This window comes from Arvicanthis niloticus, chromosome 8, assembly GCF_011762505.2.
Source record: "Arvicanthis niloticus isolate mArvNil1 chromosome 8, mArvNil1.pat.X, whole genome shotgun sequence".
NCBI classification, from domain to species: domain Eukaryota; kingdom Metazoa; phylum Chordata; class Mammalia; order Rodentia; family Muridae; genus Arvicanthis; species Arvicanthis niloticus.
The window spans coordinates 82,924,356-82,996,444 of NC_047665.1; the positions used below are offsets into that span (position 1 = coordinate 82,924,356).

Here is a 72,089-nt window from a genome sequence, read left to right on the forward strand (position 1 = left end):
TGGGTCCACTGGGATGTGCTCTCATGTGCTGCCTCCTCTGGTGATTTGACATCAAGACAAATAAAGACTACCCCAACGTCAGTTTGCCTTGCCTAATTTCAGTAGTGCAGGTGAATAGAAAACATAAAGAAGGAAACAGATAAGAACAAATTAGCCGTAAGGATGGTGGCTGGGGATGCAGAACACCTAAATAAGTTCCAACCTCCTAAAATGCCATGCTCCCTCTGTCAATTGCTTGATCTTGAGAGTCCTCAGAGCCTGATTTTACAGGTGTTGCCCTGACAGCAAAGATCTACAAGTGCATAAGAATCCAGGCTCCTGCTGGCAAGATGCTATATGACACCACTAAATTCCGTATCATGCCTAGATTTAGCTTTCTTTTCCAGATGTGTGTTCCTGAGCTTCCCACAGGCTACTACCACAGCTTGATAGTTGCAGAAAGTCCCAGAGCTTGGTTCTGATTTCTCATACCTGTCACTCTGGCTCCAGAGCAGCCCTCTTAGTAACTAATTCCCCCTTTCTGAGTCAAAAGCCCTTGCTTTTCATGGCCAACTACAAGTAACCGCCACCTGTGAAGAAGCCACCAGGTGGAACCTTTGGCACAGCCAATTGCCAGCTGAAGAAGTGGCGGTCTGTGGAAGCTGCAGATTCATTCAATGGCCATGTCTACAGGTGTGAACATACCCAGTAGAATCTGCAAAGCACAAGCCCTCCGGATGCCAGCTAATTCTACCAGGAAACCTCAATCCCATCTGCATGCATGCACCAATCCAACCTCAAGGTGGAAAGGGATGCCTGAACCCAGGGGCAATTCCTGAACCACTCTCCAATCTGAATAGTTTGAGAGTGGCTAGGGCGGGAAAAGGGAAAGAGGAAACAGGGATATCAGAGTATAGAGAGTGAGAGAGGATATCCTGCTGGCTGGGCTCTTCAGAAAAGTCACAAAGCCCTCTCAAGCCTCCAAACTGAAGAAAGCAGATTTAGAGCTGTAAAGCTTGCCGCCAAAGGGTCAGGGTACCAATACCCATTGCCTGAGGCCCACTTGGGACTGTAATATTTGTAGCACTTGGAGTCCCAACCTTGACACCCAAGGTTAACAAAAGACTGTTACATTAGAGTTCACTTGCCATGGCCCCTACCTGCCTACTGCTGCCATTCGCTGCAGTCAGCCTGGTGCTGGGAATGTTTCTTGCTAACCATGGTTTCTATCCAAATAAATCAAAAGATGCTTCCACTGGCTGAGTGGTCGCTAGGAGACCAATACCAATGTGCTTCAAAGCATAAGTGTCTTTGACGCTTAAAGTCTGTGTGTAGCTCTTAGCCCCTTCGGAGCCTGGCCTGGAAAGAAACTTCTAACATAATAAAGGCCCAGCAGATGATGGGGAAAGGCACTGGTTACAGAACCAGGGACTGATCTTACATAATCTTTTCTTGCTATAACAGAATACCTGAGACTAGGTAGCATAGGAAAAGGCTATATTTGAGCTCCTAACTCCAGAAGCTGGGAAGGCCAAGATCAGGCATCCACAGCTGAGAGCCTCATGCTAATTGCCAGTTCAAATTTGGAAGGGAGAAGGGTACACAGAGAAAGAAAAGTGAGACAAACAGCTGTGCTAACTAATCTATTCAAATGAGAAAGACATTATCCAGTTAGGAATGATCTGCCTCTATGATTCAACACCTCCCTGGAGGCCCTGCCTCTCCACATTGCTATGTTGACAAATTAGCTCTCAAGAATGTGAGTGTTTAGGGGACTGAGGGATGTTCTGTTGCTTTCGTGAGTGTACTCTTCTTTTTCAAAGAAAGCATGATACTTCACCTCTCCTTTCCTCTCTCCTCTCTTCTCCTCTCCTCTCCTCTCCTCTCTTCCCCTTTTCTCTCCTTTTCTCTCCTCTTCTCTCCTCTGCTTTCCTTTCCTCCCAGTGCCTTTTGATAGACCACAAACCAATGCATTTACATTTCTGGCACATGGTAAGTGTTCAGTAGATGAGAGACACCAATAAATACATTGAGCAATGGCCACAGAAATAAATTCAATGTATAAACTTACTCTAGAGGGTAATTCTGATGCTTTGATTTAATCAAGAATCTGTTTACTGATGCTGACTGTCCTTGCCCTCAATTGGTTTTTGATCTATCAATAAAGTTGCCATTAGCCAGTGGCTGGTCACAGGGCTAGACACTGAGAGTTGTACAGAGAGAAAGGGGACTCAGTAGTGACAGGAGATAAAGCCAACCAGCCAAGTGAGTTTTCCAGTAAGTAGTCATTGGCCACTTCCCAGACTGAGCCTTAGGTAGCAGGGGAAGGTTTGGGAGTGACCAGTCATTGAGTTAGCCAAGACATTTTAAAAATAACTGTCATGTATTCTATTTGTGGGTCTGAAATAGCTCCATGGCAGGTGTGTGCCTGCAACCAGCCAGGAGCATAAAGTGAGACAGCCAAAAAAAAACAAAAAACAAAAAACAAAAAAACAAAAAACAAAACAACAACAACAAACAAACCCTCCTGCTGCAACTTACAAGCGGCTACTCTAAGGATGGCATGTGTTTGTATGTAGTGTGATGATTGCTTGATCATTCACTCATTCAGCAAATATAGATGGAACACTTATCACTTTCCCAACCTTGTTCTAAGAGATATAATACAAGTCAACTCCCTGTCCTCTTGGACTTGATTTATAGGGAAAGACACAAGAACACTAGCAGAGATGTGGACAGATGCTCCTCACTGGCTGGCTTTTCCCATGGCTTGTTTAGCCTGCTTCTCATACCTCCCAGGATTACCTACCCGTCTTGAAATGGTACCACCCTAGTTGTCTGGACCCTCCCACATCAAACACTGATCAAGGAAATGCCCTACATACGTTCCTCTAGGGAACATGATTGGGGATTTTTCTCAATTAAGGTTCCCTCTTCCTAAAGGGGACTGAAATCTAGCTTGTGTCATGCTGACAGAAAAGTAACCATCACATTACTCGTACACACATGCAAAAATGGGCACATATACACACCTGCATGTGAATGTGATCACATTCATATAAACACAAAGAAGCGTAAATATTCATGGACTCATAAATACACACACACATTTTATTCTATACATACATATTTACAAATAATATTCACATTCTTGCATAAGTACATGCACAGAGATAAGAACATCTGCATGAGCAAACACTTGCTCACATGAAAACATATAAACAGAAGAATACATGTATGGGCATACACACTTATACATGCATTCATGCATAAATATATATGCACAGAAACACACATGCATAATTCCTAGATCAAATGAATCACATTCATTTATGTATGAAGACACAAAACATGTGTTTCTGTGTACTCTCCTGCTTCCACATAAACATGTACACATAAACACAAACCCCTTTACAAACTTTTTATGCATAAATTCACCCAAGCACATGCAGACACAAATATACATAGATAAAGCCCCATATATATATATATATGAAAAATGAACATTCACATTCATAAACATAGAAACACATGATTACATAAGCACATATACAAATCAATAGACAGGAACATATGCACATGTAACACATGAACACATGCATAATGTGTGCATACAAAATTATGTGCATCTATACACCAAATTTTATGAAAATATACATAAATATGACTAAATTTATGTAAAAATACCAAAGATATGCATACAGACATAAATACATGTTATGGCTCGAGCTGCCCCACGTTTGGGGCCCAAAATGTCTTGGACCATTCTACCCCACGCCTGAGAGGCAGAAATGTTGAGAGCCACTCTGCCCCACGTTTGGGGGCCAAAGTGTCTCGGAACACTCTATCGGTGTTGGGACCCACACTGCCAGAAGCCTTGGGGGCTAAATTGTTAGAGCCTGCACTGCCCCAAGCTGCTCCGGTCTGCAGGTCAGCGGTTCAGCAAGAGAAAGAGTAAGGACAGACTTTTCAGTCTCTCTTCTTCTCTCCAAGTCCTAGTCTTGAATTCCTAGTCCCTAGTTCCCAGACCCTAGTACCTCCAAACTTCAAGCTTCTTTCCAAGCTCCCTTCCAAGTGCCTAATACTTAATAATCATTCTTCCTCAATGCCTAATTCCTACTCCAAGTTGTACTCCAAGTTGTACTCTCTAACCTAATTCCTGGTTCAAGTTGTACTCTTTCCAAGTCTCAACTGCCTACTACTGCTTCCAAGTTCTTCCTCCAAGTTGTACTGTCTAACCTAATTCCTAGGTCCAAGTTGTACTCCAAGTTGTACAGAACTCTTCTGTCTGCCTCTCACCTTTTATATGTCTCACTTCTAAGCCACGCCTCTAAGTCACGCCTTTAAGTCATGACCTTAGGCCTTGTCTCTAAATCTGATCTCTAAGTCATGCCCTTAAGTCTCGGCTCTAAATCACAGATTTAAGTCTCACACACCCAAGGGAAGATCCTGGGTATCTAAAGAAAGATGTTATCAGAGTATGCTCAGCTGTTGTAGGTTGATGTAATCAAGTCTCTTGTCAGGGTATATGGCTCAAGATGGCTGCAAGGATGATAGCTGCCTTCTGTCAGCTCCCCACAAATACATAAAAAAATTCCATGGGTAAATAACATATACAAAGACATTTTCTACTAGCATAAACTCACATGCATACATGAACTTAACACAAATTCTCACAATTGAACTCAAACTTATGCAACAAACATAACACATATATGTAAATATATATAATATGTATGTGTGTGTATATATATATATACACACATATAATCACATTCATTCTTAACATTCATTCTTAAACATCTAACAACAAATACATAATTCTTAAATAACCATATATGCATAGGCATATAAATAATCACACATATACACATCCATGCATGTTAAAATATGCATTCACACACATGAAAATATTTAAGACACACAAACAGGCAGAAATAAACACAGAGAGAAACATAAAAACATATAAACATATGTACAAAAGGCTCCCTCATACATATTCATGCATAGCTATGTGCATATATGCTCAGACATACAACACAAAGCAAACACTATGTATGCACATATATACACACAGAAACATACATACCCATGTATTTGTGAATAGATAAATACATGAGTTCATATGTGTACACACATTATGCATACATTCATGGCCTCCCATGTGTACACAGTAAAACAGAAGCCCACAATTAGGTACATGTACACGTATGAACTTTTATGTATATAAGCATACCAATACACACATATATCTGAACACACATAGTAAAACATATCTATTTTATAGATATACACATGTGAACATTCAGCCGCACACAGCCACAAAAATATATGCATATAGAAATTGATGTGCACACAGACAGACTGTACACATACAAAGATCCATTCATACATTAACATATGTACACACATATACAGAGGGACAAATGCACACAATCAATTGTGACAATGTACAAAATATCAAGGTGGTATAAACAAAAGTACAGAACCAGTTGTGAGTTCTCACATCCACATGTACACAAAACCACAAAAGTGTGCATAAAAGTAAATATTCTCTTAAACACACACAAATGCCTACAAGAAGATGTTCACAAGCACATACATAGATGGCACACATGGGTATGCACATACAAAAGCATGTAGGTGTATACGATAATATGCACCATACCCATGAATGAAAGTTCACATACCTACACACACATTTACACATATATACAGAAGCAAACACTCATACACATGCAAACACAGAAGTAGTTTTATATACATATATATACATATATATAGTTAAACATATGTACACAACTATGGATATATGAACATATGAAAAACATAGATGGATACAGGTATGCATTCACACAAATTCAACACACACACAAACATGCACATGCCTGAATGCATACATATAAATATAATCACATGTAAACATATACACAAACACTGGAGGGCATGCAAGTTGGAACATATGAGCAAATACACATGGGCTTACACATATATGCTTACATATATGCATTATAGAAAGACATGTGCAAGTATGAATGTGCATACTTTTGTGAACATACACACTAAAAAACTATACACACCCACCAGACATGTGTACATGTAGATTTCTCCTAAACACAAATACACACTTATGCACATAAATTTGCAAACACTCTATCACTTTTACATGTGTGAAAATGTATAAATATATACACAAACATGTATAATAATACATTTTCATGTATATTCATGCACAAACACATGATAAAATAAATGTACACAAATACAGATACACACATGGACATGAATACAGGCACACACACATGTGCACATATATGCACACATGCAGGAAATGCACTTGTGCTCACACAGACACATACTCAAACACATATACAAATATACATACACAAAACATGCATATGTAAACATGCGTTAACATGAATGCATACATTTAGGTGTTCATGTTCACATTTGAAAACATGCCATACTCATGTACTTGCAAATACATGAACACACACCTGTATTCATACAAAATACCACACACACATGTACAGATATACATACCAAGGAAGGAAAGACTTATCTTGGCCCACAGTTCAAGGATATTGGCCATTATGATAGGGAAAAAGTGTGAGGTAGATGATCATGTTGTATCTGCAATCAGGAAGCAGAGAGAAAGAGATGAATGCTGGTGCTCACTCTCTCAAAACCAACAGCATGGTGACCAACAAGGCATGGTGACCCACACCTGGGGGGTCACAATTTTCCTGACTCTATTAAGTGTTTCTGCAAGCACATTCTTAGATGTATTCAGAGGTGTTTCACAGAGACTCTAAAGCTATCCAAGATCAATGAATATCAACCATCCTCCTTACAATGTGTGTTATTTTTTTCTTTCCATGACATCACATAGAGGTAATTGCACCTTTCATACAAGTTCAACAGCATTTTATAAAGACATAGTTCTTGATGCTAATAAGCACTGTGTATGGTGTGTAAAGAGCTTATGTGGGCTTTTTAAAAAGCAGTGTTATTCAGAACGGTTGAGCCTTTGAATGCACTTTCTTCCATCTCATGAGATGACTTAGTATGTTATGCATCTCCATCTTGGAATTAGAGCAAATGATCTTAAAGTGCACATTCCTTAATGTTCATAAGAATGTTCCATATTCTCTGTGTGAAAAGATGTTCCTCTGTGTGCTTGACAGAGAAGTCCTTAGACTCCTGAAAACATAATTTTCTCTTTCTGCAATGTGAAAATTTACCATGAGATGTGAATTTCATTGATCCATCAACACAAACTGATTTATAATGACAAATTTTTACTGTCCCAAAACATTATATTCATATTGCAAATAACAGCTTCTTTGTGTCTTTGAGTAATAATTTATTCTTCCCTCCCAGGAGACAACATAGCCTGAGACGTGTTTTTCACTGAGCACCAACTATTTTGTGAATACATGTTCCTTAATGGTTGCAAACACTCTGCACTGTGTGTGGGTATGGTGGAGGGGGGCCTCTTTTAAAAAGTCAAGCATTTCCAAAGCTTAGAAACATTTAAAATTCTTTAAGAATTTCTTGTGGATAGCCCCAGCCTCGTGTTTTGATGGTAGTTCCACTCCTGGGAGGGGCTGTGGAGGAGCAGTGAATATTGTGAACCTTCTGTCCAATTGAATTTGTAAAATAAAGGCTAGAGCCAGTGATTGGGTAGTAGAAGGGGAGGTGGAGAAAAAGGCTTAGGGGAGGAGTTGGAAGAGGAGGAGTTGGAAGAGGAAGTCGATGAGAGAGAGAGAGAGAGAGAGAGAGAGAGAGAGAGAGAGAGAGAGAGAGAGGCGCTACAGAGGAGCTGGATGTGGAAGGACAATGGAGAAGGAGGAGGAGAAGAACATAGCCTAGAAAAAAACGCAAGTTATAAGAGATCTGATAGCTGGGGAATAGAGTAGTGCAATGGTAAATCTGCCCAATATAGGCTTGCAGTTTAAAATCATAAATATTGAGTTGTGTTTTCCTTGACTGGACTTACTTGGGTCAGAGATTTACCTCCACAAATTGGTGCCCAACTTTTTACTTAAAACTCAACTAACCTGAGATAAAAGTTCATTGCCTCCCAACCCCTGAATACAGCTCGGCAGCCTTCTAGGCTGCACCAGCATGTATTGAAAGCTGAGTGAGTCTGAGGGCCTACAAAGAACTGCAGAGAGGCTTCCTCCCCCAACCACCAGACAGACAGCTACAGCCAGGGTCAGGAGCAGCACTCAGCCTGCAGCTGGGCTTGCTCAGTGCCCTGTAAAAACTGCAAGGAGGGACAGGTGATCCTAGAACACAACTGCCTGTGAGGTAGTTTTCAGGCACAAACAGTGAACTGAGGGCTCCGGACCAAGTAATTCTTTGATATAAAAAAGACACATAACCTTTTGATACTTAAAGATGACAAAAATAATGAATATCTTTTGGTCTTTATGTGATGATATTTCAAATGGTTTGACAGGAATTGACTTAGGGAACATAGACACCTTATCATTTATCTATATTGCAATATTTATTCTTTTGATTTATTGTTTTCTCAAAGACAGAGCCCTAGATAGAAAAATTCCTTGCCTTGGAAGAGAGATTACCAGCAACACTAGAACTAAAAGTACACGATTTTATTGGTCAAAATAAGCAACAGCAAGGAGATAGAGATAAAATTTGGAAACAAGTTCTAGCAGATAATTTACTATGCTTAGCAAATCAAAATAAGGCAGATGCTGCAATATTACAATTACAACATAAAGAGAAGCTAAGATTATGGAAGCAGGGCTTAGAACAAAAGACACAAGAAATTATAGAGCACCATGAACATCAGAAAGAGAAACTTACAACTTGGCAACAAGGCTTAGAGGAAACAGTAGAAAAAAAAGACACAAGAAATTATAGATCAGAATAAGAGACAGAAAGATGAAAATGAAGGTGGGAGACAGGAGCTTGAAAAGATGATAGAACAGAGGATGCAGCAGCTCACAGATCAGACTGAGCAGCAGAAAGAAAATAATAATGAATGGAAGCAAGACTTGGGAATAACCTTGTAAAAATTAATCAATTAAAATAAAATGGACAGCAAACTATCAGAGTACCAATATAAGGAAAGATTCAAAATGTTGAGGCAGAACCTTGAACAGAGACTACAGGAACTCAAGAAACAGGAAGAGCAACAAGAAGAGAGCTATGAAGCATGGACACAGACTTTAAGGGAAGAATTTAAAATTTCAGTTAAGGAAAATACTCAGGTAGAGACAGAAGAAACTACAGAAAATCAATCAAGGGTTATTAGAAAACACACTTTAGTCTATCCGGTTAATATACAACAAAGACCTCCAGACATTGTTCATCCACAGGGTTATGAGGAATTTGAATGGCAACCCATGGATGTGTTAGAGCTAAGAAAATTTAAGAAAAGGGTCACTAATTTTGGGATGCACTTGTCATTTGTAAAGCAAATCCTGACTTCTTGGGCTATTAAAAATAGAATAATCCCCCAAGACTGGAAAGATATGGCAAGAGCAATACTAAAACCTGCCACAAATTTACAGTGGGTTGCATGGTGAAGAGATGAGGTGAGGGAGATTGCACGACAAAATAGAGCCAGGGGAAGAGAGATTTCCACTTTGCTGAAATAGAGGTGCAGGCTGTATATGACGAAGAAACTCTGGCATTATGTAGATTGTCAGCATTAAAGGCCTGGGACAAAGTTGCAGAATCTGGGAAGAGACTTGAACCATTTACTCAAGTCATACAAGGCCCAAAAGAAACCTTCCCTGACTTTTTACAAAAGCTAACCTCAGCTGTCAAAAGGAGTGTATCAGATTCAGTAGCAAGAAAGGCAATAGTTGAGTCTTTAGCCTTTGAAAATGCAACTGCTGAACACAAGGAAGTAATAAGACCACTGAGGGTAAGGTCAGCATCAATAGATGAGTGGATCAGATACACAGCTGATGTTGGATCTTGCTCAGCTGATATGACAGTAATAGGAGAAGCTGCCACTAGACACCTAGAGATGACCCAATATTTCAAATGTTTTAATTGTGGTGAATGGGGTCATCTCAGAAATGACTGCAGTAAAAACCAAGTAATGCAAAAAAAGGGGGGCTATGCCTTCTGGAATATGTCAAAGATGTGGCAAAGGCTGACATCTGACTAGGAAATGTAGAGCAACAAAAGACAAATGGGGCAATACCCTGCCAAAAAAACAAACAAACAAACAAACTCCCAGAGGGGCCTCTCACAGGCCCCAATGCCAGGTAGGGAGAGTTCTCTTCCTCAGGACAGTTAAACCTTACTGCTTCAAAAACAGATGTTCTGAGACCAGATAAGGCTGAGGCAAGTTTTATAGACAATTCAGAAGGCCTCACAGGGAGCCAAAAACAAATATTTTGGTAAACTTCTATAGAAGATCAAAGACCAAAACTAAGAATAGTAGTAAATAATACTGAGATTGAAGGGATGGTTGACACTGGAGCAGATGTCACCATTATCTCTCCAAATTCTTGACCTGAAAGTTGGCCACTTCAAGAAGTAGACATCCAGTTTCAAGGACTTGGGACTTTATCCAAAATAAAACAAAGCACCAGATGGCTGAAATGTATAGGCCCAGAAGGTCAGGTAGGAAACTGAGGCCATACTTGGCTGATATAGCTATTAACTTATGGGAAAGAGATCTATTACAGCACTGGAACACCCAAATTAATATCCCCTCAGTGTCAGTGTCTAGTCATGAAACCCATTAGGCTCCTAATAAAAATTTTAAAGTAGTTAGGAAACATTATCAAAGGCAGTCACAGACTGTCCGAGCTGTCCATAAACAAGATACAACAGAGGCTGACAATTTAGCTCTACCCCAAGAGTCATTGCTGCCAAGACACCAACAGCCTTACCACTAAGGTGGTTGAGTGATCAACCCATTTGGATTGAGCAATGGTCTATGACAAAAGAAAAACATTCCACAGGTTCTTGTTCCCTGCACTTGGTCTGGAAGATATTTATAGTTTTGTGCTTCTTTAACCCAGACCAATACAAAAAGCTTAATAAACACATTATTCCATGCTTATACACATTGTATCTTTTGTGTCTTGGGGGGGAGCGACATTTTTCTTCCCTTCCATGAGAGGACTCTAGTTTCATCCAGCTTCAGAACAAATTGATTAATGAGCACACGTTCATTAGCGCTCATAGCTGCTGTGTTCACTATGGAAGGGCTTCATGTTTGCATCTCTGAGGTGAGAAGTCTGTCAGATCCTTAATGATGTGCTTTCCTTTCCTTAATGAGATCATTCAGTTTGCAATCCATCATTCATGCACAATCAGACCAAACTGTTTAGCAAAATACATTTTTTGGTGCTCATAATTGCTGTGTTTACTCCATGAAATACACTTGCTTGAGCCTGTGAGAATACAAGGCTGCCTGTAGTATAAGTATGTGTTTTCTTCTTCCATTCCCTGAGACTATTCACTATGTGACATCATTAGTTAAGCATTTCCCACAAACTGGTAAGAGCAAATTCCTTGCTTCTAGCTAAACTTTGACTCAGGGTATGAGAGGCCCCTGGCTTTTGATTTAAGGGGGGGTGGTGTTCTGGTGTCTGCCAATGTGCTTTCTCTTCCTTTGCCTGAAATAGATTGGTGTACTATGCATATTTCATTGTGTGAACCATTTCAGAACACACTTCCTAATGCTCCTGAATGTTGTGTGTGCTCTGTGAAGATCACCTTCTTTGAGAAAGAAAACAGGAAGACACCTAATAATGCATCTTCTACTTCTTTCCCATGGTAGAGCCTGGTATTTCTCTCCCAAGGCAGGGCACAGCATATAGTGCTGCTTTTATCCAGCACCAACACTGTTCAAAAAGTGCATGTTCCTCAGTATTCATAAATTTTGCATTCACTATCTCAAAAAAAAAAAACTCATTGGAGTTTTACAAAGTGAGCCAATTTGAAACCTGAAAAAAAAAAAATCTGCGTTATTCAATGAGAAAGATGTGATGTCTTTTTTCTTCACAACCAACAAAAAATGTTTTGTGAAGACATGAATAGCATATTAGGTACATGAAAAGCATCTTGTTTGTGCCTTTGAGAAAGAAGAGTGTCAGGTACCTGATAATGAGATGTCTTCTTTGTTTCCATGGGAGCAGTCAGTGTATAAAATATCAAAAATCGACATGAAGTGTCATAAAGACATACCCCTTACTGCTCATAAGCACTGTGTGTGAAAAGGCAACTTGTCTCTGCCTCTGAAAGAGATGGTTGCCCACAGATACTGCACTCACTCGATGCAGGAAGCTTGCAGGAACTTTTGAAGCAGTGAGGTCTCTCATAGCTAGAGAATGTGGCTGCTCTTTCTTTCATTCCATGATCTAACTCAGCATGTGCCGAAACTTTGACAGAGAATCACCATGAAATATTTTCTAGGCCCATACTACTTCTTGCTCATAGTTTATGCAGCATGTGGGAAAAAAAAAAAAAAAAAAAAAAAAAAAAAAAAAAAAAAAAAAAAAAAAAAAAAAAAAAAAACTTGTTTCTATCTGAAAAATAAAGAAGATTCCAGGCTGGGAAGATGGCTCAGCAGTTACAAGTGCTTGCTACTCTACCAAGAGGACCAGAGTTCAGGTCCCAACATGTATATTGGGCTGTTTTTAAAGTTCTATATAAGTCTAACTCCAAGGGACTCTGACACTTTCTCCTGAATTCTATAGGCATTTGTATACACACACACACACACACACACACACACACACACACACAATATTTTAAAAAACGATAGGTAAGTGAAAATGTGACTCCTTTTACTGGTTATAAATTTTGTGTGTGGTGCATCACTCACCCTACATCAGAACAAAACCCTTTGTTAAGGACATATTGTATATACATCAGAATAAAACTGTTCACAAGAACATTTCATTGTTTGCTGCGCTGAAGCTTCTGTTTATTGGGTGAAAGCACCTTGTCTGTGACCCCTTGAGAAGAAGTGCCCATCACCCCACAGTGTGCTCTTCTTCCTTTTGTTTAGTGCATTAGCATGTATGCTTCCTTCATCCAGCATCGACAAACCTCGTTCATGAGCACTATACTTGGGTTTTTTAGAAATCTTTATCAATCCTTTGAAAACATAATTTTCTTTTTCCCTAGTGAGCATAGCAAGCTCTTGAAGCGCCAGGCCCACACATTTCCCTGTGGAGCACAGTCTGCCTGGGAGACTCCAAAGAAGACTGCAGGCCTTCAGTGCTCTAGCCTTGGATCATGCAAATCAGAACTGCATGGGAGGCCCTGTCTTAGGGTTTTGCTGCTGTGAATAGACACCATGACCAATGCAAGTCTTATTGGTGACATTTAACTGGGGCTGGTTTACAAGTTCAGAGGTTCAGTCCATTGTCATCAAGGTGGAAACATGGCAGCATCCAGGCAGGCAAGGTTCAGGAGGAGCTGAGGGTTCTACATCTTCATCTGAAGGAAGCCAGGAACAAGATTAGGCATCCTCAAGCCATTATGAGGAAGATCTCCAAGCCCACACCCACAGTGACATCCTTCTTTCAACAAGGCTACACCTTCTAATAGTGCCACTCCCTGGGACAAGCATATGCAAACCATCACAGCCCCCAACTCTACAAATTTCCCCAAAGAGCACATGATTCCTTGGAAGTTCCAGCCTTCTGGTTCCCCTGGTGAGCACAGCCTGCATACAAAGCTCCAGCCTTGCTTGTTATTCTCATAAAAATTGTGAGCTTAGGAGACTCCAGACATGCCCAAAGCACAAGTAGAGACTGTACACATGGAAGGCTTCAACTAGGCCTGTCACCCTAGTGAACACTGTTTTCCCAGGATGCTTCAGCCATGCCCATTGCCCAGGTGAGGATTCTGAATCTGGGAGGCTTCATACACACCCATTGCCCTGATGAGGCTGAATGTCCAAGAGACTTTACCTTCACTGACCTTCCCAGTGTGCAGATGTGCCCAGCGGTCTCCAGTCTTTTTCAGTGCCCAGGTAAAGAACGAATGCCTGAAGGTCTCCAACCCTACTCATCATGCTAGATAGCACAGAATGTCCAAAGGCCTCAAGTACTTCACATTGCAGCAGTGGATCAATGAATCCACGAGACTTAAGTCTTCATTCCATCTCTTTAGCAAATACAGAGCACCAGTAAACTTCAGCACTCCCAATTAGCCCAGTGAGGTCAGCACATCTATGAGAATTCAGTCTCTCCTTGTCACCCAGGTAAAGTGTTCCAAGGAGGCCTCAGCCTTGCCAGTCACCCTGGTGATGTGAGAATATTCACAAGGCTTAAGATCCAGCCACTATGCTTATGCGAACAACACGCTCAAGAGGCTATAGCTCCACCTTTCACTGAGGTAAGGTGAGCATGTCCGCTGAATTTCCAGCCACATCCCTCAAGTGATTAGCAACCTAATACCTCATGAATATGGTACTTGCATTCTGAAGTAACAAGATTGAGTTAAGATAAATTAAAAACAAGTAAATTCAATGGAATCTAGCTTCAGAAGCATGCACCATAACGCAAAAACGCAAGCGATATGGAAACTAAGGCACCATAACGCAAAAACGCAAGCGATATGGAAACTAAGGCACCATAACGCAAAAACGCAAGCGATATGGAAACTAAGGCACCATAAATCCTACAAATATTTTTCAACCATATAGTAAAATATATGATATATAGTAAAATATATATAATATATAGTAAATATATGATATATAGTAAAATATATATAATATATAGTAAAATATTGATATATAGTTAAAATATATGATATATAGTAAAATATATGATATATAGTAAAATATATGATATATAGTAAAATATATGATATATAGTAAAATATATGATATATAGTAAAATATATGATATATAGTAAAATATATGATATATAGTAAAATATATAATACATAGTAAATATATAATACATAGTAAAATATATAATACATAGTAAAATATATAATACATAGTAAATATATAATACATAGTAAAATATATAATACATAGTAAAATATATAATACATAGTAAAATACATAATACATAGTAAAATACATAATACATAGTAAAATACATAATACATAGTAAAATATATAATACATAGTAAAATATATAATACATAGTAAAATATATAATACATAGTAAATATATAATACATAGTAAAATATATAATACATAGTAAAATATATAATACATAGTAAATATATAATACATAGTAGAAAATATATAATACCTATTAAAATACATAATACATAGTAAAATATATAATACATAGTAAAATATATAATACATAGTAAAATATATAACTACATAGTAAAATATATAATACATAGTAAAATACATAATACATAGTAAAATACATAATACATAGTAAAATACATAATACATAGTAAATATATTAATACATAGTAACATATATAATACATAGTAAAATACATAATACATAGTAAAATATATAATACATAGTAAAATATATAATACATAGTAGAATATATAATACATAGTAAAATATATAATACATAGTAAATACATAATACATAGTAAAATACATAATACATAGTAAAATATATAATACATAGTAAAATACATAATACATAGTAAAATACATAATACATAGTAAAATATATAATACATAGTAAAATATATAATACATAGTAAAAATATATAATACATAGTAAATACATAATACATAGTAAAATACATAATACATAGTAAAATATATAATACATAGTAAAATATATAATACATAGTAAAATATATAATACATAGTAAAATATATAATACATAGTAAAAATATATAATACATAGTAAAATATATAATACATAGTAAAATATATAATACATAGTAAAATATATAATACATAGTAAAATATATAATACATAGTAAAATATATAATACATAGTAAAATACATAATACATAGTAAAATATATAATACATAGTAAAATACATAATACATAGTAAAATATATAATACATAGTAAAATATATAATACATAGTAAATACATAATACATAGTAAAATACATAATACATAGTAAAATACATAATACATAGTAAATATATAATACATAGTAAAATATATAATACATAGTAAAATATATAATACATAGTAAAATATATAATACATAGTAAAATATATAATACATAGTAAAATATATAATACATAGTAAAATATATAATACATAGTAAAAATATATATACATAGTAAAATATATAATACATAGTAAAATATATAATACATAGTAAAATATATAATACATAGTAAAATACAAATACATAGTAAAATATATAATACATAGTAAAATACATAATACATAGTAAAATATATATACATAGTAATAAAATACTAGTAATACATAGTTAATTAATACTAACATAGTAAAATACATATACATAGTAAAATACATAATACATAGTAAAATACATAATACATAGTAAAATACATAATACATAGTAAAAATACATAATACATAGTAAAATACATAATACATAGTAAAATATATAATACATAGTAAAAATACATAATACATAGTAAAATACATAATACATAGTAAAATATATAATACATAGTAAAATATATAATACATAGTAAAATATATAATACATAGTAAAATATATAATACATAGTAAAATATATAATACATAGTAAAATATATAATACATAGTAAAATATATAATACATAGTAAAATATATAATACATAGTAAAATATATAATACATAGTAAAATATATAATACATAGTAAAATATATAATACATAGTAAAATACATAATACATAGTAAAATACATAATACATAGTAAAATACATAATACATAGTAAAATACATAATACATAGTAAAATACATAATACATAGTAAAATATATAATACATAGTAAAATATATAATACATAGTAAAATATATAATACATAGTAAAATATATAATACATAGTAAAATATATAATACATAGTAAAATATATAATACATAGTAAAATATATAATACATAGTAAAATATATAATACATAGTAAAATATATAATACATAGTAAAATATATAATACATAGTAAAATATATAATACATAGTAAAATATATAATACATAGTAAAATATATAATACATAGTAAAATATATAATACATAGTAAAATATATAATACATAGTAAAAATACATAATACATAGTAAAATACATAATACATAGTAAAATACATAATACATAGTAAAATACATAATACATAGTAAAATACATAATACATAGTAAAATACATAATACATAGTAAAATACATAATACATAGTAAAAATACATAATACATAGTAAAATACATAATACATAGTAAAATATATAATACATAGTAAAATATATAATACATAGTAAAATATATAATACATAGTAAAATATATAATACATAGTAAAATATATAATACATAGTAAAATATATAATACATAGTAAAATATATAATACATAGTAAAATATATAATACATAGTAAAATATATAATACATAGTAAAATATATAATACATAGTAAAATATATAATACATAGTAAAAATATATAATAGCATAGTAAAATATATAATATATAGTGCAAATTATAAAAAATATAAACGACCTCCAGTAAAAGTGAACTAAATAGTGAAATCCTGGTGGTTGTGGGGCACTTAAAGCAGTGGTTCTCAATCTGAGAGTTCAAACCTCTTTGCCAAACCTCTATGTCCAAAAGCTATTTCCATTCTATTATGATTCATAGCAGTAGCAAAATTACAATTATAAACTAGCAACAAAAATAATTTTATGGCTGAAGGCTACCACAATATGAGAAACTGTATTGAAGGGCTATAGCATTAGGAACTGACTTACAATGATTATAAACACTTATAATTATTTCAAAGGAGAAATACAAACTCCTGAAAGAATCTAGGAGAACACAAACAACTGGATGAAGTAGTGTGTAGGTACATAATACAAAAAAAGGAAAACAGTAAGAGAGAAATAGTGAAGAAAACTAAAGTGAAGCACTGGACATAGGCAGCATAATAATCCAAAATTTAAAGTTCTTTACAAAGCCTCGCCAGTAGAATCAAAGGGAGAACAAAATATCTGCACTTAAGCACAAGGCAGAGAAGTTGGAACATTTCATTGAGACAAAGACAAATCAATAAAAAGAGATGATCCAGACTTTCAGAATATAGGTAACACTACATGTAGAGCAAATATAAAAATCATGGCCAATAAATAAATAAACAAATAAATAAATAAATAAGATTTCCTTTCTAAATAAATAAAAAACCTTTAATGAAACCATAACAGAAGATTTCTCTAAGCAAAGAATGGCCAGTCCAGATACAGGACATATGAAGAACACCATGCTGACAGGACCAGAAAATAATATCTCCTCACCATATTAAACCACTAATTTTTCAGAACAACAACAGAAATGTACATTGACAGTGGTGAGAGAGAAGTACCAAGACAAATAAAAAAAGGAGGCTTGCCCAGATGACAACAGATTTCTCAACAGAAACTCTAAAAGCCAGGGGCAGTTGGCATGATGTTTCAAAACTGCTTGGCGGCAGAAAATCAATTCTACAAAATTGTTTTCTGAGCTCCTCATGTGATCCATGATACACACACGTATCATGGAACAACAAAATTGAACAATGAATGGAATTGTTGAGGAAGTCAGGAGAAAAACCAAATTATTTCTTCTAAAAATAAATAAAAATAAAACCACAACATACTCAAATGTGTGAAATACAGTGCAAGTAGTCGTAAGAGGGATGCTTGTGAGCTGTAAGTGCTAACACTAAAAAGTCCAAGCAAAAAGGTTGTAAGGTTCAGGGGAACAAGAAATCTGCTATGAGATTGTGTCTCCTAGAAATAAAAGAGAAGCTTTAGCCATGATACTGAAACAATATGGCTGGATAAACACATTGGGACACCTCATCTAGGATTACTTCTGCTTAGGGCCAGTACAGTGAGCATCATTTAACTCTTCACATGGAAAAAACTTAAAATGAAAAAAAAAGTATAAAATCGAAAACTTTGCATTAAGTATTGGCAACTAAAAAGTTAGAGTGGTCCCAAATAACTTAATGATATACCTTTACTGAGCAGGAAAAAGAAAAGAAAGGAAAAGAAAAGAAAAAACAGATTATACCCAAAATCAGTATATAGAAAGCAATAAATATTTTCAGGGTGTAAATTAGTAAAATTTTTAAAAATCAATGACTCAATGCAACAAGTAATAGGGAGGGAGGGAGGGAAAGAGGGAGGGAGAGAGAGAGAGAGAGAGAGAGAGAGAGAGAGAGAGAGAGAGAGAGAGAGAGAAGTTAAGAGACAAAGGGGCAGCGAACCGGTGGTGGTGCAGTGGCTAAGGCGGCTGCCTGCAGAGGGCGCGGGCCTCCAGCATCTCCAAAGTCTCATAGAAAAAAAAAAAAAAAAAAAAGTTTCTTTTTTTACGGAGACCCGCCAATATGGGCCGCAGCCGCATTCGCACCAAGACTGTGAAGAAGGCGGCCAGGGTCATCATCATCATCGAGAAGTACTACACGAGCCTGGGAAATGACTTCCGCACCAACACGCGCGTGTGCGAGGAGATCTCCATTGTCACGCATCTGATGAAGCAGATTCAGAGAGGTCCTGTGAGAGGTATCTCTATCAAGTTGCAGGAAGAAGAGAGAGAGAGGAGAGAGATAATTATGTTCCTGAGGTCTCAGTCCTAGACCAGGAGATCATTGAGGTAGATCCTGACACCAAGAAAATGCTGAAGCTTCTGGACTTTGGCAGTCTCTCTAACCTTCAGGTTATTTAGCCTACAGTTGGGATGAATTTCAAAACACCACGTGGAGCTGTTTAGTCTGTTATGCCATATTTTCAATAAACCTGAAAAGAAAACAACAAAAAAGATACAAATGAAACTCAAAAAAACACAAGGACATGGAAAATCTAAAATAAAAAGGATGAATGTTTAGAGGTACATGATCTCCTAAATTAAATCAACATAATATAATTTGAACAGCTATATAACAATCACCAAGACTGATACAATATCCCAAATAAAAGCAATTCAAGTCTAAATAGATATATTGTTGAATTCAACCTAATAGTTAAGAAAGAACTAAAAAGTGATACTTCTCAAACTATTTCATTAAATAAGGAAAATTACTTGTCCATTATTTTTATAAAGCTGGCATTATCCTGATACCCAATCTAGACAAAGACAACAACACACACACACACACACACACACACACACACACACACACACACATATATATATATATATATATATATATATATATATATATATATATATACCAATGAACATTATGACCAGTTGCAAAGATTATCAACAAAATACTTGCAAAAAGAACTCAAGAAAAGCTCTTTCATTGTGATCAAGTAGACTTTACTCCAAATAGACAGGATAGTTCAACACAAAGCAGTAATGACACACAACACATTAAGAGATCTAGTCAAAAGTCTCATGGTCATTTCAATAGAGACTCAGAAAAAGCTTCTGAAAAATTTCACTCTCATTTCATGGCAAAGTCCTACAGAAATTCAGAATAGTTCCTCTCAATGGCTATGAGATATAGATATAGATATAGATATAAATTAACCCAACATCATATTAAATGCAGAAACATTCACAGCATCTCCACTACAATCAGGCACAGGACAAAAGTATCCTCTTACTTCCGACTTACTCAGCACAGTACAGGAAAGCATAGTGAAAGCAATAAGAGACAAGAAGCAAATTACAAGATGTAAACAAGAAACAAAGAAGCAAGTGTATAGAGGAACTTTAATCCACCAACATGGCTGCTTTGAAAAGGGATCACAACCAAAGGCCTTCTAGGTTTGTATGATCTGGCTAGAACATAGACACATCCTTAGTATACACATTAAATCCCAAATAATGAAAGTAAGGTTAATTTGTAGAAGGAAGCAGCCATGTTTGAAAGTGACATCCAATTGAGAAACAGACAAAGTGATAAATCAGAGAGATTTGAGTCAGAGATAGGATATGTCCAACTCTCAGGAGAAAGAACAGGAAAGAAAGGCAACTTTAAACATCAGTGCTGGAGAGAGGGTCAGTCAGTTCTGTTGAGTTCAGCTGAGTGGAAAGTAGTTCAGTTCTGTGCAGTCAGCACAGGTCAGTTCATGGAGAAGAGGCAGTTTTACCAGGACAGTTTCACAGACACATGTTGTTAGTGAAGACAGAATGAGCCAGAGAATGAGGAGCCAGAAAATTAGAACCAATTGCCAGAGTTAGTTTCTCCAAGCAGAGCAATTCAGTGAGAAGATGAAAGAAGGCAGTTTGAACCAATCATCTTGGAGAGGAATTTTGAGCCAGAACAACTGAGTTGAACCAGCCAGCTAGAATTCAGAAAGAGCTAGAAAGGGTTAGCTTATATGACAATAAGATTCTGACATGACAATTGCATCTGGTGAATAAAAGTTGCTTTTATGAAGGTGTCTTTATTTACAATGATACAACACAATCACTTTTAAAATACCAATACCATTCTTTACTAACTTAAAGAAAACAATCTTAGCATTCACTTGAAAGCACAAAAGACTTTGGATAGCCAAAGTAAACCTAAACAAAAGGAACAATATTGGATGTATCACAATCAATCTCTAATTTCAAGTTACACTATAAAGCCATAGTAACAACATCATGGTACAGGCACAAAAACAAACGCTTAGATAAATGAAGTGGAATAGAAGACCCACACATAAACATGTACAGCTATAGTCACTGAAAACACTCATCAGAGAAGACAGTCTCTTCTACAAACAGTCCTGAGGAAACTACCTATCCAACAGAGGAATGAACCAAGATCCATCTCTCTCACCTTTCACAAAATTCAATTACAAATAGATCAGACACCTTAACAAAAGACCTAAAACTCTGAAATTCTAAAGAAAAAAGTAAGGAAAACACTCCTAAGATAAGGCATAGGCAGGTGTTCTGAATAGGACTGCAATTACTTAGGAAATAAGCCACTTACTGACAAATGGGTATTTCATGTGTCAACACAAAACCCACAGCTCTCATTTTAAAGGCAAGAAGAGTTTATCCTGTCATCATTCTGAGTAGACATGACTTGGGAACATATACTTAAATTACCGTGATCTCCATGGTCCAAGTTATAAAAACAAAGAAAAGCATAAATCAAGACAAGTTTAAAATACATTGGGGGCACATGAGAGAGGCACCTTCTATAGGTCACAGATGCTATCTGATGACATTTTTAGCTTTGGGGTTGGCGGAAGCTAATAGTAAACTAAATTAATAGATTTAAAATTTGTTTTAATCTATGTTAGTTCAAACACAGAGATGGAAAAGGAATGGTTATTCAGGGGTCAAAAACTAGCAAAAGATGAGATAATTACCTCTGGACCTGCAACATTCCAACCTTTCCACATCACTACACTTTCAATCAATCACTTGCTATTTGCAGACACAGCTTCTTCCCAGAAATTTTCCTTCAATTATGGCAGTTTCCTCCAAATTGAACCATTCTCCTCCAGAAAGATTTATCAGCTCCAGAAGTTAAACAGAAGGTCACATATCTGGGAGGATAGAGTTTTGAAAGACCATATATCCCCTCCATAGCAGTACAAAAAGAACAATAGATATTGGGAAGAACCAAGGAGAGAAGAGGATTCTGATGCCAAGCTGCCTGCAGGCTGTGCAAAGAACTCCCCGGCTACAGCTTTTCTGAGGGGGGTCAATGGCTTGTGGGTGTCAGGATGGACGTTTCAGCTACAATTGAGTTCTCCCCGCTCCTTATGAGCAACTCCCAACCACATGTGTACATTGCATCTCACCAGACTATAGTCTGCCACACAACAGTGAAAACTCATAAAGTTACAAAGCTTCTGAACAGCAAAGGAAGCATCCAAGTGAAGATACAGCCTGAAGAATGGAAGAGAATCTTCCTTGAGTAGACATCTGATGGCTTCATACTGAGACTATACAATGAACTCTAAAAACCAAACTACAAGAACAGCAACAAATGTGTAACCCCAACAAAAGCTGAACTAGGGAGCTGGATTGAGAGTTCTTAAAAGGAGAAATATAAATATTTAACAAATAATTTTTAAGTGTTCAACATTCTTAGCCACAGAAAACAATGTAAACTAAAAGTGACTATATGGACCAGCAATACTGCTCAGTAGGTAAATGCATTTGCCCCACCTGCCAGGAGACCTGAGTTTGCTCCCGAGAACCCATTAAAGGTAGAAAGAGAGAACCAACTTCATTAGGTTGTCCTCTGACTTTTACATGAACCCATGCCTTGGCCCACACATCATCACCATCATCACCATAATAGTTATTATTATAAATAAGAACTACCCTGAGCTTCCATGCCACCTCTGTCAGAACAGATATCAAGAAAACAAATTATAAAAAGTGCTCGTGGAGGGTAAGAAAAGACAAAGCCTTATCCACTTTATGGTGGACACATCAGTGTAGCCATTACTGAAAAAGAAAAGTTGAAAGTAAAATTTCCATATTTCCCAACATAAATGAAAATTCTGGAAAGTAAAGAGGCTGAAGGCTGATTACAATGTCAATAACTATGGAGAGGTAGGAACCTGCAGCCTCAGGGACAAATTACAATTCATCCTGAGTGATACGTAGACCACCAAACAGCCATTTCTCACCCATCTCCATCTCAGACCCAACATTGTATAAGTAGCAGACAAAGCTGAACCTATCCTGATGGGTAAAACCTTTAGAATACATTAACTCAACAAAACTCTATTCTCCACCAACAAAAGGGCTGAGTGCTGTTATAGTATCTGAGGACTATAGTAGAGATTCTTCTGCCTGTTGTACATTGTCATCGATGTATTCTTAAAATACATTCATTTATAAATACTTTTTGTTCTGTTACTATGAAACTACTTTCTTATTGGAACTTTAAATTTAGGGTGAGCTATATCAATGCCCACAGGCCGTCATCTAGTCACTCAAATTTGACTCCAGAATAAACTACATCTTATTCCCTTTGAGGTGAGAACTTAATTTTCCCCATCAACACCAGCTATGTCACTCTTGAGAACATACCCAAGGAACTATATCCTTCTACAGGTACACTTGCCCATCCATGCTTATTGCTGTTCTGTTCACAATAACAAGAAACTGGAATCAGCCTCTATGTCCAGTAGTGGATGAATGGATTCTGAACACACTGGAATTTCATTCAGTCATAAGGTAAAATTAAATCATGCAATGTTCAGGGATGGATGGAATTGAAAACATTAGACTAAGTGAAGCAAACCTAAGCTTAACAAGATAAACACAGCACCGTCTCTCATATGCAGAGTTTAGTTTCTAATTTCCACATAGACGTGAAAGAATGTTCTAGGAAACTAGTACGTAGCCTATGAGAAGGAGGAAAGTATTTTCAGCATAAACCACCCAGTATTTAAAACTCAGTAAATTCCATCTATTCCTTATTCAAAACAGTAAATGTCACTGAGGGTAGCTCAGTGGCTAGAAGACAGTACTGCCCTTACAAAGATCATAGTTTGGTTTTCAGCATTCACATCTGGTGACTCCAAACAACCTGTTACTGCAAAGATGCATGCACACACACACACAGAAAAACGCACAAAATTAGAACCCAAAAGTTATGATTTACTAAATTGGCATCTGGTCATTTTTTGAGCTATTTTAAATCTTTTCTTTTGTTCTGTTACACTATTCTAATTTACTTCCAGATTTATTTCCTTTTCTGGCTAATAATGCTGGAGAAATGTTTTGTGATATTCTGTTTCTGCACATTTTTATACATTCTGCTATTTCAACTTAGTTGCACTTTTGTTTGAAGCCTTTCATTAGTTCTCATTATTTAGACATTGTAAACAAAATAATGCATAAATTAAAAAGAAAGAACAGAAAGTATTCGCAGTTTTAAAACACCACCAATTTGGGCTCTAAAACTACTAAAATCTAATATATTCAGTTGAAGTATAAAGAAACAATTTTTTCAACAATTTCTCCTAAGTGAGAGGTATCAGACTGAGAAGAATATTTTTAATTTATAATGAGTTTGTCACTGATGGTTTGGCTCAGTTTCCCCAAGCTGAGAAGAAACAAAAGAAAATTAAAACTACTGAAACTGTACCAAACAATAACAACAAATTTTGCTCACAATAGATGGTTTCAGGCATTTTGAATTACTTTTTAAATTCAGTTTTATTTCATGTGCATAAGTGTTTTGTCTGCGTGTATGTGTGTATAGCATTTGTGTTTCTGGTGTTCCTGGAGGTCAGAAGAGTGTTACAGGCCCACTAGAATTGGAGTTGAAGATAGTTGTGAGCCACCATGTGACTAAGCAAGGTAAACCTGAGCTGAACCTAGATCTTCCATTTCTCCAATTCCTATGTCTTTGATACTTAAACTTGGTCACATCTGTTTCTTGGTGTGAGTGTGTGTACACATGCCATGGCACACACATCTAGGTAAGAAGACAATTCTCAAGAGTCAGTTGTCTCCTGCCATGTAGGTCTTTGGGGTCAAACTCTGATCAGCAGGTCTTGTCAGAAAGCAACTTTACCCAGTGAGTTACCTTGCTGACAATGTTTGGACCTTTTCTCAAATGAAAGCATATACATTTTCATTATGATACGACACATAAATCACATGCATGTTTGGTATCTGCCCATGGGCCAATAATGTATTTTCTATTTCTCTTCCCTTGAGACCATTTCAACCTGCAACAATATGAAGTTTAATTAGCACCTTCTTTTTTATCAGATAGTACTCTATTACTCATGTGAAAAGAAGTCTGTGTGTATCTGGAAATAATGGTATGTTTCTGAAGCCTGGGACTGTTCTCTTCTCTTCTTTAAGAACACTGGCTGTGATGAATTTTACCCCATATCATCATGATTTGTTTTAGGACACATTCTTTTCAGTTTTCATTAACTATGTATTCAGTGGATGAAAAGAAGATTGTCTTGTGTCTTTAATAAAAGGATTCTGTATGAGATCTAAGAATGTATTTTCATCTCTTCTTCCTTCAGAACATTGGCTTGTGATGCATCTTTCTTCTAGCATTGATAGAGTGTATAAATAAAGACTGCTCTGAGCCAAGAGAGCCAAGTAAATAAGCCTCCATTGTGGAGCAGGTACTGATTTAAGTATAATGTTAAAATATAGGGATTATTTGCTTTTAGGAAAGATTATAAACAGATTTGTCCAAATCATGTGGGGATTATCACCTGCAGTTTGGAACTTAGATAGAGAAAATTGTCACTGGCTCTAGAATAAAGACTACAGTGTACAAGTGGAAGCTACACTGAGTACAGAGCCAAACAGATAGATGGTATAAATAACAAACTGTTCTAGGCATAGGGCTGAACAGAAAGACAGTGTAAATCAGGTGTATTCAGATGATATAAAGTTATATTGCCTCACAGGAGACTCGGGTTCTGTCTAATGTGGGCCCCATGGGAATTCTGGGTTCATTTCCTGCTTGGCAAAATAGGGAAGGCCTAAAGAATAGGCATATACAGTATTTTAGTTACTAAATTGATTTTATTTTCAAGGTGGGTGTGATTTTCAGTTTTGTGGTTATATTTTTCCTCTGGGAAAGAGGTCAAGATAAAGGTTTTTCTGGTTACTGGCTCAGGGATATTCTGTTTAGGGAAAAAGGTTTTGTCTATGTGTTTTCAGAAGAGATGATTAAGATATTTCTACCTCCCAGAATTATATGGATTAGACATGACAGAGGCAGGCCACCAGAAGACTAGATTCCAAAATTCAAACAAAAAATTATCTTGATACTAAAATTTGTTTTGAGAATTGTACATTGCAGAATACACAGCCTTGATGTATCTACTCATCAAGGAAGCTGAACAGACCTGCTTGAACCTCTGATGTCCTGGAATTTCAGCTGATGCAGTGAAGACACAGACATCAGAGGCTTATCAATTTACCCTTCCCCCTGCCCCTTTTCTAATTTCTCAATGCCCAAATTCAGCTTGAAGTAGTTAATGAAGAGTCAATGCCCCTATTCCCTGGGCTTGAGGACTGAGGTGGTTAATATTAGGCTGTCCTTCTAGGGAAAAGTAACAGTTTTATTGGAACAGTGAATGAATAGTTAGAATTGATTACTTAGCCATAAACTATTTGGTAGAAATCTGTATAATTGTTATTAAGCCAAAGTTATATTTCTTAAATGGTATAAAATTTACTTTGATTTCAAATTTAAGATTTTCATTGGTATGAGTTTCTTATTGATATAAAAGTAAGATTAATATTGATACTCTCATAGGTATTGTGCCTGTGTAACACATCTAGGAATACAAGGCTTAGACCTAATCCTTCTTTAACTTTTTTTTAAACTGATTTGAGATGGTTAGCCTGTGAGTTAAGGGCCTATAGCAATTGCATGACTCTGAGTTTATTGTTAGGATGTTTTCTAGATTTTAATTAGAAATAGCAGAGAGGAGTTAATAGACAACAGTCCGGATTACTTTACATAGATAGTTGGTTTTCAAAAAAGTCAGAAGTCCACAGAAGTGACATTACAAACATTTCTGTATTAATGTTCATTTTGATTAGAAACCTGTCTGCTCCTGACAGCTTCCCTTTCTTGGATTCTAAGAAGAAATTGAGCATCTTTGGAGTTATTCCAGTTGTGGTGAGACAGCCACTAGGCAAGAATTGCCTCTTTTCATCTACAGACAAATTACTGTCCAGAAACGGACATACTTGCAGAATAGTTGACTGATTATATCTGCCAAGACAGAGTAATCAGCCCTTAATAGTTCTGCATTACTAGGTCTGCCAGATGATCCTAGACCAGAAGGCTGAAGACTGGATGCTCCAACATTCTGAAGTATAGGGACTGTCCAGGTGTTCAGCAGTCTTTATAAATTGGCTAAGTTTTAGAAGCTTATCATAATTTCAGTTAATTCAGTCATTCTGGATTTCTGACAGGGTTGAAGACTTATAGTCTCACAGCTAATCCCAGCTATTTACGTCCAGAGAACAGATTTGAGAGGATGATTTTCAGCTGACATTCATTCTAAATCCAGGGGAAAAGCCAGATTCAGAACTAAGTCTTTTAGTTAGGAGAGATGACTGAGTTTCTGTTTAGTTGACAAAATTGATGGACTGGGTATTAGGTCTATCTTGTAGTTTACTGATACAAATTGGTATAGTTGTATTTTGAGAGAAATGGGTTTTTTTATTTTAACAGGAAGGGTGATATGTAGGAGGAGCTATGGTGGGAAGAGTAAGGAGAGGAAGAAGAAAAGGAAAAGGAGAGGCTAGAAAAGGCAGAGATGTAGGAGGATGAAGAGCCACGCAGATATGGAGAGCAGTCGTGGGTAACAACTTATATTTAGGTTAGCTAATTGGGAAACAACTCTAATTGTTAATGGGCATATTGTTATTAAGCATTACCAAACATATAAAATCTTTGATTAATATTTAAGCATTAGAGTCTCATTTTCCTACCGGGCCTGCATGGGTTGCAGGATGGTCTGGGCAATGCCCAGCCTTGCGGAGACAGTGTGGAAGATTTGCAGAGCCATTTCCCACACTGGCATCTTGTGGGTGGCAGGGCCGGGCTGGTGTCTCTTGTCACCTGAGTTGGCAGCTTGAGCTGGCAGCCTGAGCCACTGCTTGTGACCTCGGGCCTAGCCTAGTCAGGAACATGGCAGCTCCATAACTACTAGCCAGATTGGATGCCTCCAATTTAAATAATTACTTCAACAATATGAACATAAGCTCATTTGTGTTTTTGAAAGGAAACTATTTGAACGATAGTTTTGTTCTTCTTTTTTGCGTGACATCACTTAGTTTGAGGTACATTGTTCATAGAGCATTAGCATGCATAGATTGTTTTATAAGAACACACTCCTAAGGTGTTCTTAGTATCAGATTTAATACTGCCGAGCATTTATGCTTTCTGCTTCCCACAATTATTGTTAACTCAGTCATTCTGGATTTCTGACGGGGTTGAAAACTTATAGCTTCATAGCCAATTCTGGCTATTTACCTTGAGAGAAAAGACTTGAGTGGATGGGCATAGGCTGACATTCATCCTAAAGCCAGGTTCAGAACTAAATGTTTTAGTTAGGATAGATGACAGAGGTTCTGGTTACTCAACAAAATGTTGGACTAGGTATGAGGACTATCTTGTACCTCACGGGTACAAATTGGCATAATTATGCTCTAATTGTATTTTGAGAGAAAAGTTTCATTTTAACAGGAAGGGTGATATGTAGGAAGAACTAAGGTGGGAGGAGTACTGAGAGGAAGAGAAGGAGTAAGAAGAGGAGGAGAAGAAGGAGAGGAGAAGCTAGGTGATGAAAGAGAGAAAGAGGGGGAAGACAGGGAGGCAGATGTTCATGTATCTCCACCAGTCAAAGATAGTTGTTATATCTAGGTTGGGTAGTAGGTTACACCTCTGATTGAGCAATACCAAACTTGTAAAGCCAATGATTAACATTTTTTTAAAAAATGTATATGTGCAAAAAGAAAGAGGGGGCAGGGGATAGGGGTTTTCTAAGGGGGGAATGGGGAAAGGGGATGGCATCTGAAGTGTAAATAAAATATCTAATAAAAAAAAAAACACTGCTGAGCATCATGTGTGGGTCTTTGAACAGTAAACATTTTTAGATTGCAGAAATGTTTTCTTTTTCCCTTTTATGAGATCCCCTAGCCTGTGAGGTATCTTTCATCAGCAACACACGTGTTTAATAAAGACACACTTCTGAGTACTTAGCAATGTTCTACTCATTGTGTAAAAAATATGCCTTTTTGTGTCTTTAAAAACTTTTCTATCACAAGTTCTGCAGCCAACCAATGACTACTCCAACTTGAGGTCTATAATATGAAAGGGAGCCCATGCATGGCACTGCTTGAAAAGCCAGGAACCAAAGGCTGGACAGAAACCCAGGATAGAACCAAACATGACTGGCAAAAAAACAAACAAAACAATAACAAAAAAGTCAAGAAAACGATTCTTAGTGGTATTCTGATATTCTCATAAATTGGTTCCTCATCCAATTGTCATGAGAGAGGTATCATCCAGCAACTGATTGGAGCAGATGCATAGACCCAGAGCCAAACATTAAGCAAAGCCAAGGTATCTCCACAGAAGAAGGAGAGGAAAGATAGCAGGATTCAGAGGGGTTGAGGACATCAGGAGAGCATGGCCCACAGAATCAACCAAGCAAGGCTCATAGGGGATTACAGAGACTGAAGCAACAATCATGTTGCTAGGGGCCTGCAGAGGCCTGAGTCAAGTCCTTTGCATGTACATTACAGTTATATAGCTCGATGTGAGATGTCTAACAGTGGGGAGGGGTGTCTCTGACTCTTTTGCCTACTCTTTAATCCCTTTTCCTCCTACTAGGTTGCCTCATCCAGTCTTGACATGAGATTATGTGCCCTAGTTTTATTGAATTTGTAACTTGTTATACCTGTTTGATTAATAACCCTGGGAGGCCTATTTCTCCTCCCCCTTTTCCTCCTCCACCTCCTTTTCCTCCTCCTCCTTCTTTTTAAGGAAAACATAAGAGGAGTGACTGAGAAAGGGAAGAGATGAGAGAGGTCTGGAAAGAGTGGAGGGATGGGAAGCTGTAGCATATAATATATGGGAGAAGAAGAAGAAAACAGGAAAATAAAGCTTTAAAAAGTGATGAAGGGACTGGTGAGATGGTTATCAGTAAAGTTACTTGGTATGCAAGAGTCAGGACCCAAGTTCAGATTCCCAAAACCCATGTAAATGTTAGGCATGATGACACATTTCTGAAACCCCCTCCACTGGAGAGGCAAAAACAGAAAGATTTCTGGGCGAGTCTGGAGAGGCAGAGGCAGGTGGTCTCTGAATTTGAGGCCACCTTGGTCTACGACTTCCTGGACATCCAGAGGTACACAGAGAAACCCTGTCTTGAAAAACAAACAAGTAAAAAAAAATCCCTGGAGATTGATGGCCAGGCAGTCTAACAAAAATGGTAAGCTTCAGATTCAGTGATAGATTTTGTCTCCAAAACAAAGGTGGTGAGTAACTGAGAAGATACCCAAGGCCTCCAAATGCATGCACATCTGGGCACATACCTCACTGGTAGGCCCCATGTTTTCTTATGTTCTTTTGCTACATCTCTTGGTTCGTGAGGCGTAGCTCATCTAGCATCAGTCAACACTTTAAATCCTGAGGGTTGAGCCGTTGGCCAGTGAGATGATGACCTATATGACCTGGAAAGTTTTTCTTTTTCCTTTTCAGTAATAGCGTTTGAATTTTCAGGGCTGTATATAACATGCAAATGCTCTGCCTTTACCTGTTTCTAGAGTCTCTTTTAGATTAGGTTTTTAATACCGCGTCTAAGTTGAGCTTGTTCTGTAGCTGCATTAGTTACTTTATTGTTCTGAAGAGAAAGACACCTAAAAGAAGCAATGTATGGGGAGATTTCCTTACCCTCTTTGGGAAAGCCCAGTCCATCCTAACAGGGAAGCTGTGGTGGAGGTCAGAGCAGCTTGTAGCTGCAGCAGCACAGCTGTTAGGATGATTCACACTTGGTAGTCAGGAAAGAAGTAGGTTGGGTTAGGTGAGCTATAGTGAATAAAGACTATTCCTCCAGCTCGACTCCACCCTCTAAAGGTTCCTTTCTGAAACAACAACACCTATTGCTTTAAGGTTTTCTGTATTTAGTACACTGGACTATAGTTTTGACATATAGCCTTTATGATACAGATATACTTACCCTCCAATATCAGTTTTCTAGTTTAGGGACTTTTATTGTTGATTGGGGGGGGTGTTGTTTTTCTTTTTTATCATAAGGAATGCTGAATTTTGTCAAAGACTTTCCTCTGAATGAAATAACCATATGATGATTTCTGTTCTTGAGTCTATTTCTACATTACATTTACTGATTTATACACCTCAAGCCATCTCTGGAATACAGCCAACTTTGTAGTGGTGACTGATCCTTTTGGTGTATTCTAAAACTCCATTTGTAAGTATTTTATTGAGAATTTTTGTATTTATATTCATTAAGCTCTCTAATTTTCATTTTGTTTATTGTGCCCTTATCTGGTTTGAGTAACAGTAATACTGGCTTCCTAAAGGGGTTGCCATCCCATAGTTACAAATTTTGACCCAGAATTGTTCCTGTCTAAAAGAACTGCAGGGACAAAATGGAGAAGAGACTGAGGAAAAGGCGGTCCAATGACTGGCCCAACTTGGGATCCATCTCAAGCTGAGGTTCCAAGACCTAACACTATTACAGATGCTATGGTGTGCTTACAGACAGGAACATAGCATGGCTGTCCTCCTAGAGGCCAAATAAGCACTGACAGAGACAGATGCAGATACTTACCCTCAACCTTTGGACTGAAGTCGGGGACCCCTGTGGTTGAATTAGGAAAAGGCTGGAAGAAGCTAAGGAGGAGGGCATGACCCCATAAGAAAACCAACAGTCTCAGCTAACCTGGACCTCTAAAATCTTTCAGACACTGAGCCACCAATCAGGCAGCATACATGAGCTGGTCCAAGGCCCCTGACACATACAAAGCAGAGGACCACATGGTCTACCCTCAGTGTGAGACGATGTGCCTAACCTTGGAGAGACTTAAGGCCCCAGGGAGTGAGAAGGCCTGGTGGAGGGGTCGGGGACATCCTCCTGAAGACAGGGGGAGGAGGAAGAACTGTGGGAGGATGTACCAGGATGAGGGCAATGACTGGATGGTAAAAATAAATAAATAAATAAATAAATAAATATTAAAAATAGTCTGGAAGCATTTCTTCATTTTTCATTTTATGGAATAATTTGAGAATTATAAATGCTATCTCTTTTTCAAATGCTGACAACATTCTACTGTGAATCTCTTTGGACTTGGAACTTCTATGGTTGAAAGATTTATCAACATCATCATCATTATTATTATAGGCTCAATGTCATTGCTTTTATAGATCTTCTAAAATTATTTTTCATGGTTTAACTTTGGTAAGTCATATTCATTCATTTCTAATAGATTTCCCAGTTTAGAGGAATATAAGTTTTAAAAGTATATCTTTATGGTATTTTAAATTTTACTGGTATCTGTTGTATTATTTCCTTTTTGTTTATAATTTTGTCAATATATATCTTTTCTTGCTTTCTTTCAGTTAGTTTAGCTAAGGGTATATTGATACTGTTTATCTTTTCAAAGAACCAATTGTTTTTATAAATATTTTTATTGGTTCCTTGAGTTTTTTTTACAATGTGTTTTGATTATACCTACCTTTATCTCCCAACCCCCTTTCCCAGCCATCTAATTTAATCTCCTCTAAAAAAAATTGAGATCAATATTTATGCTACTCATATATTTTTAGTAGTCTTCACTATAGCATGCCCAACAAAGTAGAGGCTACACACGTTTTAAAAAACCTAATATTAACTCCCCCAAGAGTTAACAATAGCTCTGATATAGTGATAAGTGCCCAACTCCCTTCTCCATGCCAGGATTTCACCTGTCTTTGGCTTGCACATGTCTTGTCCATATTGTCATAACTCTTATTGTTGTGTTCATATACTCGGCTGCCCTGTTATGACCAAAACACATCATTTTCTTGTAGTTACCTACTACCTCTGGCACTTACACTCCTTCCACCTCTTCTTCTACCATGGTCCCTGAAGGATTGTGATACATATACATACAATTTAAGCTGAGCACTCTTCCGTCTCTTCTCTATACCTTGGCCACTTGTGTGTCTCTGTGTTAATTAATATCTACTGTAAATAAAAGCTTCTCTGATGAAGCCTGAGAGATGTATTGATCTACAGATATAATGATAAGCATTGGGAATTAGTTTGCTACCATATCCATTATGAAAATAACACTAATAGATTCTTCTCTAGGGTCTATGTCCTTTCTAGTCATAGGTTCTTGGCCCAATAACAGGGATAGGAATAATTTTCACATTGAGAGGTAGGACCAAAATCCAAACAGAAAATTATTGCATTCATGATATACATGCCACTTTTGAAGGCCAGTCATTGTTGTAGCTCATAAGGCTCAAAACTGGGTAAGATTGATGACTATTCTTCTCTGGTAGTATGCACAGTACTTTCTAGCACTATAAAAGCTATTCAATAGAAAAGAAACTTCCAGGTTAGAATCAGCTTGATTTCTACATGTTCTATGACTTAAGAGCATGGTATCCCCAATAATAGGATCACCAAGTTCTACAGGGTTACCAAGAACATTGGCAATAGCCTGTAGTAATTGATAGTCCTTGAGACCTTACTGGCCAACAATTCCAAAAAAAGTAACCTATTTTAAAAGTAGAGATGATCCAGTGATTAAGAGCACTGACTGCTCTTCCAGAGGTCCTGAGTTCAATTTCCAGCAACCACATGGTGGTTCACAACCATTTGTAATAGAGCTCTGATGCCCTCTTCTGGTGTGTCTGAAGACAGGACCAGCATACTCACAATAAATAAATAAATAAATAAATAAATAAATAAATAAATAAATAAATAAATCCTTAGCAGTAGGCCTTTTATTTGTTCCCTGTGGTGTCTAGTAGGAACACTTTGCCATATCATTATGCAACTCTATTTAATATGTGTGCTTATGTGTGTGTATATGTGGGGGGAAGGGTCTTAGAAAAAAATTTCTTTAAGAGTAAGTTAAACTATTAATAAAAAATGAAGAGAAGGTGGCCACAAAACCTCACTTTGACTAGTTAAGGAGTTATTATTATTTTTAGCTGTTAGGAAATGTAGAATCAGTTTTCTTTGAATAATGAGAACCATGGTAGGTTAGGCCCCATTCTTAAGACTAGGTGAGCAAGTCAAATTGGACTCAATGGGGAAAGAAGGAGACAGAAGAGGGAAAAATCTTTATGTTGGTTCTAATGCCATTTGTGTTAATTTGGCTTCTGAAATCACACAGTAACCTGCACATCTCTGCTGAGGGTCCCTGCCCCCACTTGACTCTGATTGAGAAGTGAAGTTGCCAGTGACCAATGGCTGGGCAGGGAGACAGAGGCAGAACTTTTAGGATCCCAGGCAAAAGACATAGAAGAAAAGAAAAAGGGGGATTCTGCAATTACAAGGGTGTAGAAGATGGACCACAATGGGAAGGTACAAGAGGAAAAGACAGCTGAAAGTAGGTGCAAAGAGGATAGCACCCTGGGAGGGCCACCCAGAAGGGTCCAGGGCAGCAAAGATAAAATATAAATTTAGTAAGTATTAACCCAGAAATATTAGAGGGGAGTGTGTTAACCTTGTGGAGGTTCAGGAGTGCCTCAGCCATTGAGCTAATTAAGGTATATTAAAATATAAAGGTTGTATGTGTGTGTGTCTTTCCATCTGGGATCCAGAACATTGGAGTGGGTGGTAGGAGCTGCCTGCTCGAAGTTTAGAGTGGATTAACAATTTTTCACTACATCTTTAACCTCTATTGTCTAGTAGGGGCATTATTGTCGTTATATGCCAGGTCCAGCATGGCCATAGAAGGGTCAGTGTGACAATTCCTGTCCCTGGAGCAGAGCCAGCAGGGCTGACAGTTGCTATAGGCATAAGACTTGTTTGTATAGTAATGTATACATTTTGCTTTATGTTCATCCATTGGGGAATGTTCTGTCTGCCAAGGTTAATGACTCTTTAATTATCAGAAACAGCATAATTCCAGGAAGCATAAATGAGCCTGGTATTCCTCAGCAAAATGGTAATGCTGTGACCTTCAGGACAGCCCTTAAGGCTGTGGGAAAGAACTCTGAAAACATGAGTTCAATAACATATAAATCAATTTAACAACTGTTCTTTACAGGATTTCTCAACTAGGCAAAATATCAGGATGAAATATGAATTGTATAGAGGTTACACAGACCTGAAAGAACAGAGGCAGCTGTACTAATGTGTGGCAGAAATTTCCTTGCCCAATCTATTTGCAACAGGAAGCCTATGATTGGACAGGATAAAGGGAGCCAGAGCTAAGGGTGGCAGGGAGAAAGACAGACAGAGAGACACAGGGGAGAGCGAGGGAGGTGAGATGGCTGCAGACATGGACCCTCGTGACATCAGGTAATAGGTAGATATAAAATCTAAAGGTTAGGGTAATTGGAATAACCGTCTGAATTATGTAGGCATCTTGTGTATTGAGATTTTATTGATATATGTAAATCCATTGGTTAACTTTAAGCATCAAGAGTTTTGATTTACTGGGTTACTGGAAGGTGGATCCATCGACAACCAGGTAGTCATGGCTGTGAAGGAATTAGCTCCAGGGATGAGCGAACTGGAGCTGGAAGCACAGTGACTGGTCGAAACAGGGGTTAGGTAGAGAGAGTAGCCCAACGGACACCCAGCTGGAACTAGGCAGCCTGATTGTAGCTGGCATTGGTGCAGGAATGTGGCAGATAAGCAGGGAGTCAGCCGGATGCACTTGTTTCTAATATCTCCTGCTACACTAATGAGCGAGCTTTGTCAGAAAGATATTAAGGAAGGAGATAAAGAAGTTTAGAAAGTGGCGATCTCAGGACAAGATCCCACCCAGCTAAACTTATTGTTTGTGTTTGCAGATGAGCAAGGAATAGTGTGGACTTCTAATCTGGAATGAACTATAATCCAGAAATGGAAGACATACTTGGTTATCCAGTTCTTGAGACTGGAAGACACAGGCTTTTGATTTGGATCTTGAAGAATGATGGCCATGAAAAACTTAGGGGATCTCTTGAGTTTAAGGTCTGTTTACAGAGAACATTCTAAGACAGCCAAGCTTAGGCAGTGAAAGAGTTGGAAAGCAGAAAGCTGGTGATAATGTAATAGATCAAGAAGGTCATGTTCCAGCTCCATTAAGCAGCCGAAATCAGCAGCTTTGGCCTTGCGGCTCTGTCTTTAGAGTCAAGGAACTAAGGTCATAAAATGCTGATTCATGGAATAATCAAAGGGGAATCTAGGGTAAATGATTGAATTGACATGCAATTCCTAAGGAAGTGGCTTATGAGAAATATAAATATGGGCTTTGGTCTGCAAGAGAGAAAGCTATCTGAAGCAGAGCACAGAACACGGAACACAGAGCTGTCAGCTTGCATCCAACATCGACTCTGAGTCAGTCATTCTTCTGATGCTCCCAAACAATACCCCTTCCTCAGGACCCCTGACTCAGCTGAGGTTGGTCCTCCTCCTCTTCTTCTTCTTCTTCCTCTTCCTCTTGCTCTTCCTCTCTATCTTCTCCTCTCTTCTCTCTTCTCTCTCTCTCTCTCTCTCTCTCTCTCTCTCTCTCTCTCTCTCTCTCTCACCTGTATAAGAGAAAAACAAGAAAGAGCAATGAGAAACAAAGTTTCTTTAGGAGTAGGCTTCCATATGGTGTTTTTGAGAGGTATCTGGTGTTATTCAACCCTCTCTGTATTCTCTTCCACCCTGTCTCCCTCCCAAACTAACCCTTCTTGCTTCATTATTCCCTTATCCTTTATACCTGTGCACCATAGCTCTCCTCCCGGGAAAGTTAATTTCCATAACACCTTAGTGATTTCCTGATTCTCTAATTATATTCCAAATGAAACACACACATCTGAAAATTCAAAGCTAACATCCACAAATGAAAGAAAATATGTGATAGTTATCTTTCTGAGTGTGTGTGGCCCAGAATGATTGTTTCCAGATCCATCTACCTATGCATTTAACTTTTCCTCCTAAGTATTTCACTTGGTAAATGTACATTTTCATTATTAATTTATCAGTTGATGGACATCTAGACTGTTTCCATTCCCTGGTTATTTTGAATAAAGCAGCAATGAATATTTATGCAAAGGACACTAATAGTGCAAGCATATTGATGGAAAAGTGGACCCCATGAAATTAACTAGTTCCTGCACAGCTAAAGAAAATACTACCATTTAAGTGATGATGTAGTCCATAGAACAGAGAAAAATAACTGCTACTAGATATGACAAGCAAAGGGTTTTATCAAGTTTTATCAAGACTATAAAAAACCTAAAAATTTAAGTATCAAGAAAACAAACAACCCAGTTTATAAAGGGGCATAGAACTAAATAGAGAGTTCTCAAGAGAAAAATTTGGGATAAAAATTGTTATATACAAATAGCTAAGGAAAAGTGTTTTTCAATTTTTTCAAAATACTTCTCATCAAAAAAACCAATTCTTCATTTTGTTGAATCATTGTAATTTTTTTATTTCCATTCTATTATCTGCATTGATCTTGTTTATTTCTTTCCACCTACTGTATTTTGGGATTGCCTTTTTGTTACTTGTGTGAGGCTCTAGGATGTATCACTAGCTTAGGTATTTGAGATTATCTATTTTTATGGAGGTACATCTAGATATGAAGTTTCTGTTTAGCCTGATTTCAGTGTATATAATGATTTTATATGTTTTCATTTGATTCTAGTAATTTTTAAATTTCCTCCTTGATATCTTCAATGACATAATTATTATTCAATAGTGTGTTGTTCAACCTCCTGGGCTCAGGATTTCCTGCGGTCTCTTTTGTTAATATTTCCATTATAATAGTAAAAGTAATAATAAAATAAATTATTAATAGTAATAATAGGTATAGAATAAGAGACATTTCAATTTTCCTATATTCACTGACACTTGTTTTGTGTGCTAATATATGATGTATTTTATTAATACATCATGAACAGCCAAAAAGAATAAAAATCAATGTATATTCTGCAGCGTTTGAACAAAATGTTCTGCTAAGTTCATTTGCTCTATGATGTGATTTAATATATATGTTTCTATTTACTTTCTGTATGAGATTATCTATTAATTGGTGGGAGTAGAATATTGAAATCACCCAAAATTATTGTAGTGGAGTTATCTGTGACTTTATATCTAGTTATGTTTGTTTTGTGAAATCAGATGCACTGGTGTTTGAGATGTCTGTGTTTAGAATTATGTCCTGTCAATGAATTATTCCCTTAATTAATATAAAATGCCCTCCTTCATGTCTTCTAATTTTGATTTGAAGTCTCTTTTGGATTAAAAAAAAAAGTCTGTTTGCAAATTGTTTTGGCTATTCTGGATTTTTTGTTTTGTTTTGTTTTGTTTTGTTTTTTATATGAATTGAGAATTGTTCTTTCCATGTCTGTGAAGAATTGTGTTGGAATTTTGATGTGGATTGCATTGAATCTAGAGATTGCTTTTGGTAAAACGGCTATTTTCACTATGTTAATCTTACCAATCCATGAATATGGGAGATCTTTCCATCTTCCAAGGTCTTCTTTGATTACTTTCTTCAGGGATTTGAGTTCTTGTCATACAGATCTTTCACTTCCTTGGTAAGAGTTACACCAAGATATTTTATACTATTTGTGGCAATTGTGAAGGGTGTTGTCTATCTAATTTCTTTCTCAGCCTGTTTATCATTTATATAAAGGAAGGCTACAGATTTGTTTGGATTAATTTTATATCCCACCACTTTGCTGAAGTTGTTTATTAGCTGTAGGAGTTCTCTGGTAGAATTTTAGGGGTCACTTATGTATACTATCATATCATTGACAAATAGTGATACTTTGATTTCTTCCTTTTCAATTTGTATACCCTGATCTTATTTTATTGTCTAATTGCTCTGGCTAGAACTTCAAGTACTATATTGAATAGATAGGGAGAGAGTGGGCAGCCTTTTCTTGTTCCTGATTTTAGTGGGATTGCTTCTAGTTTCTCTCCATTTAATTTGATGTTAGCTGTTGGTTTCCTATATATTGCTTTTAACAGAAACAGGTATGGGGGTGGGGCAGGACAGGAGAGAAGCCCAGAGGGCCAAGAAATAAATAAAAATATGCAGTCTCTGGGGGTGGGAGGTATGGGGAAGCCCCTCTAGAAAGTCCCAGACACCTGGGAGGTGAGACACTCTTAGGGCTCAATGAGGGTGACCTTAGCCAAAATGCCCAACATTGGGGAGAGGGAGTTCCAGTAGATAAACAGGGCCTCAAGTAGAGGGATGGGGTTACCAATCCACTGTCAGATTTTCCGACCTGGAATTATTCCTGTCTAAAAGAACTTACAAGGGTAAAAATGGAGAAGAGATTGAAGGAAAGGTGGTCCAATGACTGGCCCAACATGGGATCCATCTCATTGCGGGGTAGGGGGTCACCAAGGCCTGACATTATTACTGATGCTATGATGTGGCTGTCCTCTCAGAGGCCCTACTAACAGATGACTGAGACAGATACAGATACTTACACACAACCATTGGACTGAAGTCAGGGACCCTTATGGAGGAATTAGGGAAAGGATGGAAGAAGCAGAAAGGGAGGGCAACCCCATAGGAAGACCAGCAGCCTCAACTAACCCAGACCCCTGGGATCCCCCTTTCCTAACCCCCCTGAGGCTGAACCACCAACCAGGCAGCATACATGGGCTAGACCAAGGCCCCTGACACATATACAGCAGAGAACTGCTTAGTCTGGCCTCAGTGGGAGAAGATGCGCCTAAATCTTGAGAGACTTGAGGCCCCAGGGAAGGGGGATGCCTCGTGGGTGTCTGAGGAGGAAGCACCTTCTCTCAAGCAAGGGGAATGGGGAATGGGTTGAAGAACTGTGAGAGGTGGGACTGGGAGGGGGCAACAGCTGAAATGTAAATAAATAAAATAATAAAAAAACCCGCTTCTTTCCTAATTTAGAATTTCCTAATTTAGAATGTGCTTTCCCATCTGTTCAGCATAAGACAGTGTTGGTCCTTGATGGTGAAATATTTACCATGGAGGTAACAAGTAAATGGATCTTCTTTTTTAATCCACTCTGCTTCTAAGCATATATTGATTTGAGAAATTGAGACCATCGTTACTCAGTTATTATTAAATACTAGTATCTAATTCTTGTAATTTTATGACTTTTATTTTTGGTGTTTTCTTAGTTTTCATTGGATTAGCTACTGTTCCACTGATTTATTCTATCCTGCAGTTTGATTGGTGTGTTTGTCTTTCTCTTTAGTCTGAAAATTTCCTTGCAGCATCTTCTCTGGGGCTACTTATCAAAATCCCGTTATCTATCTTCATTAGGGCAAGTTTTCCCTTTTCCTTCAATCATGACGATTTTGCTGTGTATTAATAGTCTGTGTTGGCAACTGTACTGTTTCAGAATTGAAAATATACTGTTTCAAGCACATCTGAATTTTTATTCATTTTAATTAGTTAATTGAGGTTGCATTATGTATCCCTGCCTGGTCTGGAAACCTATATGTAAATCAAGCTGACCTGAACCTCATTAGGATCCATGATCCTCTCTGCCTTCTGAACTGGGGTTAAAGGAAAGCAGCAGCACATTTCTGGTGTCTAAAAGTTTCTGATGGAAAAAAAAAAAAACCACCTGTTACTCTGGTAGGTCTGCCTTTCTATGTGGTGTTTCTTACTTTTCAGTACAGCCTTTTGTTCTGTATACTTACTGTTTTAACTACGATGTGGAGAGTTTCTTCCTTTTTTGTTCTTTCTTTTTTGTTCTTTCTTTTTTTTTCTTTCTAATGTCTGATTTGGAGTTCTATATACTTTTATCTGGTTTCCAATAACTTTCCTTGGACTTGATTTTTTTCTGGTACTCTACTGAACACAGTTTCTATGATTTTAGTATAAAAATTATTCTCCTCCTTCCTCTTCCATCCTTTCCTTCCATCCTTCTTCTCCTCCTCCCATTTGGCCCATATGCCGTACATTGGGTCTTTTTACAGTTTACCCAAAGTCTTACATTCTCTGCTTGAACATTTTGATTCACTTATCTTTGTCCCTGACTGAATGTTACAGTCCCTCTACCTTGTCTTCTGTCCCTAGCACAATGACTTCCTCGTGTGTTCTGGGATGGGGCTTCCCACTGAGCTTTATGTTTGACTTATTGAATTTTTCACCTTTAGCTTTTCAGTTCGCTTTTTCTTTAGAATTTCTGTCTCTTTATTGAATTCCATTTTTCTATCCTGTGCCGACTTCCCTATTTCATTCAGCTGTAATGTGTTCTCTTGAAAGTTACTGCAGAGCTTGCTGCATCCTCTTTGGTTCTCTCAGACACAGTTATGATCATTTATTATTCTTTTGAATTTTCCAAGAGTTTCTCTAAGTCACTCTCACCGATAGCCATCACTGGAGATGTGGTCATTTTTAAAGGAGACTTGTACTGATTTTTCATGGTACTTGCATTTTGCACTGGGACTTGCATATCTGAACTTGAGCAAAGGTTAGTGGAGGTTTTGTTGCTTTGTTTTGTTTTGTTTTTACTTAATTGCTTTTCTTGTTTCCAAGGGAAGTACATAACAAAGGAACAAGTTGTAGTAAGGTTGGGGTATTATTTTCTTCTATTAGACTTGTGTTGGGGGTAACAGGCTCTAGTTCCAGTGTCCCCTAAGAGTAGAAACCCTCTGCAACAGTAGTAACTACTACTACTAGTTATAGACTAGTACTGTTATTAAGAGTCAACTAAAACACTGTTTTGTTTTTTTTTTTTTTTTTGGAAGTAGTAATTACTTTAAAAGGCAAAAGGACAGAAATTGTAACCAACATATAAGTTACTGTGTGTTTGGAAACAAAATGCAAAGAATCAAGCAAAGTAAGAATAATGATTCATGCTGTGTTGATAGAAAGTAGAGAAATAGAATATACATGGAAAGGAGACTGTCAGGAGGAGGAGGGAGTTTGGGTTGAAGGTAGATGGAAGGAGTAAATAAACGTCATCAGATAACATAAAGATCTCCATCACCTCTATGGAGTCTGAGCCACAGACAACCTGTAAGCCAGACTAGTCTATGTTCTTTGAGTGAGAAAATAAAATGGAGAAAGGAGGGGGGTGGGGGAAAGGCCAAGAACAGGGCAGGGTCAAACTAACCTGGCTAAATTTACACCACACATAAACAAATGGTGATGAAACAAGTGCTGAGGAGAGAGACGTGGGCAGGGATGAGGGATGTGAAAACACACTGGCCTGATACTGGGTTCAGGCTCGGATCTCTCAGCATTCCTTCCCAAGCTCTCAGAATTCTCTGATGGCCTCCTGAGAAAGCCCCTGAGCTGAGTGGTCCTTCCTTAGGATTAGATTACAGACTCCAGGCAAATTTCTAATTTTGAGAAGTCCACTGTTTCAACAGTCCCCTCCCCACCCTCCAAAGGCACAAACATCTCCCTAGAATGTCTTCACTCCTGACAGGATGCTTATGGGTGAAATGTGAGCAGTTAATGCTATTCTCATTGTTTAAAAAAAAAAAAAAAAGTTAATAGTTTTGCTGAGCTTCCCAGAAAGCACATAAGAGAGTTGGGGCCACACTCGAGGTCACACACATTCATGTCTTAAAGTTGACTAATTGCTATGTTTAACATTTTCATTAAAAAATATTTCTTCAATATTGGCAACTCTCATAGCAAATAATTGTGCAGCAATCCTTGATTATCAGCCAGCAAGAAGCTTTAATGAGACTCCAGACTGGGGGGAGGGGTGTTCCTTTTCTTGCCTCTGACTAAATAACTTTCTTTCTTTTTTATTTTTTAATAATATTTTATTGGATATTTTATTTACATTTATCCCCTTTCCCCATTCCCCCCACCCAGAAACCCCCAATCCCCTTCCTCCTGCTTCTATGAGGATGTGCCCCCCACCCACCAACTCCTACCTCCCCACCCTCAAATTATCTCACACTGAGGCATCCAGCCTTCATGGGACTCAGGACCTCCTCACCCACCTATGCCCAACAAGGCCATCCTCCCCTACATATACAGCTGGAGCCATGGGTCCCTCCCTATGTGCTCCCAGGCTGGTGAATTAGACCCTGGGAGCTCTGGTTGGTTGGTATTGTTGCTCTCCTCATGGGGACACAAACTCCTTCAGCTCATTCAGTCTTCTTTCCATTGGGAACCCCATGATCAGTTCAATGGTTAGCCGTGAGCAACCGCCTCTGAATATGTCAGACTCTGGCACACCTCTAAGGAGACAGCTATATCAGGCTCTTGTCAGCATGCACTTCCTGACATCCACATCATCATCTACCTTTGGTGACTGCACATGGGATGGATACTCAGGTGGAAGTCTCCAGACGAGCCCTCCTTCAGTTTCTGTCCCACACTTTGTCTCCATATTGGCTCCCTGAGTATTTTGTTACTCCTTCTAAGAAGGACCGAAGCATCCACACTTTGGTCTTCCTTCTTCATGAAATTCATGTCGTCTGTGAGTTGTATCTTGGGTGTTGTGAGCTTTTGGACTAATATCCAATTATCAGTGAGTAAAAACCATGTGTGTTCTTTTTTATTGTGTTATCTCACTCAGGATGATATTTTCTAGTTCTGTCCATTTGCCTAAGAATTTCACAAATTCATTTGTTTTTAATAGTTGAGTAATACTCCATTGTGTAAATGTACCAAATTTTTTGTATCCATTCCTCTGTTGAAGGACATCTGGGTTCTTTCCAGCTCCTGGCTATTATAAATAAGGCTGCTATAAACATAGTGAACCATGTGTCCCTGTTATATGTTGGAGAATCTTCTGGGTATATGCCCAGGAGTGGTATAGCTGGGTCCTCAGGTAATGCTATGTCCAATTTTCTGAGGACCCTCCAGACTGATTTCCAGAGTGGTGGTACCAGCTTGCAATCCCACCAACAATGGAGGAGTGTTCCTCTTTCTCCACATACTTACCAGCATCTTCTGTAACCTGAGTTTTTTATCTTAGCCATTCTGACTGGTGTGAGGTGGAATCTCAGGGTTGTTTTGATTCGCCTTTCCCTGATGACTAAGGATATTGAACATTTTCTTAGGTGCTTTTCGGCCATTCAGGTTTCCTCAGTTGAGAATTCTTTGTTTAGCTCCATACCTCATTTTTAACAGGGTTATTTGGTTGTCTGGAGTCTAATTTCTTGAGTTCTTTGTATATATTGGATATTAGCCGTCTATTGGATGTAGGGTTGGTAAAGATCTTTTCCCAATCTGTTGGTACCATTTTGTCCTACTGACAGTGTCCTTTGCCTCACAGAAACTTTGCAATTTTATGAGGTCCTATTTGTCAATTCTTGATCTTAGAGCATAAGCCATTGGTGTTCTGTTCAGGACCTTTTCCCCTGTGCCCAGGTATTTGAGGGTCTTCCCCACCTTCTCTTCTATTAGTTTCAGTGTATCTGGTTTTATGTGAAGATCCTTGGTCCACTTGGACTTGAGCTTTGTACAGGGAGATAAGAATGAATCGATGTGCATTCTTCTACGTGCTGACCTCCAGTTGAACCAGCACCATTTGTTGAAAATGCTGTCCTTTTCCCACTGTATGGTTCTAGCTCCTTTGTCAAAGTTCAAGTGACCATAGGTATGTGGGTTCATTTCTGGGTCTTCAATTCTATTCCATTGATCTTCCTGCTTGTCTTGGTACCAATACCATGCAGTTTTTATCACTATTGCTCTGTAGTACAGCTTGAGGTCAGGGATGGTGATTCCCCCAGAAGTTCTTTTATTGTTGAAAATAGTTCTTGCTATCCTGGTTTTTTTGTTATTCCAAATGAATTTGCAAATTGCTCTTTCTATCTTTATGAAAAATTGAGTTGGAATGTTGACGGGGATTGCATTGAATCTGTAGATTGCTTTTGGCAAGATGGCCATTTTTACTATATTAATCCTGCCAATCCATGAGCATGGGAGATCTTTCCATTTTCTGAGATCTTCTTTAATTTCTTTCTTCAGAGACTTGAAGTTCTTGTTATACAGATCTTCCACTTGCTTGGTTAGATTCACACCAAGGTATTTTATACTATTTGTGACTATTGTGAAGGGTGTCATTTCCCTCATTTCTTTCTCAGCCTGTTTGTCCTTCTAGTACAGAAAGGTTACTGATTTGTTTGAGTTGATTTTATATCCAGCCACTTTGCTGAAGTTGTTTATCAGGTTAGGAGTTCTCTGGTGGAGGTTTTGGGGTCACTTAAATATAATATCATATCATCTGCAAATAGTGAAATTTTGACTTCTTCCTTTCCTATTTGTATCCCTTTGACTTCTTCTTGTTGTCTACTTGCCCTGGCTAGGACTTCCAGTACTATATTGAATATGTAGGGAGAGAGTGGATAGCCTTGTCTAGTACCTGATTTTAGTGGGACTGCTTCAAGTTTTCTCTCCATTTAGTTTGATGTTGGCTACTGGTTTGCTGTATATTGCTTTTACTGTGTTTAGGTATGGGCCTTGAATTTCTGATTTTTCCAAGACTTTTACCTAGGGACCTGATGTCAGAAGCAGAAGAACCAGTGATGTGGCTGCATCTCAGAGCCAATTACATCAGGCCTATTGTGGAATGTTGCCACGCATGGCCAGTGCTTCTCTGAAATTACAGCACTATGATTACTTGGGCAAGACTCTCACAGGATTGGACATACTAACACTCCCTCAGGAGGAGGGTTCATAAACTATACAAGGCATCACACAAGAGACCCACTCAGAGGCAACACATAAAACCTCACAGGAGGCTCTATCCCTTTCAGAGATACAGGTTAATAGTGGCTGGAAAGGAGCTTTTCTTCAGTGGTGTAGCTGCTTATAAGTTTCCCATGTTTCACTGAGTGTATCACTGAGGTTTAGCATCTTGAATATCCTGAATCAGAAATTCTAAGGAATATTAGAATCCATAGACAACCGGTTCCTGAACTCTTCCTTCTGAAACACAAGTCTAAGTATGCTCGAGTCCCTTACCCAGAATGGTATAGTATTTGCATACAGCCTATGCACATCTTCTCACCCATGTTAAACCTTCCCGATATGAGGACATCCAATGCAACCCGAGTCCTACAAAACAGGTGCTGTGCCATTATCGTTTAGGGGATAATGACAAGAACTGTATTTGTTCAGTACACACAATTTAAAGATTGGGTTTTCATCTGTGGTTGGCTGCATCTCCAAGTGAGGGATCTGCTGATACAACGACCATGTATGCCTTAGAATCAGCAGAGGAAGCTCTAAGCCCAGACTACAGCATATAGTGACAGTACAAGGAAATGAGTCTTTCTGGTAGAAATCATGCACTATACTAAAGGCCCGAAGCTAAGTGGTCCTCCCAGGAGAAAATCTAGCAAAGTATAGATGAAGGAGAAGCTAAGAAGAGAAGAAGACAATAGGGATGACAGGCATGGGAGGGGTACCTCTGTAGGGTCCCAGGTAGGGACATAAAAGGGACAGGGTAGGAAAAGGCATTTGGGAGTGGGTAGCCATGGCCCACGAAACTAAGATGAGAGAATAAGGCAACCCATCTCACACTCTGAAGCCAGGCAGATTAATCTGTTTATTTTTTTTTCAAGACAAAACTAAAAATCTTTGAGAAGTGCATTCATCACAGTTAAAAGCTTCCTGAAATTTGTGGGAAGAACATGACATCCTGGTGAGGCAGAAGCCAAAGCTGTGGCATCGCTTGTCAGCTTGAGCCATCTTTCCCATCTCTACTTCACTGCTCTGTTACTGTTCTCATGCTGCTAAACAATTCGGCCAGCAGTGCAGCCCCCGCCCCAAGCCTGAACTCAGCCACACAGCATCAAGACGTTGCAGTTCCTGCCAGCTCCACCATGATGCCCAACATAGCCAGTGCCTGACAGGCTCCTCTCAGGAGAGGTTCTAAAGTGTTCACAAAGTAGACAGTGTCCCAGGGACCAAGACTCAGGTCCTCGGAATGATGATTCACAGGCCCTGGATCTTCTCATCCTGTAGTGCCAGATCCTTCCTGTGCTCTCCCAAGTCAGAGGCTGGAAAGAGTGATGTCATCATCGCTCATGTTTGATGTTGGCTTCACTTGGCTCCAAAGTGACTCCACTGCCATTCCTGGGGACATCCTTCTTGCTCCAGTCCTTTTCTGTGTACAATTCAGCAAGCACAGGGCAATGTTCAGAAGCAACTCCACCCCAGGACCAGTTATCTGGAATCCAAGGGTTTGTGAGACCTTCTCTCACAACAGCCCAGTGTCCTGAAGAGAGAGAGAGAGAGAGAGAGAGAGAGAGAGAGAGAGAGAGAGAGAGAGAGACCAAGAATTAAAGCTTTCCTCCAGTAAGCTGGCCTGCATAAACAAAAACTCAGGGCCATCTGTATCTTTTTAAAATTTTTAAACATAAAATAAATGACAGTAGTTCACTCTCACAGGCATTGAGGGCACCCAGAGCCCAAGCCTCTTATCCAGCTAAACAGTGTGCAGGACCTACTCCCTGTTCATACAGTATTACTAATGTGACCAACAAAACTAAATGTTAATTGATATTTTACCATTATTTTTGTGACTATTTTAACTTATTCTTACATTTTTATGCATGTATATATGCTTTCTTAATATCCATCCCACTCTCTTTAGACCCTGACCCCCAAATCTGTCTCCTTCCCAAATACATGCCCTCCTTTTTATTATAACCTACTGAATCCAATTAGCATTTGAAATTAATTTTTATAGTATTAGGGATTAAAGTCAGGGCCCCGCATATGCGATGCCAGCACTACACTGTACCTCTAATGACAAACGAGCATTTGACAAAGTTAATGAAAGATTTCACAGAGCATAAATCACTAAGGAAGGGTTAGCAGACAACTTCTCCCTACAGAAAAGATGAAGAAGGGAAGCTTCTAATGGCTCTTGAGAAAGTATTAATACCTTTGAAGTAAAGGGAGAAATATAAGAAATAGGAATTATATCTGAAAACCACAAATAGTTATAAAACAATTACAAGACACTGCCTGTGCTCCTGTGATATGTGGCATCAGGGTTAATATAAGATATGAATGGCCTGAAAGGGCCTGGATTCTAGGTTTGGCCTGGGCAGCATAGCTGACGGCAGTGGCAAGAGAACTTGTCCCTACATCTCAGCTTCCACATCTTGATGGTGGGGGACAAATGAAAGGATGACTCAGCTTCACCATTTCTGACAGAAATGCCTCCCACAGGTGCCCTCCAGGGAGCCTAGTAGCCCTGGGCTCTAATGCGCTGTTCTGTAATCACATCTTGCCACAGCAGATAATAGTCAATGCCCAGTAGAGGCCCAGGTAAGCCCTGCAGGTGTGCTGGCAACACCGTCATCCACACTTAAAGTTCTAAATCCCAAGGAACTGGGCCCTGACTGTGTGGCCAAGTCTTGTAGTGGGACCCAGGAATTGATTCTTTAAGTCTCTTGCTGTAGTACATGACAGATCTGTAGAGCTACAGGAGAGACTGAGACACACCATTCTAGTCTTTCATCAAACACCCTGCTACTGGTTTGGGGATGCTGCTTGGCATCCTGGGCTTCTAAAGGCTCCAGGGTTCCATCCGCAGCACCGAATTCATACCAACAGAAGAGCCTACCATTTTCCCATAGTGCTTGCTGTCTCCTGGCTCTGAGGCTCACAGTCTCAGGCTGTGTGGAGTATCCATTATGCTGTGTTCTTTGAGGAGGTCTGAGGATTTCTCTCATCTTTCTGTGATATGTGTTATGATCTGGTTCCTAAAGATTCCTTAAAAGCTCATGTGTTGTAAGCTTGGTCCCCAGCTGATGGTAGCACTGGGAGGTGACAGAGGTTGAGGAGGTGGAGAAAGTTAAGTCATTAGGTACATGCCCTTTCAGGGACACTGGGATTGCAGCCACTCCCTGGATCCTTCCCTCTCCCTGGCTGCTTTAAGTGGTAGCGGGGGAGGGGACAGATGAAGCAATGTCCCAAATTCACAATTCCTGACAGAGGTGGCATCCATAGGTCCTAGATATTTCTACCACAGCTTACTTATCTCAGCAAATCTAAAAGCAGTCACACCAGCTGACCATGGACTGTGAAGCCTTTGAAACTATGAGTCAAAGAAACCTTTTTTCCTTGTAGGTTGATTATCTTGGGTATTTTTGTCACAGTGACAAAAACACTAATAGTGACATGTCTCCTCACCTGTGAAAGTGCACAGTGTACCTCATTCTGCAGCACAGCACTTGAATATTTGACAAATGTTCACTGAAAGACTAAGTGTTCTTAATGTTCAGGTAAGTTAACAGTTCATCTCTGAATCACAACCCTGATGACCTACCGAGGTGACTATAACTGAGTTTGCATGCAAAATGCTTACATTGACCAGTGGTTATCTTTAAATTATTTGTCACATGCCCTTCCCATCTTAGATGTGTCCCTGACCCAACAATGACACAGTCTTTTACCATAAGTCTGTAAGTATATGCAGAGGAGGAAGACAAGTAGCATTTGGCTACCTCAGATTTTTACAGGTCCTCAGCCCACTACTGAACACAGACAGCAGGGGGAGGCTTCCCCTACCTGTGAACACTTTCTTTAAGCTTTTGCTGATCCAGATGTTGTCCACAGACTTGGAGCCTTGAGGATTCCTGGTGCTGATGTTGGTGAAGGTGTGAGCTGGGATCAGGTGGTGAAATTTTTCTCTCCTTAGAATATCATAGTCACTGCTCTCTGGCCCTTGGCCAAAATCCCCTAAAATAACAACATCTTTTTCTCCTGAGAATAAAAGAAAGAAAATGAAGAAGTGCTGGTCAGAAGCAAAAGCCAACACAAGCAACGGCCCCTTGAAAGGGACTGTGGTTCTCTGGTTTGACCACTCAGGGTTTAGGGCCAGAGGCCTGGTATCTTGTTTTCCTGTCCTTTCTCATGTACCCACTAACTATGAACATAAGTTAATTTGGAAATGAGGGATAGTGTGAAACAGAAACACTCCCATTCAGTGTCTCTTGGCCCTAAACTTACAGCAAGAAGGGAACAAAAGCCCTTGCTCACATATCTAACAACAGTTCAGCAAACCTTACAGAGTGCTGGGACATACCTACGCAGGAGTCAGGGATGAGCACAAGGCAATCCCTGCCCTCTGGGACTTCACAGTCTAATGAAGAGACAAAGGAGGAGACTGCCAGGATCAGAGTGTAGGTCTGAAACTAGAAACAGGTACTAAGGGCATGTAGTACAAGGAGGGTGGCCAGGGAGGCTCCTGAAAGATGGGAGCTGGCTTTGGTCTTAGAGGATGCACAGGAACCATCAGGATGACACAGATGAGAGAAAGATGTTAGGCAGCAGGGAGCAATGAAGCAATCTTGTTTTGGCGGGTGTATGGAACAACATGGAGAAGCCAGATGCTTCCAGAGTGAAGGTTTAAGAAGCCAGATGTGGGCTGGCTCAAAGATAAAGGTGCCTTCTGTCAAGCCTAATGGCCTGAGTTCAATACCCACAGCTTACATAGTGGAAGGAACCAGCTCCTATAAGTTGTACTCTGACCTCCATGCAAGAGATGCAGGCAGCAGCTACTCTCAAATTGACAGGCATGTTCTCTCTGCCAGGGAATCGGGTCAGCAATGAACCACGAGAAAGCCTAGGTGTCTTCTCATCACCCAGTGAGTAACCCAGAGCATCCATAGTAGAGAACAGATACTCTACTATGCTCTTGTGTAGGTTATTTCTTAGACTGCCCCTAAAATTTACAGCTGTAAATAATGCTGAAGTGAGAAATTCACCCAAGTGTCTGTGCCCCTGCTTTCTGTTCTGTACAGAGGACCAGTTAAAATATGGTCATTGTTCATAATCTAGATAAGTGATGCTGGCCTCATTACCAGAGGCTGTCCCAGTGTCAATCCAGCAACGTGAGCAACGCCTCTCTGCACTAACACCAACAGTGAGCATCTTCAGTCAGATGATTTGGTAGGTCTTCTTCCTGTACATAGACTAATATGATGTGCTCCGTGGCCTTGAGGATGTAGTGCACACACAAATTATTTAGAATTCCGCACAAGAATGTACTAACTCATTCAAGCATTTGTTTCCATAAGTGTGAACTTCCTGGTTATATATCTTAAAACCTGACTTATATTCACTACTATGCTATTTACTTTGTTTCTTTGCTTTTCCAGCAAGGAGCTTGTGGCCCCTACCCTCCACCCCCACCTCGTTGTCTTTTGGTTTCTTGGTCTGAATGTTTTCATTCTTTGTAACCTGCCCAAACGCTCCTGGATCACCTCTATCTTTTCTGGCCCAGGCCTAGAATTAGCCACTTCTCCAAGAAACCCCACCTTCCCACAGCCATGAGCTGGGTGGGGCAGAGACACCTCTTTCCTCAGGGTACTAACGATTCATTAACTGATTACAGAAGCTCTCTGTATGTTTACAGAACAGTGACCCTCTGTTACTGAGGAGCTGTTCAAGTCTTCGCTACGGTAACAACAAAAGTCAAACAAATGTTCAATCAGCATTTATGGTTTAGATTCTCATTTTTTTTTTCTGTTGTTTGTTTTGTTTCTGAGGCAGGGTCTTGATGTAGTTCGAAATGGCCTGGGACTCATGATCATCCATGCTAGGATTATAAGCATATACCACAGTTTCATGTTCTCATTCTCTCTCTCTCTCTCTCTCTCTCTCTCTCTCTCTCTCTCTCTCTCCTCTTTCTTTCTTTCTTCTTCCTTTTTTTTTTTTTTTTTACAAAAGTCCAGCCTAGTCTTTACTTACTACTTTTACTTTTAGACAAGACATTCCTAAATTGCCCACGCAGCCTGTGTTCCAGGTAGGCCCTGACTGTGCAACGCCCTGCTTCAACTTCCCATAATAGGGAGAAGGAGGAGTGGTTTTACAGGGTTAACCCTATAGATCACCATTTCTGTGAACACTACTTCCTGTCCCCATCCTAGGAGAAAATAGTTGGGTGACTCTGGTCATTGCCACCTCTTAGTCTGGGAGCCATAGGTGGGGCTTTGGTCTACCAAATGAAGAGAACAATCCCTTTCCTGATAGTTGTTGACCAGCGAGCAAGAGCCCAGAGTTCCTGTAAGTGCCTGGCACAGGCTCTCCCAAGCAGTGCAGGCCTCCTTCCTTCTCTCCTGAAACACATTAGCAAGAGTCTACCAGCAGAAAGGACTTACTTGTGTGTAAATAAGGGCTAAAAGAGAGGACAGAGGACAAGTGGAAAGGTTGTCCCTTTGAAGTATTTTAGACATTTCTCTCACCGCCTGCAGGAAATGGATAGTTATGAAGTATTTCCCAAGTAATATGAATAGGAATTCCAAAAGAACAATGGCCCCCAGCCAGGCTCGACTAGATTCCCATGGACTGGGCTGACCCTTGTGGGAAATTTACTGCAAGGAAGCCACAGTCCCTAGGTAATGAGGTTTCTGTTGCCCTCTGTGAGAGGCATTTTAGAGAAAGCAGCTCATAAACAAAACAGCACATCCAAGATCTTCATCAAATTTCTTTCCCTTGGTATTACTATTCTTCCATCAGAATTAATGACAGCTAAAGGGAAAGTCTAAAGTGAAATGATACAAGAGGCCAGCAGGGGGCACCTGTGTGCTGCAAATGACAGCCTCCTCCCAGGAGGATCCATGAGAAGCCTTTCCCAGCTGCTCCACTTGCTAAGACTTAGATCACATCCACAGTACAAATCAGGGTAGGCCCGAGCTGTTTTGGAAAATCAATGCCAGTTTCTCAAAGGAAAACCAACTTGAGATCATTGCTGAATAGCCCCAGCGCTGATGACCTGGACCAACGACCAGTCACAGAACCCTTACTAGAGATCATGCACTGTACTGACTACTACATGGCCAGCATGTCATTTGTCATCACTCCCATGAGACAGATGATGTGACATTCTCCTATTTGCAGGTAGAACGCTCAGACTCTAGAAACTGAATTATTTTTCCAAGTCATGGAGGTGGCTCTCAAACCTAGAGTTCTTCACAAAGAGTACGGGAGGAAGAAGCCCAGAATCCGGACTGTTGTCCGCCCTGACACTTGGAGAGATAAGGTCAGGGGTCTGCCGTAGAAGCAGACAATCTGTGCTCGTAGGAGGAAGACCTGTGAATGAAGGTAAAAGCTAGCATGTGTACTGACTAGGAAAACCTGAGGTTCTAGGAGACCGAGGCAGACAACTCCCATATAAATGAGGAAGGCTTTCAGTGGGGTACAGACCTGAGTACTGGTGGGAAAGGGCAAGCAGGAGGGAGGCTAGGGTCAGGGGTCAATCAGCCAGCTCTGTGTAGCTTCCCAAATGAAAACAAAGGCTTCTTTTGAATTGGCACATCCAGATTTCTCACAACCCGTCCTTCCAGCTCAATGTGTGTCAGAGGTGACATGGTCACAGCCTTGCCCTGAAGAAAATGCAGCTCAAATTCTCTTGATAGCATGCCTGGGTGGGCTCCCTAGTCACTGTTCCCTGAGTTCCTAGGAGTGAGGAAAGAAAGTCCTGGGCCAATTTCCCCAGAGATCCTCTTGACTTAGAGAGGACCAGCAACACCCACTGAAGTGGCTCCCCGCTGAGGCTCACTCCCACCTCAGGGCCTTCCTAGAAGATACCATCAGAAGCACTGGGCTCACAGAGGAAGACGTTGTCCTCAAGCCTTGATAAGGTAGAAAGAAAGTTCTGTGAAAGGACAAGCATGGGATCCCTGATGCCAATTGGGTTTCACATTCCAGACAAAGGCATAAAGGCCTAGAGTTTTCAAATCAGATGTTTCTGTCTCTCTGCGGAAAGAAGGCTTTATCTTCCTCTGCGCAGAACCCAGCACTCATCTATCTGCCTTAGCTGGAGGCTGAAGCACTTCCTGAATCCCCTGGTTGCCAGTTAACAATTAACTGGGTACTAGTGACAAGCAGAGGAATGGGAGGCATGAGTCATTGTCCCTACCTGAATGTGTCAAGGCCGAGTCATGCTGTGGGTCAGTCAATAGGCCCTTGGCAATGTGGAACTTGCCTGATGTTTGCTGATAAACTCCTGAACTCTCCCTGGAAACCAGGGGGGAAATGGTATCTGCTTATGGCTATCAGGAAAATTATGAAGAAGCATCTTTGTTTCCTACATCTATGAGACAGAGACAAATAGAAATGTCCAGAGATATGAAAAAGTCTCAAGTTATCCTTTTACTAGGTGAGAGACTAGTGGGTGAAGAGTTTCCCCACATAGCTACTTGTTGGATGGGGTAATTCAGTTTGAACCTGCTCACAAGTTTTTCAGCCTGAAGATCCATCATTTAAGTAGAATGCTGGTAAGAGCAGGTCCTGACTTGAAACATAAGCCTGTAGATTCATATTCATAGTGTGCAAAGGTTGAAGCAACCCAAGAGCTTACCAACAAATGGGTGGATAGACAGTAAAATGTGGTACCTACAAACAACAGAGTATTATTCAGCCCCAAAAAAGAATGGAACATGTTGCACATTACACAACACCACTCATCTGGAAAATACTAGGCTAAGTGAGAAAAGCCAGACACAGAGGGAAAACACCATGTGCTTCTCCTCATCTGAGGCATGTCATCAAAGTCATAAACAGAAAGGATAGTATGGTGGCTGTTGGACACTAGAAGAAACAGAGGACCAGGATTCAGGGGGTACGGAACTCCAGAAGGAAAATGGCAGTGTTCTGGAGAGAGATGACAGTGGCCGATGCACATCACTGTGGATATACTGAATGCCACTGAACGGCACTTAACAATCACCAAAATGGCAAATCTTATGTCTATTTTATTACAAAACAAAGGCTTTGAAAATATAAAGTTATTACTGGACAAAAACATTTCCATAGCCAATTATCTTACTGAATCTCCCACTATGATGGGGCAAGTTGATGACAAGGAGTCTAGGAAATCAGAGAAGAGCAGTCAAGACTCAAGAATATGGGAAGGATTTTGAGGTCTCCAGCTGAAGTTCTTCACCTTGTCACTCCTGTCCCTCTTTCACAAGAACATGTACAGATCTGCAGGTGGTACCACCAGAGGAGTCAACCCAGGAAGTGTTGTCACAGCAGAGAAATATTGCCACTTATAATTCCTCCTCTAGTCCTCTCCATCCAGGAGGCTCACAGACCACATCACTGGTACCTTGACACCCACGAGAGAGGCCCTCAGCAACAAAGGCAGGGCATGCAGAAACGTCAGCTGGGATCCACAAGAGCAAGGAGTGTGAATGCCCCTGGCTCTGTGACTTCTGCTGAGTGGCTGGGCTGAGAGGTCAGAGGTCAGAGGTCAGAGAGATAGCTGGAAAAAGGTACCATTGCCTGCCCTAAAGAAGCGTTGCCCATCCAGAGATAGAGACACCTACCTTTCAGGGTTTCCTGAAGGGTTAGTGCAAAGTTCAATAATCGGTGACCATCACTGTGATTCTTGCTTGAATTCTCAGCTCCTGGGAGGGCTAGGGCTGTCAGCTGGAGGTTAACCAGAGTCAAGTCATTACTTCCCACCTGGGTAGCAGGAAATAAAGCAACAGGGAAAACCTTAGATATTCGTATTTCTTTCTTTTACAATGAATTAATACATGGTTTTCTACACACAGTTGGCAATGGTAAATGTAACCGAAGCTAGCTTGTATGCAGAAGAGGCAATACAAGGTATTTTATTTTAGATTCATTGAATCTAAAGTCTACAACTCTAAAGTCCAGCCTCTTACCTCTATTCCCTCAGACCTGAAAAACTTCACATAGCTGGAAGTGGGAGGATTTTTGGTAAACTTTTTGCACAACTGTATGCAAGAAGGAAGTGTCTCTAGTATCTAGATGTTACAGACTCAAGGCCATTCTTTACAAGGCTAGCTTGAAGTTCCCCACCCACTTGTCTTTGTTCCTTTGGAACCAATTGTGTACTAACATCTACTTTAACCTGATTTCTCTGTAAGAACCAAAGCTCACCAACCAACCAAAGGCAGTAGATTTACCCAGAGACTGGGCTCCAGGGTGGCTCTCATGGTCTTCTGGTGGTGCATACATGTAAGGGTGGTTTATCTTCTGAGCTATCATAACATTGTTTGGCTGCTCTATGTTTAGCAAGTCTGCTTTTTCTATTGCCATAGCAACAAACACTAAACACTTCTGAGAAAGGATGAGTGTGTGGTCCCCAAGATGTGGAGAGTACCAGTCTTATCTTGCAGGTGTGGCCCCAGTTCATCATCATTGCCATCAGGACTGACAGCTCTGCAGATGCTGTTGTCACAGCCAGAGAAACTACCTTGAGGCTTGGACTGGGACATGCTGCCTGTAAGGATAGTCTGTCTGTGTCCTAGACCATTGCCCATGCCTTGAACGTGACTTGAAGAACAAGAAGCCAAGGGCTGGGCTGGGTGATTGCTTCCAATGATTTGAAGCCATCACTCCCGATGCCATAGGCAGCATTTTCTTTATTAGCCTATTAAATATAGCTTACCTTTTTCTGTTAGCTAAAGACAGTGTTTTACAAGTTTGGCCAACTCATAGATCAGAACCACAGGTGCCAGGAATACAGACAACCTCATCAATATGGCAGGGAGAGGGACTGGAGGAGCCACTTGGTACCACAGCAGACACATCTATGTGAGCGTACAACCACATCGCCTTTACCACTATAAATTCAACAGATGGGACACAGGCTTATACATCCCATGTTAGAGACACAGGCTGTCCCCAAGCCCCACCTCCTGCTGGGGTTAAATGATGCTGGGCTTAGGGGGGGTAAGTTTAAGGTCCCGGAGTTACTGGGAGCACCCAGAAAGACTCTCAATGCCCATAGAAAAAGGCTTGCTGGGCTCTCGAAAGAGATCAAGCTGCCCGCCTGGGAATTCACAGTTAAGTAGTGATGAGGTTCATTGCCTCTGTGGTGACTTTCTGGCTTCCTCTCATGTTGTCCATCATCAAAGCACTTTGGTCTTCAGGAACACTGTCAAGAGGTATGCAGGCCACAGCAGAAAGACGATACTCAGATCCACACCACGCAGCTGTTCCCAGGCAGCTAAGAGAGGCCATTGACAGGGGTCTCTCTGGCCAGAGCTCCTTCTGGATCCCACCTCCAATCCAACAGGCCCTCAGTGGGCCCTCTTGACATCTAAACAATGAGGCCCGAGGGGCAGTTGAAGAGGAGAGGCTCCTTAGAGCAGTTCTGCCAAATGTGGCCATCTGACGCCATTAGTTAGTACCAGACAGGTGGGATCCAGTGAACACACTTGAAAACAGCCTGGGCCCTATCCCAGATGGGTGAGGCTTGGGTTGGGAAATTCCTGATTTTAAGAAAGGTGACTCTGCTTTATAACATGTATGGGAACACCTGTATAAATTAGTTTCCCATTTTCTTTCCTTTCACTCTATCTATCTGACTATCTATTCATTTGTTATTTATCTATCTGGCTATCTATCTAGCCATCTATCTATCTGACTATCTATCTATCTATCTATCTATCTATCTATCTATCTATCTATCTAGCCATCTATCTATCTGGCTATCTATCTGTCTATCTATCTATTTATCTATCTGACTGACTATCTATCTATCTATCTATCTGTCTATCTATCTATCTATCTATCTATCTATCTATCTATCTATCTATCATGTATCTATCATCTACCTATCAACTGCCTGTCTGTCTGTCTATCTACCTAGCTAGCTATCTGTTTTTGAGAAGGTGTTTTACTAGGTTTCCTAGGATGGTCTTGAACTCCAGACCCGTCTTCCTTCTTGCCATGGGTTAGATTTTTCTGGATCTAAGATGCCCTCAAAAGTCCCTTCACCCCTGCCTGGTAGAAGGTCACCTACAGGGAGCTTCCAGAATAGGTACTAATCCTACTCTAAGAGAATACAATCAAGTGAGAAAGACATGGCTTCTCTGGGTCAGTGTCACAAAGACTTTCCCTTTGGCAAGAACTGGATTTCTGAGGTGACAGGAAGCACATACCTTGAACTTGGCGAGGAATGGGCTGGGGCCCACAGCCTTCGCATGGCCATTGCTGGGTGAACTCTCCTGCCCGGGGATGTCTCTTAGCTCCACATTCGCTGCTGTGTCCCACAGGAATCCAGAGTAGCAGGGTCCCTGCAGGACAGACGGAAAGAGGGTCTTGGTGGCAAGTTTCTAGTTTTAAGAGGCACATAGCATAAGGAAAAGCGGAAAAGCCAGACACGGAGCAGCAGGCTCTGCTTGGGATCCGCACAGTCACTCACATGGGGTGCTTCTATAATGAAAAAAACATACCCCCGAGCCACAGTGCACCCTACACCAATGCCCATGGGAGGAGGTAGGAGAAGCACATACCAGGCCCAGAATTGCTTTTGAATGACCACAAGCCAGGAGGCAACAGTTTTTGTCTACATTTGACAGATGAGGCCACAGCTGTTCAGAGAGATTGAGTAACTCCCCTAAAACCCCACAGCATGCCAATATGTGAGTTCAAAGACTCTGAGGGCTAGTATGCTCGTGGGTAAGTTACCACTTGCACAAGTGATACCTAACCCCTTGCCACCTCTCAGTCAGTATTTGTCAGATGAATAAGTCAATGCTTAGGGTGTTCTAGTGATTTAAAACTGGGCTCTCTGCAGATGGACAAGACTGCACACAGAAGTCTGAAGCCTCGGTCAAAGGCCATGATGGGGAGGTGCAAACAAACTTGGGATGTGGTTAGCACAGTTTAAGCCCCCCCCCCCGTCGCCCTTCCCCCCCTCCCCGTCTGGCTCTAGGAATCAGAGAGGTTGCTTCCATTCTGCTTGGTTCGACCATTGCCTCTGGGGCCTTATAGAAAAAGAAATACATCAGTCTGCCTACTCTGGCTAAGCCACTGCTGGCTACCAGAGCATTCTCAAGTGACACCAGGGACAGATCAACAGGTCATCAAACAGGCCAGCAGCACTTGACCCTGCTCCTCTATGCTGCAGTAGGAGAAGAAGTAACCATTAACCTTAGCCACCTCTGAGCTGTCACTGTCACACACAAGACCTCAGCTCACAACCCAGCCAAATATTTGACAGGCACACCTCAGTTAAACAGGTGTGTTTAGGAGGGAAGTAGGGGGACATAAACATAAGTTTTGTGCTGTGTAAGAATCTCCTTGCCCAACTTGACGAAGATTATGGAAGAATAGGAGGAAGGCTTGAGGGCCTGGGAAGGGATAAAAACTCCACAGGAAGCCAAGAGAGTCAACTAACCTGGACCCTTGGGACTCTCAGAGACTGAACCACCAACCAAAGATCATACAAGGGCTGCTGGACATAGGCCTCCCTGCACATACATAGCAGATGTGTAGCTTGGTCTTCATGTGGGTCCCAAACAACTGGACCTGGGGAGGGGGTTATTCCAAAAGCTGTTGCATATATGTGGATATGTTCTAGCTGGGCTGCCTTGTCTGACCTCAGTGGTAGATGATGCACTCAGCCTCACAGAGACTAGATACCCAGGGAGGCCCTCAGAGGAGAAGGGGAGGGAGGATGGAAGGAAGGATTATGGGATGGAGTGACTGGGAGGAGGACAATGAGGGAGACATAAAGTGACAAGGAAGGAAGGAAGGAAGGAAAAAAGAAAGAAAGAAAGAAAGAAAGAAAGAAAGAAAGAAAGAAAGAAAGAAAGAAAGAAAGAGAAAAGAAAGAGCAGAATCTCCTTGACCACTACTAAAGATAGCACTAGTTTATGCATGGTCATACCTGGGTCTCACCCTAGCTATGTTGGGGAACAGTTGGGACCACGACAAGCCCCTCAGTGCGTCTAAGACTCAGTTCCTTATAAAGACAGAGAGAACAAAGTCACTATGGAAGGCTCTAGAGAGGAGGCTATTGTTTTGTTTACTGTTGCCCAAGGAGACGTTCCACCACACACTGCCTCAGGCATCATTCATAGCAGCTGCCAGAAAACCACGAGGCTCCATAATCCTCCAGGATATGGGAGGAAGGAGTGTCTGAGAGGACTCTGTTCCTATGATGCTCCCCACTGCTGATCAAGGCCCCCAAGCTCCTGTGAATCTTTCTCATCCCTACACTTCTTCCTTCTCCCTGTGGCTCTGACCCTCTCCCAGGGACCCTTCCAAACATGGCTCAGTTGGGCAGGACGGTCACAGCACTTATGCCAGAGATAGCTCACACTGGCATGGGTAGGCTGCCACTTCAAATGACAGGGGCTGCTTTGGGGAAAATCATTTCTTCCTACATTTCTTTCTATATCTCTCCATTCTCTGTTCTCTCTCTCTCTCTCTCTCTCTCTCTCTCTCTCTCTCTCTCTCTCTCTCTCTTTCTCAAGACAGGGCTTCTCTGTATAGCCCTGGCTTTCCTAGAACTTGCTATGTAGACCAGGCTGGCCTCGAACTCAGAGATTGCCCTGTCTCTGCCTCCTGAGTGTTGTAACTAAGGGCATGTGCCACCAGCACCTGGCTACTTTCCTATTTGTAAACTGCTCCTCCAGTTGGTACCCGGACATGATTAAAGGGCTCAGAGACCCAAGAGCTGTTCAGTATATGGACTGCAGGTTCATGGCCATGGATATAAGATACCTGACTCACATTATGCTGAAAAATGATTTTTGCATCTGTGCATGATTAAAGTTTAAGAACTCTTACATGCCATTAATCTGTGTGACTATGACCCGCTCGGCCCACAATAACAGGTAGCCATGCCTAGACATGGCTGTAGCCAAAGACTGGCAGGGATCTCAGTTCAAAGTCACCATCACCTGAGCCACATCTCACCAAGCCCTTGTTGGGCTCTATTCCAAGAAGCACCCCAATAATACTCACTATCTCCTTATATACTGGGGCTGTCCTGTGAGCTGAGGAAGGAGCTACTGTTCACAGTATACAGAAGAAATAACTAACGCAGAGAGAGAGAGAGAGAGAGAGAGAGAGAGAGAGAGAGAGAGAGAGAGAGAGATCTCAGTGACAGGGCTCTGATGGCCTTGGCTCCTGCTCCTAAAGGAAGGTGCACTGACTTGTTCCTCTCAATAGCTGTAAACTTAGTGAAGGGGGTTGGGAGAGCCAGAAGTTCTTGTAAAAAGTGGCCGCAGATAGGACTAGGTTGCTGGGTCTGCTTTTCTCACACGTAGATGAATAACCTCTCACGGATGTTTACTGAAGGAATGAATAAAGGTAGACAGACTCTTGAGAGTCACACGAATTTTCATACAGTGAGATCCATGAAAAGCATTTTTGTAAAAAAGCAGCAAAGTGGCATTATTCTTCACATGGACTGAAATGGAGAGCCCTGGGCTACAACTCTCAAAAGCAGATGCGTCCCACGTGAACTCCTTTCAGTCCACTGTGAACTCACTGCCCACTTCAAGTCTGTCTCCACCCTAAACCGGCAAACCCAGATAAAGGAGTTACATGCACAGTTTTAAGTAGCCACTGAAAAGAGGATGACCTTAGAGTCAACTCTCACAAATGGACAGATAACTTTAATCCGTTCTACCTGTATTATTTGAGTCCCAATTATAAGTATCAACCATGTAAATACAACCCATAACATTGTAGCAGATAAGGAATAGTAGAACCTTAAAACATCTGCATTTATGCAAAAAGTATATTAAAAAACAATGCTTTTTTAATTCAAGTAATTACAAAAAATATTCTTAAAAAAAAAAAAAAAAAAACCCTAAGAACCCAGGCTAGGGAGATGGCTGTCAGTAAAGTACCACAGCAGAGGGACCTGAGTTTAGAGCTCAGAACCACATAAAAAGGAAGACATAGTGGCCTGTGCCTCTAACCCCAGTCTTGGTGGAGAAGGCAAAGGCAGTGAATCCTGGATGCTCACTGGCTAGCTGAGTCTATCTGTGAGCTGCCAGCTCACTGAGAGTCCCTGTCTCAACAAAATAAAAGGTGGAAAGCAACAGAGAAAGACACCTGATGGCATACCTCTGCACACACACACACACACACACACACACACACACACACGAGAGAGAGAGAGAGAGAGAGAGAGAGAGAGAGAGAGAGAGAGAGAATAATGTATGAACTACAATGAGTGCAAATTCTCAGCCAGTGAATAATGGGTTTCTGAAAGCTTGGCAAGGGACAGAGCTGTGACCTTGGGATTGATTACAAGGACATATAGAGGCAGACATATAGACAAATGCAGAGATGCCTTGGCCCCAGACTGGATTCCTCCTCCCATGATGCTAAGTTCTCACTTCTATATGGGCAAGAATTCATCCCTGATCAAAATATAAAAAGAGGCCTAGGGCATTAGAAATGACTAAAAGTCACAGCAGATAATGCAAAAATGGACCATGGATAGTGACAAAGAAAAAATTAAATAGCTCTTGGTTTGGGGGAAATTATATTTAAGTACAAAAATTATGCAGGTGGTTGTGCAGAGAAGGTACCTTCTGAAGCTGATTTGAAGGCTTCTCAGCCACAATGGACCTCCAGCATCCTCGGGATCCCTTCCACTTGCGGATGTTGGGCAGGATTGGCTGGTTCAGCTCTGTACAGAACTGCAAAGACAGAACACAGGTCAGTGTGTCTGTGTCCCTATGCACAGCATCCTCAGCAACTAGACACAGATGATTCTGAGATACCACAAAACACTTAAAGACCTGCTGCCTTTCATCCCTGTGTTCTCAAACACCAGGGATGGCAATGCTTAATTAGGCTACTGCAAAATAAGGACATAAAACTTTAATAAACAAACAAACAAACAAAAAAAAAAAAAACAGGGTTTGCAAAGAACCACGAAACTACACACCACAAATTAGAAACCAAATATTTATCAGCTGACAAGCCATCATCACCTGAGGACCCTCTCTGTTCAGGAAAAAAATGGGTTCTCTCCATCATTCTAGTCTCCGAAGTTCAGACAGAGCTTTCAGGTCCCTCTACATACTGTGACACTGGTAGATTCAAGGTCCCAGGAGCACCAGGATGAGAATCAGTGCTTGGCTTAGAGGGGGCAAGAAATGACCCCAGCTTAATTCTGGGCCAGCAAACTGCTTCTCTGTCCCCAGTTGACGACCACAGCCTGTGTTCAAATATATGGTATGCTTGGCTATTTGTATTTCTTTTCTTTTCTTCTTTTGAGATAAAATCTTACCATTTGGTCTAATCCAGCTTCAAATACACAATCCTTCTGCCACCACCTCCTAAGTGCTGTAGATCACAAGTATGCACAAAGAACTTGCTTATGCATGTTCTGTGTCAGGGGGACAGCATGGCTATCACTGAGCCAAAATAAAACTATACAGACAGGGAATGGAAAAATTACTGACTGCATGTACAAAGGGCAGCTCCTTGAACACACTCTTCTTACAGTTATTCTTTAAAGGAACCCCCAGTATTTCTCAGATTTGCATCCAGCTTTCAAGATGCTCTATCATTTTGGTACCGCCCCTCTCTGATGACACCCTCTTGCCCCTTAACAGACCTGTAGTGCAGTGCTCTTTCTCTCTGTTCACCAGCTCTCCATGCAAAAGGTGCTCTTGTCTGGCTTTTTTTCGTGTGTGTGTGTGTGTGTGTGTGTGTGTGTGTGTGTGTGTCTGTATTCTAATCATTGTGTGGGAGAGTGAACACAGCCAAGCATATCACATGCATGGGGAGTCCAAAGGAAGGTATCTGGTCTTACTCCTTTGAGACAAGTTCCCTCAGGGAGCCTGGAGCTAGGATGGCAACCAGCAAACCAGCAATCCTCCAGTGTCTGTCCTCCACAGGGCTGGGGTTATAGGTCTTCACGAGGGCATGACCAGCTTTTTGTGTGGATGCAGATCTGAAATCAGGGCCTCATGTTTGTACAGCAAGAACTCCTTCCCACTAAGCCATCTCTCCAGCTCAGCTCCTGGCTTCTTTCTTTTGAGTACTGTATATGTCATCTCTCCTGAGCTGTTCTTCATCAAGCCTATCTAGCCCCAGTGTCAGCTTAAACCACTACCTGGAAGGCACAAAAATCTGTAGTTTTGGTTCAGAATGATCTCCTAGGGTTTTCTGTTATTGCTGATGACTTTGTATTTCGAGACGTGGTTTGACTATACAGCCCAGGCTGGCCTGAAACTGAATCATCTTGTATCTGGCTCTGAATGCTGGGATTACAGGTATGAGCCATCACCACCACGCCATTGCCTTGCCTGAGTTCTGAGTAGCACTGCTAATTGCCTCTTTAACATTTATGGTAAAGCTTAATTACTTAAGCATCTACTTTTTTCTTGTCCCAAAGGACTGCCTTCTCCCCAGCTGAGCCTCACTGGGATGTTCGAATTCTTTTCCTTCTAAGTACTGTGGTTAATCTCTGCCCTCCCTTGGCCCATCTATCCCCAAGCCCAGAGACTCTGCTGTTACCAGGGTGTATAGGCTATGTTACTTTTCAGTTCTGCTGTTAGGGTACTTTTTCAAACTCCATTCTTCCTCATGAAGACACTGCATAGCTTCTAAGCAGTGCCATCGAAGCCTGCCATCGCCCACCTCAATCCATATACTAGGCCCATGTCAATACACAATGGACCATGTCAAGACCCAACCCTATGGTTCTTTTGTGTGATCTGAGGAACAGCAGCAGCAGCAGCAGCAGCAGCAGCAGCAGCAGCAGCAGCAGCAGCAGCAGCAGCAGCAGCAGCAGCATCTCCTGGAAATCACTAGAAATTCTCTGACCACATCATGGGTCTTCCTGATTAGAAACTCTGGGCGGGGCCCAATGATGCACCTTGTAACAAGCTCTTCAGGTAAGTAGGTTTGAAAACAGCCATGGCTGCCTCAGTTATGCCTAAGCACGAATTCTAGACTCTGCAGTGCTGCAGACAGCCCTCCAGAAAGCTTCCACTGGGGCAAGCTCCTTTCATGCCCTTTGGGCAGCATACAACCATACAACTGATGGCCAAGAAGCAGATTCAAAAGTTCTGGTCTTTGCTTACTCCCTAACAGAGAAGATGAGGCACAAACACTCAGCCAAACACTTGTCAGTAAGTGCTATAGAAAAAATGAACCAGGTGGGGGTGGGGGTAACCCAGGAAGTTGACTTTAGATAAGGTTTGATTTACAGTCATCAACATGTCTGCATTTCCCCAACAGTGGACTCTTGTCAGGCAGCATCTGGGCCTCTGTAAACCCTAGGAAATGTAAGAGGACACTAATCTTCAAGCCCACGGCAGACAAACAGGATTCCCCCTGGAAGTTCCTACCTCGGCGACTGCCTCAATTTTAACCAAATACTTTACACACAAATGTATTCTGTGCTGCTGGGTATTTGGGGAGTATCCACTCAAGAGTTCAGTCACCAGCAACTTTCATTGGTTTTCTGATTAACACTGCCTGGAGCACAGCAGTGAGTGATAGCATTATTCTTGGCTAGTAGGGAGAGGTGTGTGTGTGTGTGTGTGTGTGTGTGTGTGTGTGTGTGTGTGTGTGTGTTTGTGTGTGTGTGTGTGTGTTTGTGTGTGTGTGTGTGTGTTTGTGTGTGTGTGTGTGTGTGTGTTTGTGTGTGTGTGTGTTTGTGTGTGTGTGTGTGTGTGTATGTGTGTGTATATATGTGTATGTGTGTGTGTTTGTGTGTGTGTGTGTGTGTTTGTGTGTGTGTGTGTGTGTGTGTGTGTGTGTATGTATGTGTGTGTGTGTGTGTGTGTGTGTGTGTGTGTACATCTTCTTGGCTGAGAGCCATCAGTTAGTAGGAGATAATTATAACATGGCAAGATAAACCTGAGAGATAAACCTGAGCGATAAACTCCTAGACACCTTTGTTAGAGCTTCACGACTGGGTTAAAGGACATTGGAAGACTCACCCTAAATGTTAGTGACATTATTCTCTGGCTTAGGGTCTAGCAATACAATAGATGCAAATAGACAAGGAACAAGCAATACAATAAACACAAATAGTCAAAGAAAAAGCAAAGCATTAAACTTAGTTACATGAACACTCCCGTGATCACTGTTTCTAAAGGCTTATCAGGATAACTAAAGTATCTGAGCCTACTTCCCTATCCTAGCCCAAGGTAATTTTCATGTCTGAAGCCTACTTCCTTGTTCTAGTCTAAAATTTAGAATCCTGTATGAAATTACTTCTTTGTTCTGGCCTAATATTTAGATTCCTGCCTGAGATTACTTCTTTGTTGTAGCCTACGATTTAGACTCCTACCTGAAATTACTTCTTTGTTCTAGTCTAATGTCAGATTCCTGCTTGAAGCCTACTTCCTTGTCCTTGGCCAATGTCAACATGTTGGCAGCCAAAGTACATGGCTTAAACCTGAAAATGGACCCCCAGACAAAGTTATTAAATTAACAGGATGGCAAGCTAAGGACAGGTAAAATTCTGTACAGAGCCTTACCAACCTAAGAGATAAGTGCATTGCCTTTGATAATGCATATTCCATGACAGGTAATGAAGGCATTCTTATCAGAATGACCTAAGACAGGCTCAGTCTTGTTAACAAAATAAAAAGGGAGAGAGGTGGAGAGCCTTTGTGGCTGCTTGGCAAGAAGCTGACATGGGCCAAAAACAAGGAAAGGGGCTGCTTGATAGGAATATGAAATCAGTTGATTCTTAAATAATCTGCTTCACCTATCCAACCAAAAAGCAGGAATAATAGACCCATGAATGAGTACAACTGGGTCACTAAGGCAGGAGGACCAAAATGGCAGGGATGGCAGAAGAAAAGTGTGTGTTATTCAAAAAGGGTGTTCCTAAAATTGTGATTTGTTCAGCTCTAATACCAATATACCACCCTCCCTCGCATGTCTCAAACTCTTACAGCTAACTGATGATTATCAACATAAATCAGAATTAAGCTGGTCCCTGCTCCTTTGTAAGTTATTTTGGGGTCGGGTGTATGCACATGTATGGAGGTTGGGAGACAACCTCATGGAGTTGAATCTTCTCTGTCTTTGCTTGGCTATGTTCAGTTCTCTCTACAGGCTTCCCCCACAAGTGCCTTTACCCACTGGGCCATCATCACCTGCCTCTCTTGTTCTTAATACAGTTAACTAATAAACCCTAATTGACTCAATCTCTGAGGTTAGGCCCAAGATTGAAAGCTGTAACAAATTTCCCCAGGCAGTTTTCAAGTTTGAGAAGCTGCACAGCTGCTGTGGGGCTCTTTTGCCTCCATTACTCACTGTCTGGCAAGACAGCTTTCATTACTCAAAACAAAAACCACGTTAGCACCTTAATAGCATCTGACTTGTGGCTCTCTGCAGCTGATCCATGAGATCACAATAAACATCAAGGCACACAGCAGGCAAGCAATGGTGTTCCATTCCACCCTTAAGCATGAGTTACAAGGATAGCCACAGACACAACTTGTTTCTCTACATTCAATCCAAACAGGGCAAAATGTTATTTTAACATTTGCCCCACAGCCAGTGATCAGAAAGATGATCAGTGTCCCCAAAAGTCTTTATGTCAAAGCCTCGGTCCTCTTAAAAGTGGAACTCTGGGGAAGTGATGGAGTCTTCAAACTCTGGGACCTACCAAAAGGATATCAGGTTCCTGGGGTTATGTTTCTGAAGAGGATTTTGAGACCATAGTCCTTTCTTCTTCTTGCTACCTAGCTTTCAGGAGATGAGTAGCTTCCTCAACCATGTTCTTTCCACCACTGGGTTCTGCCCTGCCATAGGCCCAAAGGCAACACAGCCAGCAGACCACAGAATGAAATGTCTAAAACCATGAGCCAAAATAAACTTTTGTTCCTTAAAAGGTGGTTCTCTTAGGCATTTTGTCACAGTTACAGAGAACTGACTAATATAACCAATGAGGAAGAAATGATAGGAATTACTTGACTATCACCCCACCCTATGTCTTGGCAGCAGGAGGCCAAGTCAAACATCTTAATGGCAATCTACAAGGTTCCCAGGGCACTGGCATTGGGAAATGCCAAGACAAAAACTACTGTGGCTGTGACCTCAGTGCTTGCTGCTAGCCAGGTCTGCCCTGGGCCAGCTGCCTACTTATCTCTGCAGTGAACAAAGGGCCCTACAACTTGAAATAAATGCCTTTGCCCATGGGCCTTTGCAACTTTTTTTTTTAAATTTACTTTGACCTTTCCCACTTTCTAAAAAGAATATTCCTTGATGCAATTGGCCATATTGAAGTAAAAATAAAAAGAGTATTCCAACTCTCCAGGAGGCTTAAAGCTTCCCTTTTGTAGTGAAGGTAAAGAAAAACCTGGCTCTGTGACCCATTTATACATATGTATTGTTAATGGCATTCACAGAGTTAATTGGAAGCAGATCTGGAGTCCTGGTAGGCATTTTAAAGCAAATACCACATGGCCACTTCATCCTGCTTCCTGGAAGGCCAGGGAGAGCCGGCTCCTTGATGATGGATTTCCAGATGAGTTGCTTCCCTGGGTGGGGGTTTGATTTGCTTCCCTCATTTTGGACGTGACTTCCCTTTGACAATTAGTTTCCCATATGATGAGGCCGATTTCCCCTTTGTTCTCAGTGTGGCTACTGAAAAATCCAATTTGGTGGATGGAGTAGGTGGAGTGCTTTCTCCTTATAAAGATATATTGCCACCAAAAAGAAAAGAAGCCCAATCTCAGGTCAAGCAAGGTCAAGGGACTCAACTCTCATCTGAATATGATATAAAACAGCAAAGGGCAATGACGGTGCTTGTAGAAATGTCAGTGGGAAGGAAGGGCCTATTCTTATCTAAATATTCAAGCACAGGACATAACAGATATTAGAAAGTCCTCACATGGTGGCCAAAAGGAAGGAATGGCCAGAGTCCCTAAAAAACATCAGGCTGCTGCATAATAAAACTAAGCAAATGCTAATTCTATCAAGTATAAACTAAGTATCAACCATGTTTGACCTTCTAAATATAACAAGCCTATTGTGAAGTTTCTCTAAAATATCAAGACTTGGAAAGGCCATATTGCACAAGTGAGATAAAACAGCCTTCCTTTCTTAGTTCTCCTGGGAGTTGCATCTTTGGTGGCAATTTGTAGCCTTACCAGCCCTGGCACACATCTAGGAAAAGACATGGTTCTCAGGCAGAATGCAAACAACACTATCAGAGAGCAAAGCAAAGAGCATCCCCATCCCCTTTCTCCAAAACCTTTATGGGAGGAAAAAGACTCCCTGGCCTATATTCTTTAAGGATGAGTACTGTGTTCCTACACAGACAAAGTGCAGCTACCTCAACTCAAATGCAAACACAGGTGCTAGGCTTCAAGGCCTGTCTGAAACCTACATACAGGACTCCCATAGCCCGGATCTGTGCCCAGAGACCCTGGGGCCTGGGGAGAGAAGAGAGGAGTCTATTTCAGTCTCTGCTACTCAAAGGCCCAGCGAGCAACTGGCCTTTTCCATTAGCAGAAAATGGCCCTAGGAAGAAGGCAAAGGCACTGTTAGGACACTAGGGTCAACTTTCTAGTAGCTTAGTTCCCCACAAAGAGGTCTACACCAGCTTTCTTCAGTGTCTCCTAAACCCCACATCAAAGTGCTTAGAATAAAAGCCTACTTTTAATAAACTGTGATCCTTGTAGGCTAACTCCAATAAAAAAGAAAAAAAAAAAAAAAAAAAAAAAAAAAAAAAACAATCAAGTGCCTAATCATCTACACACAGGTATTCTTCTGGTAAAAAAAAAAAAAAAAAGACAGAGCAGATAGAGGCACAAGGAAGGGAGGGAAATATGGCAGGCACTTCTCACATACCGGTACATTCTTTCTAACGTGTGTCATAGGAGTAATCCCTTTGGTTAGGCCATGATATTCCCATTTGCCTCACAGGGTTGACAGGGCTGGGCCAATCACTGCCAGCAAGAGGGTCAGGGTGAAAAGCCAGCAGTGGCCAACTCTCTTGTTCCAAAGCATTCAGAAAACACGAGCCAGCTACTCCCAGATGACAGTGTATGCCTGTCTTCGTGCAATGTCCATTCAGAGGACAACTTGTTAGTTCTCTGGAACTGAAGGCTGAAGAGAAACCACCCTGCCGAGGCCAGCTTTGTCACTGGTGGCCAAGCTCATGGTACCATACCATGGTGTGCAGCCTGGCTAAAGGTTCCCAGTATAGTAACGCCATGCTCTAAGTAAGACCCTGCCCTCATCTGTCCAGAGAAGCCAAGGTTGTCAGCTCCTTCTTTATCTACTGTGATTGTGAGAACAGCCTCAGCTCTGCTTTCCAGAGAAACCAAAAGGAAGTTCTGGGTGGCAGGCTGTGCATTCTTGTCAAAGCATCTGTACCTCACAGAGGAAGGTAGGGAACAAATAGCCCTATAACCACTTCATTATTACCTGTTTACACATAACCTGTCTCCCATGGCTGTTGGCTGGTAATCTCTCATGTCCCCAAAAGACAGGAGACAGTTACATGTACAGAAGAAGGACTTTCCAAAAAAAAAAAACCATCTAAGGGCAAGTATTTTCAAAACTGAGAAATTTCATGAGGACTGAAGTAAAATTAGTTATGTTATTAGTTATGTATTAGATATGCTTCAAACTGCTAGCTCATCTCTGTCACCATCGCCATTTTCCCTACCTTTCAGAAACAGTTATAAAACTTCCTTTCTTCTCTCAAGGTCTGTAGGCACTAAGCCTCCATCCCACACGGTAGCCAAGACTCTGATGTGATCTCGTGGTCATTGGTTTTGTTTTCATTAAATCGAGGCTAATGGCTGATATAAACCTAGGTAATTTATAGTGCAAACACAGAAAAAAAAATATACAATACCACTGTGCAAAGACCACCAATGCTAATATTTCTAGAAAATTCTTTCTAGGCTGTGTCCTATAAATCTCATCCATAGATTTCATCTCTCTATTCACACAAGCGTCTCTCTCTGTCTCTCTCTGTCTCTCTCTCTCTCTCTCTCTCTCTCTCTCTCTCTCTCTCTCTCTCTCACACACACACACACACACACACATGGTCTACTGTTCCTACATCTATGGTCCCCTCACCCTTTTCTGAGACAGTATCTCGGCATGTAGCTCAGCAGGCTAGCTTCAAACATATGATTTTCCTGTCTCTCCTCCCCAGTGGGATTATGGTAGACTCTCCCCCTGCCAGGATTATACATACCACACTTGGAGAAACTCCCCGGAAGCCACCTAGTGGGCTCACTAAATCACTATTATTTACACTGCATCCCCTTGATAGTGAAAGATTCATTGCCTGAAGATCATGTCTACCATCTGAGGCTTATTTTTCACTAGAAACATTATATAATCACCTAACATGGTGGAAGGAGACCTTCACCCATGCCACCCTCACATGCTGTGTGTTTTATCCGTGTTTCAAGTATCTTAAGAACTTAAAGTTATGCTGTCTTTGTTTGGTAGATGACAACACAGAGAGAGACCTCGGTAGTACATGGTCAAAGCTACACTCCACCTCCCAGAAACTGTGATCAGAAAGAATGTGACATTTAAAAAAAAAATGACTGATGGGCACAAAAGTGAAGAATCCTCACAAATAAACTTCTTTTCTTCCATCTGGAGACAGACAATACTCACCTTTATCCCTCTCTCTAGTTTTTCTTATAATAAAATGCCTCTGTGGAGAATTTTTCCTAATGCCAACCAGCATTTGCTAGGACCCTCGGTGAGTGTAAGCCCCCAAACAGCTAAGTAGTGTGGTTGGTTTTGATTTTAAAGG

The 72,089-nt window shown here is 40.1% G+C and overlaps 1 protein-coding gene and 1 pseudogene across 2 annotated transcripts in view; one reads left to right on the top strand and one right to left on the bottom strand.

The window, feature by feature from the left end:
- Positions 1-19,430: 19,430 nt before the first annotated feature.
- Positions 19,431-19,838, top strand: LOC117713428 (small ribosomal subunit protein eS17 pseudogene; annotated as a pseudogene).
- Positions 19,839-47,149: 27,311 nt separating this feature from the next.
- Eepd1 (endonuclease/exonuclease/phosphatase family domain containing 1) overlaps positions 47,150-72,089 on the bottom strand; it is a 95,800-nt gene continuing 70,860 nt past the window's right edge. For both annotated transcript variants that reach the window (XM_034510982.2, XM_034510981.2), the window contains exons 4-8: positions 62,902-63,012; positions 58,504-58,638; positions 55,912-56,050; positions 50,147-50,341; positions 47,150-47,840 (exon numbers count right to left, since the gene is read on the bottom strand). In XM_034510982.2, the coding sequence (XP_034366873.1) occupies positions 47,641-47,840; positions 50,147-50,341; positions 55,912-56,050; positions 58,504-58,638; positions 62,902-63,012 (780 nt within the window). In that variant the 3' untranslated portion in view covers positions 47,150-47,640. The remainder of the gene's footprint in view (positions 47,841-50,146; positions 50,342-55,911; positions 56,051-58,503; positions 58,639-62,901; positions 63,013-72,089) is intronic.